The sequence below is a fragment of the Natator depressus genome, chromosome 23, assembly GCF_965152275.1.
Source record: "Natator depressus isolate rNatDep1 chromosome 23, rNatDep2.hap1, whole genome shotgun sequence".
NCBI lineage: Eukaryota > Metazoa > Chordata > Testudines > Cheloniidae > Natator > Natator depressus.
The window spans coordinates 19,764,356-19,822,895 of NC_134256.1; the positions used below are offsets into that span (position 1 = coordinate 19,764,356).

A 58,540-nucleotide genomic window follows, 5' to 3' on the forward strand; every position below is an offset into this window, starting at 1 on the left:
TCTATCTCCCCGCCCAGGTCCGTGTGCTGTGTGTGGCGCCCCCCGTCCCTTAGGATGAGTAACTGCAGCAGCCGCGCGCTCACGCTGCTCAGTAGCGTGTTCGGGGCGTGCGGGCTGCTGCTGGTCGGCATTGCGGTCAGCACCGACTACTGGCTCTACATGGAGGAGGGCATCGTTCTGCAGCAGAACCAGACCACCGAGATCAGGATGGCGCTGCACGCCGGGCTCTGGAGGGTCTGCTTCTTCGCTGGTACGAGCCCCGCGTGGCAAGCTTTCCCCGGCCGTGCGCCGGGCCAGGGTCTCTTTGTATCCCCGTCGCACTGCTCTGGCTGGTGACTCCTTGGTGCTGTGAGTTTCCCCAGAGCAGTGCCCTGGCTGGGGCTTTGCCAGGTAACGCCATCTCTTGCCCCCCTGCAGGCCGGGAGAAGGGCCGGTGTGTGGCATCAGAGTATTTCCTGGAACCCGAGATAAACCTGGTGACAGAAAACACAGAGAACATCTTGAGTAAGTGAGAGGGGCCCCTCCTGGCCCGGGGGCTTCGGGATAGAGCGCGCGAGCAAGAGGGTGTGCACGAGGAGAAAACGTGTCAGCTCCCACATGCTGTGGAGAGGAGAGGGCAGCCGTGTCACAGGTGTGTCACAGGTGTGTCTCAGCCCCCCTGTGTTCACCTCTGAGCAAGACGGCATGCGGCGTGAAGCCCAGCCACCTGGCACCCTGGTCCTCCGTGGGGTTGGGAGCTGTTAGCGGCGGGACCTATGTGGGGTAGAGCTGGAGTTTGTAGGGGCAGGAGGAGAAGGGGGAGGAGGTGTGACCACGGCGGGGGTGGAGTACATGGGGGATAGGAGGTGAGGAGAGTGTTGGTGGGTCTGAGAGAGGGTGATCTCTACCCCCTGGGGTGGGGGACAGGGGTGGAGGTGCTCTGACTGTCTGGTGTCCCCCTTCCACTCCCAGAGACAGTTCGCACGGCCACCCCCTTCCCCATGGTCAGCCTCTTCCTTGTCTTCACGGCCTTTGTCATCAGCAACATCGGCCACATCCGGCCCCAGAGAACCATCCTGGCCTTCGTCTCTGGCATCTTCTTCATCCTTTCTGGTGAGGGGCCTGGGAGCGGGGTGTGGGTCTCAGTAGGGGGTGCTCGCCCCTGGCAGTCAGGGCTGGCCCCAATGCCCCAGTGCGGCACTAGGGGGAGCTGTCCTGCAGGGCGTGGTGGGCTCAGTAGGGGGCACTCTCCCCTGGCAGTCAGGGCTGGCCCCAATGCCCCAGTGCGGCGCTAGGGGGCGCTGTCCTGCAGGGAGTGGGGGCGGGGCTCAGTAGGGGGCACTCTCCCCTAGCAGTCAGCGCCTCCCGAAATCCTGCCTGAGGTTGTGGTTGGATGTGAGATTCTCTTTCACTTCCCATCCCAAACTTTTGTGTGGTGCAGCCATTGAATAGTGCCAGGAGAGGGGGTCCCAGTTGTAAACACCCCCAGCTCCCTACTTCAGAAATGGCTGTATCTCAGGGCTGGGCGAGGGATCCCCATATAAACAGTCCCTGTGCCCCACCCCAGAGGTGGCCGCATCTCCACACCCGGTGTGGAATTCCAGTACAAACAGCCCCCGCACCCCACTGGAGGAAGACACTGGAACAAATATGAAAGAAGCAGTTTGCTGGGCACCTGGAGGGTAACGGAGTTACAGGGAACAAATCACGCCAACCCCACCTCATTTCCTGCTTTGACAGGGTTACTGGCCAAGTGGACCGGGGGAAGCCGTAGACGTGAGAGATCTTGATTTTAGCAAGGCTTTTGACACAGGCCCGCGACAGTCTCATTAGCAGCCTAGGGAAATGTGGCTCTTTCCAGATGAATTTACGATAGGGCCGGTGCACCATTGGTTGGAAGGCCGGACTCTAAGCATCGTTACCAGGGATAACTGGGAGGCAGATCTACTGAAGCCTGCAGTGGTCAGCCCTGGGGCCGGTACTAGTCACTCTTTTAATGACTGACTCGGATTACGGAGCAGAGAGTGGAACTGGCAGATGCCCCCAAGTTGGGCGGGGTCGCGAGCCCTTTGGAGGAGCGTTCAAAACGACCTGGATGTGGTCTGGAATGGACCAGATGAAATTCAATACAGACAAGGGCCAAAGTCCATCACTTGGGAAGGACAAATCCAAAGCACGGCTACCAAAGGGGGCCTAGCTGGGTAGGGGGTCGGATGGCTGGAAGGGGGCAGGGGGGTTAAAATGGGTCATGAACTGAATATGAGGCAACGACGCAGGTGCCAAAAAAGCAACTGTCCTTCTGGGGCGGGGTAAGAGGAGTGTCGGACGTAAGATGCGGGAGGTGATTGTCCCGCTCTGCTCGGCGCTGGTGGAGACCTCGGCTGCGTCCAGTTCTGGGTACCGCCCGACAGATGCACAGATTGGACAGAGTCCAGAGGGGAGCCAGAAACCCGGTCAAAGGGAAGTTTTAAAAAACTAGGGCATGTTTAGTCCAGAGAAAAGAAGCCCAAGGCGGGGACCCGAGACCAGTCTTCACATAAGGGCTGTTATAAAGGACTGTGATCAGTTGTTTTCTACGTCCCCGCTGGAGGTGGGACAAAAGTGGTTGGCTTAATCCTCAGCAAGGGAGATGTAGGTTAGATATTAGGAAAAATGTTCTAACTCTAAGGGAAGGAAAGCTCTGGAATTCGGTCCGGAGGGAGGCTGTGGAATCTCCGTCAGGGAGGTTTTAAGAACAGGTTGGACAGACCCCGGTCAGCGCTGGTCTAGGTTTACTTGGTCTGGCATCAGTGCAGGGGGCTGGATTAGATGACCCCTCGAGGTCCCTTCCATCCTGACATTTTTATGGTCCTTGTGTAAACAGACTCCAGCCCCACCCCAGAGGCAGCTGCATCTCAGCGCCGGCCGAGGAGTCCCTGTATAAGCAGACCCCATACCCCACCCCAGAGGCAGCCTCAGAGCTGGGCGAGGGGTCCCTGTATAAAAAGCCCTTGCGCCCCACCCCAGAGATGCTGCTTCTCAGTGCTAGGCGAGGGGTCCCTGTATAAGCAGACCCCACGCCCCACCCCAGAGGCGGTCGCATCTTAGCGCCGGGCGAGGGGTCCCTGTCTAAACAGCCCCCAGCAGCTTTATCGTTGGCCCTATCTCTTGCAGGCCTGTCTCTCGTGGTGGGGTTAGTTCTCTACATCTCCAGCATCAATGACGAGGTGATGAATCGGCCCAGCGGGTCAGAGCAGTATTTCCACTATCGCTACGGCTGGTCCTTCGCCTTCGCAGCCTCCTCCTTCCTCCTCAAAGAGGTTTGGACCTTGCCCCACCCCACTCCAACCCCTCCTCCCCGGGGCCCTGGAGATTCCTGGCTGGCTCTGTGCTGCTGGCTCTACCTGGTGTAGAACTTGAAACCCCTTTTTCCTGATTCTGCCGGCTGAACTAACGGAGAATCCCCCTCTGCTGGCACAGTACGGTGGCTGTGACACACAGAGGGGGGCAGTTCTAATCTATCCAGCAGCGGGCAGTGGTGAGAATTGTTGGGGGAGCCTAGAAAGTCTCTGACCTCAATTTACAAACTGGGGAGTCCTTAAAATAGATGAGCCCAATTGGAAAGGGAGGGGAGGGGAGGGAGGTCTAGTGGTTAGAACAGGAGGGCTGGGAGCCAGGACTCCTGGGTTCTATGCCTGGCTCTGGGAGGAGAGAGGGCTGTAGTGCTTAGAGGAGGGGGGCTGGGAGCCAGGACTCCTGGGTTCTGTGCCTGGCTCTGGGAGGAGAGAGGGCTGTAGTGCTTAGAGGAGGGGGGCTGGGAGCCAGGACTCCTGGGTTCTATTTGCGGCTCGGGCAGGGGGAGTGGGATCTAGTGGATGGCGGGGGGAGGGGGGAGAGCCAGGGAGGGGAGTAGGGTTCCGCAGTCCCATTCCCTCCCCTTCCACTCACTCTTCCCCCCCCACCTCCTGCAGGGTGCGGGCGTGATGTCCGTTTACCTGTTCACCAAGCGCTACGCGGAGGAGGAGATGTACCGCCCCCACCCAGCCTTCTACCGCCCGCGCCTGAGCGACTGCTCCGACTACTCGGGCCAGTTCCTGCACCCGGAGGTGTGGCACCGCGGGCGCAGCCCCTCCGACATCTCCAGCGACGTCTCCATCCAGATGACCCAGAATTACCCCCCCGCGATCAAGTACCCCGAGCACATGCACATATCCACCTCGCCCTGCTAGGCCAGCCCCCCCACCCCCGACCATCTCCCACCAGGGCCTGCCAGCCGCCCCCCACCCAGAGACTGTGCAGAGGGGGCCCACCCGTGGATCACAGACTGGGTGCTACTGGACTGAAACCTCTCCTTGTCCCCCCTTTCTCGCTCCCTCTGCACTGTCCCCGGAGGCCTCCCCCATTTGGCCATTTTGGCGGCATTCGTGACAGGAAGTCACCCCATCGGCCATTTTGGTTGCCACAGGAAGGTGCCGGAATTCCCAACAGGAAGCCACCTGCCAGCCATTTTGTTTGTTATCATCGGGCCAGCCCCAGATACTTTTTTTGTCCCCACAAGGGCCAGTTCCTAACAGGAAGTCACCCCTCCACCATTTTCTCTGTCCCTGCTCCAATCCCTTCCTCCCAGATCCTGACAGGAAGTGGCTCCTCTGCCATCTTTTTTGCCCCACAATGGCCAACCCCGGTTAGGAAGCTGCCCATCTGCCATTCTGGTTGCCATTGCACCAGCTCCCCTTGGTATGGATCCTGAGAAGAAATGGCTCCTAACGCCATTTTCCTCAGTTCCAGAATGGCCGACCCTGACAGGAAGTCACTCGTCGGCCATTTTCCTTGTTGCCATGCCAGCCCCTTCCCCCCCGCGCAGATCCTGAGAGGAAATGGCTCCTCCGCCATCTTTGCTGCCCCACAATGGCCAACCCTGACAGGAAGTCACTCGTTGGCCATTTTCCGTGTTGCTGCACTGGTGTCCCCCCCCCCCCCCCCCCGGCCCCGATCCTGAGACGAAATGGCTCTTCCGCCATCTTTGTTGCCCCACAATGGCCAACCCTGACAGGACGTCACTCTTCGGCCATTTTCCTTGTTGCCATGCCAGCCCCTTCCCTCCCCCCGCAGATCCTGAGAGGAAATGGCTCCTTCGCCATCTTTGCTGCCCCACAATGGCCAACCCTGACAGGAAGTCACTCGTCGGCCATTTTCCATGTTGCTGCACTAGTGTTCCCCCCCCTCCCCCCCATCCTGAGAGGAAATGGCTCCTCCGCCCTCTTTGCTGTTTTCCAAATGAACCAGATGTGGGAACCGCATCAGCAAATGGGGACACAGAGAAGGGCCCCAGGCCACTTGCTTCCCTCGGAAGCAGCCCGACCCAGAGAGATGAATCAAGGGGAGCTGGAAATATAGACACCAAGGTCCGGCTAAAGCAACCGCGGCGGCTGGCTGCCAGCAGCTCGCCCTCAGAGACCCGCTCCCCCCTCGACCGCCAGATCGGGGCCCCGTCTCTTTGTCTTCCCTCCGCCGAAGAACGGTGGACGAAGCCCTTTTCTTAGCAAGCGTGGGCACGACTGCGCCGTGCATTAGCCCGGCCCAGCAACAGCCACTGTTAGCCCAGCTTCAGGCCAGCTGCCCCCAGGCTCTGCTTTGCTCTTTCCTTTCTTTCGATTTGCTTTCTCCTTCCATTCTTCTGTCTCGCCCCCCTTTTTTCTTTTCCATTTCCCGGCTCTTTCCTTCTTCCTCTCTCTGCCCTCTTTCTTTGGTTCCTTTTTTCTTTCAATTTCCATTTGCAAGTTTTCTTTGATTCCTTCCTCTCTCTGCCCTCTTTCGTCCAGTCCTTCTTTTGTCCATTTCTCTGCACTTCTTCTCTATTGACTTTCTTTATATGTCCATTTACAGGGTTCTTCCCCCCCCACTTTTGTTTTCCTCTTCCTTTCTCTACCCTCTTTTGTTCTTTCTCTGTTAGTTCCCTTCTCCTTTAGCCACCTCCGCCCGCTGGGGTGCATCTCAGGCTGCAGTTCTTTTGCCGCGGTGACTGTGTTTGTGTCTGTAGAGGTGGAAGGTGTCTCCATCCATGCAGAGATGAGGAAGGAGCCAATATAGTCGGAGGAGGAGAAGGATGCCAGTGGAGAGACGGAGGAAGGGAAAATAGGGGAGGGGGAAACATGAGAATGAAGGGAAGGTGGTTGAGGGAGGTGAGGGAGGGAAGAAAAGGGGTAGGTAATAGATACCTGGCGCTTCAGGGGTGGATCAGTGCATGGAACTGGCATCACAGCTGGGTTTGGGCACCTTCTGCTGGCTGGGCCCTGCCAGGACCCAGGACTCTTGCTGTGAACTTGGTTGGTACTGGTCGGTCCCAGTCCCGTGTGGGTATTTTTGTGGGCTCCTTTGACAAGGTCATCTGTACCTGGCTCTGCGAGCTTCCCCACGGCAGTGCCCCCAGCTGGGGAGGCTCCAGTGCTGCGAGCTTCCCCATGGCAGTGCCTCCCAGCCAGGGAGCTAAAGGAGAAAAACCTTCCTCATCTCTTGTCATGATGTTGGGACTCTTACATACAGAGGAGCTACTCTTATGGCATCCAACAGAGGGCGGTATCTGCTTGGGGGAACCCACTTCTGGGAGGGGGGTGGGGTCTAGTGCTTAGAGCAGAGGGGCTGGGAGCCAGGACTCCTGGGTTCTATCCTTGGCTCTGCGCTGGGAGTGGGGTCTAGTCGTTAGAGTGGGGAGGGGGCTGGGAGCCAGGACTCCTGGGTTCTATCCTTGGCTCTGAGAGGGGAGTGGGGTCTAGTCGTCAGAGTGGGGAGGGGGCTGGGAGCCAGGACTCCTGGGTTCTATCCTTGGCTCTGCGCGGGGAGTGGGGTCTAGTCGTTAGCGTGGGGAGGGGACTGGGAGCCAGGACTCCTGGGTTCTATCCTTGGCTCTGAGAGGGGAGTGGGGTCTAGTTGTCAGAGTGGGGAGGGGGCTGGGAGTCAGGACTCCTGGGTTCTATCCTTGGCTCTGAGAGGGGAGTGGGGTCTAGTGGTCAAAGCAGGGGGCTTGGGTTTGACCTCCAGTTCAGGTAGGGGAGTGAGGTCTAGGGGATAGATCAGAAGGGGGGGGGAGTTTGCATACCCTCAGGGAGCGGGAGACACCAACTTTTGCCCCCGACCACTTAAAGGGCCAGAAATCTCCTTCCTCCATCCGTAGAAATCCCACTTTCTGTTCTTGAATGATCCTGGGGATCAGGGGACCCCTCAGCACTTAGACCTGGCAAAGGGGTGTCGAGGAGGAAGGTCATGGCACCCCCACCCTTGGGAGCCGGTGGCAAAGAAAGGGTTAAAAATCTAGCATCAGAAATGGCCCCTCCACCCAGGGCATGGGGGGGGGGGAATGAAAGCTAACTAGCTACATCCCCCCCCTCCAATCAGTTTGAATGGGGGGAGGCGGTGATGAAAGGGTTAACCATATAGCTCCATCCCCCCCTCACCAGGAATGCGGGCTGGGGGGGGGGGAGAATTGTAGGGTTAAAAATAGCACCACCACCCTCCCCCTGCACCCTGAAGCAATGGAGGATCCTGGCAGTGCAGGAGTTAACACACAGGGGAGCAGATAGTGGGGGGAGGAATTCCCCACAGGTGTGGTGACCCCTATTGCGGGGGGGAATCCGGCTGGTATCTGTGACGGGGGGAAGGTTCTTAGCCTGGGGGGTGGGATGGGGGGACATGCATACTACACCAGTAACTAAGGAGAGATCCCTTTTTATTGTCATATATTCTTCCCCCCTTCCCCGTGCTGGGGGTGTGTGGCCCGGGGCCAACCCCCCCCCCATTTACTCTGTACCATATGTACATAGGACTGAGAGACTGCAATAAACTTTATTTCAAACACCTCCTGTGTCTGGCTGTTCCCCCGTACATCCATTCACCCCCCCATCTCCCACCCTCCATCCATGCACCCCTCTATCTCCATCCATCCACCACCTCCATCTCCCTCTCTCCATACATCCACACCCCACCCCACTTCTCCCTCCATACATCTCCAACCCGCCATCCATAACCCCTCGCATCTCATCCATCCACCCACTCCCATAACCCTCCCTCCCTCCATCTCCCTCCGTCCGTCCACCCCCCCATGTCCCTCCCTCCATAGAATCATAGAATATCAGGGTTGGAAGGGACCTCAGGAGATCATCTAGTCCAACCCCCTGCTCAAAGTAGGACCAATCCCCACTTTTTGCCCCAGATCCCTAAATGGCCCCCTCAAGGATTGAAACTCACAACCCTGGGTTTAGGAGGCCAATGCTCAAACCACTGAGCTATCCCTCCATCCATACACCCCCCCCCCATATCTTCCTCCCTTCATCCATCCACTCCCATCTTCCTCCCTCCCTCCCTCCCTCCCTCCCTTCACCCTCCCACCCATCCCTCCACTCCCACACCCCTGCTTCCACCCATCCACACCCAGGAAGGAACCCAGGAGTCCTGGCTCCCAGCCCGCACCTAGCTAGCCTAGGAGACTAGGCCTCCTGGGTTCTCTCCCTGGCTGTGGGAGGGGAGTGGGTTCTCGTGGTTAGATTTGGGGCACTGGGACCCAGGACTCCTGGGTTCCATCCCCAGCACTGGGAGGGGAGTGGGATCTAGTGGTTAGAGCGTGGGCTGGGGGGAGGGAGCCAGGACTCCCACACCCCTCCATCCATCCACCCCCCCACCCATCCATCCACTCCCTCCCCGCCCCGGCTCTGCCCCTCTCTCTGTGCCTGGCTGGAGGGTGGGGGAGGGGAGCGCAGGCTCTGGCAGCTGACCGGGCGCCAGCGGGCGGAGGCTGGCCGCCGACCAGCGCAGCAGGGGTTAACGGTCGCCATGGTGACCTGCCAGAGAGCCTGGCTATTGCTGGGGGGGGGGGGGGAATGGGACAGACACACACACAGACACACACACGCACACACACATAGGCGCTGGTCAGCCCCTGGCTGCGGTGGAGACGGGCCGCCGGGCGAGATGGGCCCCCTTGGTCTGAGCCCCATGGAGTCTCATGAGGGCAAATCCACATGGAGGGGTTTGGGGTGGGGGCTGGAGGGAAGGAGGTGGGGGGGGCAGAGGGGTTTGGGGGGCAGCGGGGGAAGATCTGGATGTATGCCAGAGGGGGAGTCGCCCAGCTGTGGGGAAGCAGGTATCCTGGGGGTGGGGGGATGGAGAGAGCAGGATGGGGGTATGGGAGATGGGGCGCATCACCTGGCTGTGGGGGTTACATTGGAGGGGGCTGGTACTTGCTGGAGAACGTGACACCAGCAGCTCCTGTGGCTCGTCTTCCCACTCCGGGTATTGGCCTGCACCCCCCGCCCCCCCCCCCCCGATGAGGAACACCCCCACGCCCCAGCACCTGGGGGGAGGGGCAGCATGAAACACTGAAATTGGGCCCAGCCGGGTACCTGAACGGCGCTGGGACCCTGTGCACTAGGCCCCAATGCCCAGAGCTGAGCCCAGCCAACCCCGGGACCCCCTGGCCCATGGCTTGAGAACCCCTGCTCAAGAGGGCATGCAGGATTTATGGCATTGCTCTAGAATGGCGCCGAGTTCAAGGGGCACATGCCTTGCTCCAGAGCCCCGCAGTGCAGTGGCATGTGGGCTGGCTCTAGAACGGCCCATTATTTGGCTCGATTCCTCCAGAACGCCGTGGTATTGGGGTATATTGCTCTAGAGCGCCGTGACACTGGGATCCCCTGCTCTAGAGTGCTGTGTTATTGGGATCCCTTGTTCTAGAGCAGCGGTTCTCCAACTGTGAGTTGGGCCCCCAACGTGGGTCGTGACCCCGTTTTAATAGGGTTGCCAGGTAGGGCGTTAGACTTGCTGGGGCCTGGGGCTGAAGCCAGAGCCCCACAAAGCCCCAGGGCTTCAGCCCTGGGTGGTGGGGCTCTGGTTACAGGCCCCCTGCCTGGGGCTGAAGGCTTTGGGCTTTGGCTCCCCCCCTCCTCCCCCAGGGTAGCGGGGCTCAGGTGGGCTCAGGCTTTGGTGCTCCCTCCTGGGGTAGTATAGGAATTGTTGTTGTCAGAAGGGGGTCGCGGTGCAGTGCAGTTTGAGAACCCCTGCTCTGGAGCGCCGCGGGATTGGGATACCTTGCTCTAAAACCCTGTCGTGTTGGGATCTTGCATTCGAGAGCATTGAGGATTGTGACCCCATGCGCTAGAGTGACGTGGGTTCGGGATCGCTCAGAATCACAGAACCACGGGGTCAGAAGGAGCCGCAAGGGTCGTCTCGTCTAACCCCCGGCTGAGATGCAGGATTTGTTGGGTCTAAACCATCCCGGTCAGGTGGCTCCAGCCCCCGTTTGAAAACTTCTGTTCTGATGGGCCGGAAGTTTGCCCTGAGATTTAATCTAAATCTGCTCTGCTGTAGTTGGAACCCACGGCCTCTGTCCTGCCCTCTGGTGCAAGAGAGAGCACTTTTCTCCCTCTTTTTTATGGCAGCCTTTCAAGTATTTGAAGACCGCTGTCATGTCCCCCTTTCACCTCCTCTTTCCCAAATGAAACATACCCAGTTCTTTCAGCCTTTGCTCACGTGGCTGCATTCCACCCCCCCCCCTTTGAACATCGTTGTCGCTCGCCTCTGGATCCTTTTTTCCAGTTTCTCCACATCCTTTCTGCACAGCGGTGACCGGAATTGGACACAGCACTCCCGGCCTGCCCAGCGCCGAGCAGAGCGGTGCTCTCACCGCCCGTGGGTCGCAAGCTGCACCTCTGTTAATGCAGCCTAACGTTGCCTTTGCTTTTGTGGGTTTTTTTGCAAAGGCATCGGATTGCTGACTCATGCTGAGGGTGTGATCCACCACAACTCCCCGATCCTTTTCAGCAGTGCTGCTGCCAAGCCAGTTAGCCCCCATCCTGGACTTGTGCATTTGGTTTTTCTTCCCGAAGGGCAGCACCTTACATTTGTCTTTGTCGAGTTTTGTTTTGTCTAGAGACCAGTTCTCCAGTATACCAAGATCCCTCTGAATTTTAGCTCGACCTTCCAAAGTGTTGGCAACCCCCCCCCAGCTTTGTGTCATCTGCAGATTTGATCGGTCTGCTCTCTATTCCCACAGCCAGGGCATTAATGAAGATGTCAAACAACACTGGACCCAGAACAGATCCCTGTTGAACCCCACGTGAGACCTCCCTCCCATCGCACATCACTCCATTAACCGTTACTCTTTGCTTGCGGTTGTCTAAGCAAGTCTGTATCCACTTAATGGTAGTTCTGTCGAGCCCGCATTTCTCCACCTTACGTAGCAGAATGTCTTGTGGGGCTGTGTCCAAAGCCTTGCTGAAGTCCAGGGATATTATGTCCACTGCATTCCCCCCATCCACCAAATCAGGTACCCCACCAAAGAAGGAAATCAAGCTGGTTTGGCATGATTTGTTCTTGGGAAATCCATGCTGGCTGCTGGTGATCACTCCTTCATCCTCCAGCTACTTGCAAATTACATGTTTTTGCACGAGTGCACAGGTCTTGTGCTAGTGCACTGCGGGGTTAGGATATATTGCTCTAGAGCAAGGTGACATTGTGATATCTTGCTCTAGAGTGCCGGGTTTTGGGGACTCTATTGTTCTAGAGTGTGGCGGGAGTGGATATCCTGCTCTAGAGCGCTGCAGGATCAGAATATATTCTAGAGCGCTGCAGTATTGGGGTATCTTGCTCTAGCGTGCTGCGGTATTGGGATCTATTGTTCTAGAATCTAGAGCACCACAGTAACTTACGCTAGCGTGCCGCAGCATTGGGATCTATTGTTCTCGAGCGCTGCCGGTTTGGGTCGCTCGCTCTAGAGCGTGGCGGGATTGGGATAGATTGCTCTAGAGGGACGTGGCATTGTGATATCTTGCTCCAGAGCGCTGCGGTTTTGGGATCTATTGTTCTGGAGTGCCGTGGTATTAGGATATATTGTTCTAGAGCACGGAGGTATGGGGACGTATTGTTCTAGAGCGCTGCAGGATCGGGCATCTCGCTCTAGAGCGCTGCGGGATTGGGATATCTTGCTCCGGGATCTATTGTTCTGGAGCGCTGCGGCATTGGGACCGATGGGACCAGAGCGCTGCGGACGCGAGGCCCGTTGCTGGAGAACACGGCTGTATTTGCCTGCCTCACTCCAGAACGCTGGGGTTTGCTAGCACCTTGCTCTAGAACGCAGGGGGTTTTTGCGGGGGCGGGGGGGGAGGCCCCACAGCCTGTCACGCAGCGGAGGGGGTGGGGGCGGCGCCCTCAAAGTGCAGCGCAGCGCAGCACACAGCCGGCTCCGAGCATTCCCGTTGGCATGGCGACCGGAGCTGGAGGCGGGTGGGGGAGCCCGGGTGGGGGGAGGGGGAGGCAGCGGCTGCTGCGGCACAGCGTAAGGCGTCCCCGTCCCTGCACAGCCGCACGCCGCCACCCGCTCCCAGCGCATGTGAGGCACACGCATGGCGCACATACGGGGCACAGGCCCGACACATGCGATGCATGCAGAGGACGCACACAGCAGACACATCTTGCATAGGCATGCACTTCATGCAGGTGCCTGGCACACAGGATGCACACACGAGACACAAACATGGTGCATGCACACGACATACACTCAACACACAAACACGGTGCATGCACACATGTACGACACACAGACACACGACACACAAAGACGGTGCATGCACGTGCACGACACACAGACACACGAGACACAAACACGGTGCATGCACTGACGATGCACACCCATGAGGCACAAACACAGTGAATGCAGACGCGAGGCACACCGAGGAGACACAAGCACAGTGCATGCATGTGATGCACACGCATGACACACGCATGAGCACATACGCTGCACAATTCAAAACTTTCTAGTGTCTCAGGCCAGCAGGGCTCCCTGTGATCAGCCAGTCCTGTATGATGCAGCCCACTGCACGCCCCCCGGAGTCATTCCCGTTTGAACTAGACCATGGCTTTTCCATGTGATTTAAAACTCACCACGGCTGGAGAATCCACCAGGACCCGGGGTGACTTGTTCCAAGGCTGAATTCCCCTCCCTGTTCAAAACTGACACCTCATTTCCAGTCTGGCTTCGTCCAGCTTCAACTTCCAGCCACTGGATGGAGTTAGGCCTTGGCCTGCTGGACCCACAGGCCCTCTGTGTTCACACGGCTGTTCCCCCACGGAGGGGCGGATCCCCTGGGCTCATGCTACACGCGTGATAGACGTGATCCACGGGCTCCCGGTGCTCGCACGATGCACCTGCGTGCGAGAGACACACCCGGGGCAGGCAGGGGAGGCATGCATTGACCGCACGCCCCAGCCACACCCAGTGCACACCGAGAACACGCACACGCACAGCACACGCCAAGAGATTGTAGAGCCCAGCTCATACAGGACGCACCCAGAGGCCAGCGGGAAATATCTGTTCCCCCACCCGGCCTCGTCCGGGCCCTCCAACCTCTCCCCTCCTGTTCGCCCCCCCCATCCCACCTCTTTGGGCCCCCTCCCCTTCTTCCTCTGCCCTCTCCCTTCCTGCACCCCCACCTGCCTCCCCCAAATTTGTCTCCTCCCCCCTTCACCCCATCTCTCCTCCCCTCCCCATCACCCCTCGCCTCTCCTCCTGCACCCCCATCCCACCTTTCCCCTCCTTCATCCCATGTCCCCTCCCCCCATGTCCCTTTCCCCCATGACCCACCATGTCCCCTCTCCACCTGCACCCCCATCCCACCTCCCTTCCCCCTCCCCTCTCCTTCACCCCATCTCCCCTCCCCTCCCCCTCCTCCTGCACCCCGTCCCCCTCCCCCTTTCCTTCCCTTCCCTTTCTGAACCTCTTCCCACCTCCCTTCCCCCTCCCTTCCATGTCTGCTCCCCCCTGCACCCCCCACTCCCCTCCTGCACCCCACTCCTCTCCTCCCTCTTCCTTCTCCCTCCCCTCCGTGTCCCCTCCCCCATGAACCCCATGTTCCCTCCCCTCTCCTCCTGCACCCCCATCCCATCTCCCTTCCCCCACTCCTCAGTTCCCCCTCCCCCTGCACCCCATCCCCTCCTCCCGCTCCCTTTCCCCTCCCTACCGTGTCCCCTCCCCCCTGCACCCCCACTCTTCTTTCACCCCCTTCCCCTCCTCTCCCCTCCCCCTCCCTCTCCCTCCCCCCCAGCTCCTTCGCAGCCTCCGCCCGCGGTCCCTCCCGGTGCCACACGAGCCGGCTGCCGGGTGCGCGCCGGCTGCTGCGTCCCCCGCCCGCCCCGAGCCGCTCTGCAGCGGGGCATGGACCGGGGCGCCCGCGCCCTGCGCCCCGCCGAGCTCGCCACGCGCCCCGGAGCCCCCAGCGCCCCCTGACCGCTCCCGGGGCCGGCGCCGGACCAGAGCCCCCCCCCCACCGCTGCATCCGCACAGTAAGCCCCCCTCCCCCCCGCGCGGCCTCAGCTTCTGCACCCCCCGGCTGCGGGGGGGGGCCTGCCTGGGACCCCAAAGAGCCGGGGGTCGTGCCAGCCTCTGCCCACGCGCGGAGACCCCTCCTTGGGGGGCAGGAGCTGGGGGTGGGGAGACTGAAATAGACTCGTGCTTGGATTCAGGGGTGTGGGGGGGACACAGGGGAAATGAGCCCCAAAGATGCTGGGTGGATGGATTTGGGGGTGTATGGGGGCCGGGGGAAATGAGGCCCTAAGACGCTCCGTGGATGGATTTGGGGGTGTATGGGGGGCAGGAGAAATGAGCCCCAAAGTCTCCTGGTGGATGGACTTGGGTGTGTGTGGGAGCAGGGGAAAAGAGCCCCAAAGATTCTTGGTGGATGGATTGGGGGTGTGGGGGGGAGCAGGGGAAATGAGGCCCTAAGACAGTCGATGGATGGATTCGGAGGTGTTTGGGGGGCAGTTGAAATGAGGGAAGAAGATGCCTGTGGATGGATTTGGGGGTGTGTGGGGGGCAGGGGAAATGATCCCCAAAGACGCTTGGTGGATGGATTGGGGGTGTGTGGGGGGGAGGGGAAATGAGGCAGGCCCAAAGACCCTCGGTGGATGGATTTGGGGGTTTTAGGGGGGCACAGGAAATGAGGCCCAAAGACACTGGATGGATTTGGGGGTTTATGGGGGCAGAGGAAATGAGCCCCAAAGTCACTTGGTGGATGGATTTGGGTTTTTTTGGGAGGGCAGGAGAAATGAGGCCAGAAGACGCCAGTGGATGGATTTGGGACGTCTTTGTGGGTGAGAAGAAATGAAGCCTAAAGACACTCAGTGGATGGATTGGGGAGTGTATGGGGGGCAGGGAAAGTGAGGCCCGAAGGTGCTCAGTGGATGGATTTGGGGGTGTTTGGGGGGGCAGGGGAAATGAGACACAAAGACACTCAGTAGATGGATTTGCGGGTGTATGGGACAGGGGAAATGAGGCCCAAAGACGCTCAGTGGATGGATTTGGGGGTGTTTGGGAGGGCAGGGGAAATGAGCCCCAAAGACACTTGGTGGATGGATTTGGGGGAGTTTGGGGTGCAGGGGAAATGAGGCCAGAAGATGCCAGTGGATGGATTTGGGACGTCTTTGTGGGTGAGAAGAAATGAGGCCTAAAGGTACTCAGTGGATGGATTTAGGGGTGTATGGGGGGCAGGGGAAATGATCCCCAAAGACGCTCGGTGGATGGATTTGGGGGAGTAGAGGGGGCAGGGGAAATGAGCCCCAAAGACGCTCAGTGGATGGATTTGGGGGTCTATGGGGGACAGGGAATATGAGCCCCAAAGACACTCGGTGGATGGATTTGGGGGTATTTGGGGGGGCATGGGAAATGAGGCCAGAAGACACCAGTGGATGGATTTGGGGGTGAGAAGAAATGAGGCCTAAAGATGATCAATGGCTGGAGTTTGCGGCGGCGGGGGGGGGGGGGGTGCTGTACGGGGATGGGAGAGCAGAGGAAATGAGCCCCAGTGATACTCACTGGATGGATGCGGGTGCAGGGGAAGTGAGACCCAGTCCTGCACAGTGGCTGGACTTTGGGGGTGTGTACAGGGGAGGGGGACAGAGGAAATGCACGCGGATAATGCAACAGTTCTGCTGGGCGATTTCCTGGCCGCATGGCGCACGAGGGCTGGCGGGGTGGGGGGGGGACATTGGCAGCTAATGGATGCACCTGGGAGCAAGTGGTGCAGAAGTGAAAAGGGGTGTGGGGCAAAGGGGGTGGCTTTATTGCAAGCCATCAGGGCAATGGCTGTCAGGGATGCGGGGGGCAGGGGGGGGCTTCTGGCTGCCGGAGATGGTGCGGGGGGGACCATGTTCTGCATCTGGGAAGGAAATTGCATCTCTAGGCAGCTGCAAAGAAAGCATAGAAATGCAGAAAGGGAGGGGAGGGGGGATATTGGAAGGGAAGGGGCCTTGTGGAGGGGCTGACTAGCAGGCCAGGATCTTTGGGAGGAGGAGATATTTACACACACACACACCTCTTGGCAACCTCCTAATTCGGGCAGCAGGTTGGTTGAGTGTGTGTCTCTGTGTGATGTTGTCTGTTCTGTCTGTGTCTTGGTGTGGGGTGTGTGTGTGTATGAGTGTGTGTGTATGGTGTTGTGTCTTGGTGCTGGTGTGTGTGTGTATGATGTTGTGTCTTGGTGGTGTGTGTTTGTGTGTGTGTGCGTATGATGTGCCTTGGTGTTGCCTCTGTGTGTGACATGATGGTATGTGTGTCTCGGTGTGTTGTGTGTGTGTGTGTGTGTTCTGCCTGAGTGTGTCTCAGTGTGATGTTGTCTGTGTGTGTGAGTGTTTGTGTGATGTTCTGTCTGTGTCTGTGTCTGTGTGTGTCTTGGTGTGATGTGTGTGTGTGATGTTCTGAGTGTGGCTCAGTGTATCTCGGTGTGATGTTGTCTGTGTCTGTGTGTGTGTGTGTGTCGGTGTGTTGCATGTGTGATGTTCTGTCTTAGTGTGTCTTGGTGTGTCTCAGTGTGACGTTTGTGCGTGTGTGTGTGATATTCTCTGAGTGTGTCCCCCATTTTACACCCTTAGACAGGAGCCGGGACTGGGCGGACGAGGCTGGGGTTGCCATTTGGGAACCGGAAGGGAGAGAGACGTGGCTGGAGTGACACGCACACGGGTGTTCTAGCCATGATTCGTGGCAGGCGCTTGTGTAAATGACACACACACACGTGCACGGGTGTTCTAGCCACGGATAGAGGCAGGCGCTTGTGTAAATGACACGAACATTGGTGCGCTCGCTGTGAACTGTGGCTAACATGTGTGGAAATGGCACACGCCTGTGCCGCACCCCTGACCCCATCTTCCAGGAGCTGACAGAGGATAAGGGGTCAGGGCGGGGAGTGAGGGGGGATTCGTGGGGGCTGGAGGTGAGGGCAGGGGAAAACTGATGTGGAGGAATATAGACCTAATGCATGGCGAGCGGGCAGGGAAGACACCCAGACATGGAGGCAGATCCCTGGGGTGGGGGAGAACCCAAAGAGACCCCCCCCCTCTGCTGAGGAGTTAATACCGATTCAAGGAGAGCAGGGTGGGTCGGACTTGGATGCCTCTGTCTGTCTGTCCAGCCCCATGCACCCTGTCTGTCTATCCCCATACACATCTCCCTGTCTCTCCGTCCATCCCCGTACCTCCATCTGTCCATCCCCATATACCTTATCTATCTATCTATCCCTAGCCACCCCATCTGTCTATCTATCTGTCTATCTATCCTCCCCCCATGACAAGGCATCTGGGTCTCTCTCCTTCTCACTCCTTTCCCTTGTTTCGGGACATCACTCTTTCAGGGTGTCTAAGTGTCTCTCTACTGGGATGCTGGGCAGAGCTGGCTCGGAGGTGCGGCTCCACTGCGGGCCTCGGTTTTTGCCGGCAGCTGGTCCTTTGAGCCACAGGCCTGGCTGAAGGCGACCGGCTGCGCTTACCAGATGCCAGGCCCCACTTTTCCTCTTCCGATTTTCCCAGTTTCCCCTGGGCTCCATAGGCCTCTGCCCTTTGGTGCCTGGAAGAGTCGCTGAAATTTGGGGCCAGGCCGGATGCGGCGGTACCAAGTGATCATGCTCCAGACACAGGAATATCGGGCTTGGGGTGGGTCTTGCTTTGTCCTTCGAGGCATTCGATGCCCGGGGGGAGCATTCATGGACCCCAATACCCTGCCCATTTTCATCTTCCCGTGCTGGTGGGGTGCAAACAGTGTTTGCCTCAGTTTCCCTCTGTTTTCAATAAGGCTAAGAGAGGGAAATAGACAGGCCCAAAGTCACAGAGCCAATAACAGAACCCAGGAGTCCTGGCTCCCAGCCCCCACTTCTAACCACTCTACCCCACTCCCCTCCCAGAGCTGGGGAGAGAACCCAGGAGTCCTGGCTGCCAGTCTCCCACCCCCCCTCCACAGCAGTGTAGGCTGGGGCGGGGGAAATCCGGGAGGGACTCCTGCCAAGGGGGAGGCAGGCGGCTGCAGAGGGTGGGTGGGGGGGTGTACAGGCCATGGGGGTGGATCAGGGAAGGAGGTGGTGTTAGGAGCGCAGGCTGGTGTGGGGGAATGGAATACTGTGATGGGGTTGGTGCTGGGTGTCCGAGGGGTGTGTGTGGGGGTGCTGGGTGTCAGAGGAGTGTGCGGGGAGGGGTGCTGGGTGTCAGAGGGGTATGCGGGGGGGTGCTGGGTATCAGAGGGGTGTGGGGGGGTGCTGGGTGTCAGAGGGGTATGCGGAAGGTGCTGGGTATCAGAGGGATACATGGGGAGTGCTGGGTGTCAGAGGTGTATGTGGGGGGTGCTGGGTGTCAGGGGTGTGGGGGTGCTGGGTATCAAAGGGGTGTGGGGGGTGGTGAGTGTCAGAGGAGTATGAGGAGGGTGCTGGGTGTCAGAGGGGTATGCGGGGGGATGCTGGATGTCAGAGTGATACATGGGAGGTGCTGGGTATCAGAGGGGTGTGGGGCGGTGCTGAGTGTCAGAGGAGTATGCGGGGGGATGCTGGATGTCAGAGTGGTACGTGGGGGGTGCTGGGTGTCAGGGTTGTGCGGGTGCTGGGTATCAGAAGGGTATGCAGGGGGTGCTGGGTGTCAGAGGGATATGTGGGGGGGTGCTGGGTGTCACAGGGGTGCAGGGGGTGCTGGGTGTCAGAGGGGTGCAGGAGGGTGCTGGGTGTCAGAGGGGTGTGGGAGGGTGCTGGGTGTCAGGTCATCTCCTTGCCAATCCCCAGCTGACCTCCCCCCTTCTCCATTTCTCTCCCACCCCCAGGTCGGCTGACACCGCACCCCACGCTGAGGGGAGGCCGGGTGCCAGGTGGGCTGGCGTCACCCATGGAATCGCCCCTGGGGCTGCCAGTACGGGCGCCAGGACCCCTCGACCCGCTCGGCCTCCAGCCAAGAACCAGGGACTGAAGCCAAGGAAGGAGACACCTGCTTACGGAAGAAGATCTGTGCTCTGGGAGAGGAGTGGGGTCTACTGGTTAGAGCAGGAAGCCAGGGCTCCTGGGTTCTATCCCCGGCTGTGGGAGGTTATTGGGGTCTAGTGATTAGAGAGTTTTAGGACCCAGGACTCCTGGGTTCCAGAGTCGATCCCCAGCCGTGAGTGGGGAGGAGGGTGCAAGGAAGTCTCTGTCGTCAGGTTGGGTGGGTGGCCCCACCCCATCCCCCTGTCAAGCTGGAGTCCCTGAAGCGCTGGAATGAGGAGAGGGTGGTGTGGTGTGAGAAGGGGGTTCAGATCCTCCTCACCACCGTCGGGGCCTTCGCAGCCTTCGGCCTCATGACCATCGCCATTGGCACCGACTACTGGCTCTACGCCCGCGCCTTCATCTGTAACACCACCAACATCTCCAGCGAGGAAATGCCCCACAAGGATAAGAAGGACCCAGGGGGCCTCACCCACTCCGGCCTCTGGAGGATATGCTGCCTGGAAGGTAACTTCATTTGAGGATCCCAGGCTGGGCACTGCTGTGGGGAAGCTTGCAGCATCGGTGTCCCCACTGGGGCACTGCTGTGGGGAAGCTCGCAGCATTGGCGTCCCCATCTGGGCACTGCTGTGGGGAAGCTCGCAGCGTCGGTGGCCCCGTCTGGGCACCGTTGTGGGGAAGCTTGCAGCGTTGGCATCCCCATTGGTCTGAGCTGAGCACTGGGCGGGAGACAGGCCCCAGATTCTGATTTCTCCGTCTCCGTTGCAGGCCTGAAGAGGGGTGTGTGTGTGAAAATTAACCACTTCCCTGAGGACACAGATTACGACCACGACAGCGCCGAGTATCTCCTGCGTACGTATCCATGGGGGTCCCCCGCTGCACTGCTGGCACGACCCGCAATGGCCCTGTGCCGTGCTCAGGTGCCAGAGCGGGAAGCCTGCTTAGCGCACAGAGTGGCATCTTCCTGGGGGCTGAAATGCATGAGGGGATGCAGGGGCATCTCAGTTTTGGGGTTCCCGACAGCTGTAGTACAGGCGGGAAGTTGACTTGGAAAGGAATTGGAGTCTAGTCCGGCTTTGTCCCCATCTCTAGCTAAGGTTGCCTGAACTTTCCCATTCCAAGCCCCCTTTTTTTAAAGATGCTCATTTTGTTCCCCTTCCAGGGTTAAATACCCCAGACCCCGTCTGTGCTCCCGGCCCAACCTTGTTTGCCGTTCCAGGCTGTGACTTAAAGCAGTTTGGAAGTGCACAGTCTGTGGGCAGCATAGCCCAGGATAGAGCCCAAAACGACGCAAACTTTGATGTCTTTTTTTGAACATGGCACTGGCACCCACACCAGCTGGGGCGCCGGAGTGGAAGTGTGGCAGCGAAATTGCCCTTGGGCCAGTTTAGTTCTTTTCCCCGTCTCTGTGCAAATCCATTTTGATTTGGCTGGGAGCAGCCTACCTGGAGCTGGCTTAGCTTTCTGGCTGTCTCTCCTTTTCCCCGCCTGGTGGTGGAAGCAGATGGTTCGGATTGCGGCGGGGGTGGGGGGGATGGGGATTTCAGAAGGAAAACCTGGGAAATTCCGTTTCCACATGCACAAGAAAAAAAACAGTCTGTGAAGAAGCCATTAAACGTGCCAAGTCAAGGGCTCCAAAGTAGAGGTAGGAATACTTCCTTTCTGTCCATATAGATTGTAAGATGCTTGGGTGAGGTTCTGTCCCTTGGTTTGTGCAGGGCATGATGGGGTGCCAGTCCTGGTGACTCTGTGTCTGGGCAGTGCCCCGCGTGACGGGGCCCTGAGCTCAGCGATTCTGTTTCTGGGCAGCGCACAGTGCGATGGGCCACCTGTCTCAGTCACTCTGTGACTGCAGCCCCTAGCACGGCTGAGCCCCAATTTCAGTTAAGGCCTCTAGTTGCTACTTAAAGATACAAATAAATGATAATAGTGAGGCAGGTTCAAGGTTTGATGGTCATCATTAGGTTTCAGAGTTAACAGGCCATTCAGCATGAATATGGGCAGCTCACGCCTCTAAGAGCTATTATTAAAGGCTCTCTGTATATGGATAGTGTGTTACCCACACACTCTATGGCACCCCACCTTTACCCTTCCATGGACTCAAGAGGTAATCCAATTAATGTAGGCACTCCCACCCTTACCCAGTTCCTAGGGTTCAGGGCCTAATCTTCTCCAGGTTTGCGGGGCCTTTTACCAGTGAAAGAGTCTTACACAATAATATCCTTAACCTCTATTTACTAACAGTTACCAAAACAGAATGCACATGCTAAGCATGCAATGATCATCACTCCCAATAAGGCAGACAAACTTTTCCTGGTGGCCAGTCAGGATCAGGTCGGCCGGGGACTCCAGATTCTGATCAGGTGTTGAGGTCTGGCAGCCCTGATCTTGGGCTGTGTCCTGGAGTTACGTTCTGAACTTTCCTTTGGACTCCAGTTTATACAGTGAAACTGGGGTCCTGCTTAGCTGTACCTTAACCAATTAGTTTAAATGAAAGCCCTACAAACCAGTATTTTCACCAATCCTTGCCGGGGGTGCCACGGGTGCTGGGAGGGGGACAGCCCGGGGGGCACTGCGGGTGCTCGGGGTGGCCAGGGGCCAACACGGGTGCTCATGGCGGAACCAGCCCGGGGGAGCTGGGGGGTGTGGGCGGTCGCGCATGGCCCAGGACCCTGCTGGTGCAGATGTGGGGGGGTGTTGGCGGAGCTGGCAGGCTCCCTACCTGGCTCCGCACTCTGCCTCCACCCTGAGTGCCGGCTCCGCAGCTCCCATTGGCCGGGAATAGAGCAGAGCCATCTTCTAGGAGCTGAGGGATGGATGGATGGATGGGTGTGTGTATGAGGATGAATGGATAAAGGGGTGTGGGGCTGGATGGATAGGTGTGTATGAGGATGGATGGACAGAAGGGTACGTGTGGGGACAGATAGCTATATCTATCTGTCTGTCTTGAACAATCAATGTTTAAGTGATTTGATTCAACAGAGAAATACTGTATTTTTTTATTTCATTCGGGCAGATACCTGGCCATTCAGTATGCCCTAGCCCTTTCTCCCTCCCATACGCTGAGCAAAATGAGCCCTCTGCTGAAGGAATAGCAAGAGGTGGCGTCCTTAGAGACTCTGTTTTTTCCAAGGGGGCAGAGTTAAGGAGATTTAGGCATTTTTAACACCAGCCATTCCTGACTTTTGGCTTCCTTAATGTCCTTCCCTGGGCTGGGAAATCCCAGGCTCCCAATGGCTAAGAGCTTTAGAAGTGTAAATGGAACCAGATGCTGACTGACTGGTGCATTTCAGACTGCTGAGTGACACCAGATGCTGATTGGCTGGTGACATTAATATGCTGGGAAATCCCAGATTCTCACTGGCTGGGAGTGTCAGAGCATTGGGACATCCACAGCTCTGGTTGGCTGCTGGCCTCACAGGGTCACTCTGCTTGCCAACTGGCCTGAGAATGATGGGAAACCTTGAATGCTGATTGGCTGGCAGCCTCAGAAGTTGAATGCTGATTGGCTGTGACACCAGAGCATAGGGAAATCTGTAACCTGTGTGATCCTGTCACGGAGTCCCCGGGCGATGCTCTGGATCTGCTCCCTACGAAGCCAGGCAGGACTCTGGGGAAGTCTCCTCTCTGTGAGCAGCCTGTCTGCAGGACACACAGCTCCCCCGGCTTCCACCTTCCTGGGTCTGACCTCGGAGCAGTCAGCCTCCTCTGCCCCTCCGTGCGCTTCCCCCAGCGAGTCCGCCCAGGCAGGCTCCTGGGGAAGCCAGAGGGTCCTGCACCCCAACTTCGCAGTCAGACGTGACTCTCAGCCAGCCAGTAAAACAGAAGGTTTATTAGACGACAGGAACATGGTCTAACACAGAGCTTGTAGGTGCAGAGAACAGGACCCCTCAGCCGGGTCCATTTTGGGGGGCAGTGAGCCAGACAACCCCGTCTGCCCTTCACTGCATGTCCCCAGCCAGCCCCAAACTGCCTCCCCCTCCAGCCCCTCCTCCTCTGGGCTCTGTCCCTTTCCAGGGCCAGGAGGGCACCTGATTCCTTTCTTCTCCAACCCTTTAGCTCTCACCTTGCAGGGGGGAAGGGCCCAGGCCATCAGTTGCCAGGAAACAGGGTGTCGGCCAGTCTCTGTGTCCAGAACCCTGCACACACCTGCCCTCTAGGACTCTGCAATGATCATACACCCTTATCCCACTACCTAGATTCTTAAGAACTGCACAGGGGAAATTGAGGCACCCCCAGAATATTCAGAGGAAACATTAAGAACAGTCCCGCTTCGTCACATCTCTCCCCGCTTCGAGACTGAACTGAGCGGGGTCACTGTAGCCGGTGACCTGGGGAAGTTCGAACCCACCAGCGTTCCCATGGATGCCCCAGGATCTCTCCCATTCCTCGGTGGGAGTTACACCAGGCCCTTCCAGTTTTATGCCCTTCCAGTTTCACGCCCTCCCTTAGGTCGGGGTGGTCGATAGCACTCGCATGCCGCATATGGGAAGGTTTATGCGGCCTGTGCCCTTTGGCCACCCCAAAACCCCTGGGGGTCAAACTGGGATCGGGTCTTCTCCCAGCGCTCCAGTCTCTTGGTTAAGAGCCCCCATCTTGACCTGGGCCACATTCTGTTCACTTACAGAACTAGCATGGAGACATTCCTCTTTCAACAACCTTGTCTCTTCAACAAGCGGGCCAAACACAGCCACTTGGTTATAGGACTCTTTAACTTTCTTAACAGCTTTCACCCCATCTGAGACCTTCTCAAAGCTATCCACACTGGATCCTTCAACAGGAAAGTCAGTGGATCCATTCACAACAGAAAATTTCTGGCTGTTAGGAACTGAAACTGTCTTGATTAAATCACTTTCACACCCTTCAGTTGCAGTAAACTGCTTGCAAAGACTCCATGAGGATTCCTTTCCCTAGGGCTTTTCTATGCAACAATTCACCCCTCACAGAAATTCTGCTCTTACCCTCTTTACCTAGGGCTTGCTCTAGAGGAACACTTTCCTGAGCAACAACAGACTCTCTCTGGGTCTTCCTTACATCCAGAATTACCTCTGGCCCATCCGGCGGATTCCTACACAATCCCCTTTCAGGCAAACTGACAGACTTCCTAGATAAATGGTCAGAAGCATTCTCCTTCCCTTTGCCACACACAAGTTCAGGAATCTTTTCCTTCTTGCTACAGTAGGTAACACAATCAAATCACCATTCTGCTCTCCTTGTGCCCTGGCTAGGATCTCACCCTGATTAGACAGAGTTGCTACACCCTTTCCCAACAACACACTAGCAACAGGCAAAATACAAGCACCAGAATTGTCTGGGCTCTGGGATTTTACATAGACACTAACTGGATGCGACCTAGTTACAGGGCCATTCTCCCGAGCAGACACAAACTTAGGACCACTCCCTTCCTGGGCTTTAGCTGAATCCAGAACCAACTCTGAGACAACTGCACTATTCTCCACCATCACAGGCTGAAAGGCCCCTTCTGTCTGCTCCACAGACAAAGAGCTGGACATACTTTCTCCTTTACCAGACACCCAACTTGGGATCTCATTCCCCTTGTCCCAGCACACAGGGCTGGTCGCAGACAACTGCTTGGAGATCAGGGTAGCTCCCTCCATAGGCAAGTCAATACCCCTGACAGACACAGGCACATTTCCTTCACTGTCACAGTTCTCCACCCAGGTAACAGGTAAGGTCCAGGGACACTCATCTTCCACTCTCCTCGCCTTCCCACCCTGCTGACTAGACAAAGCCATCAGCTCACAAGGCTGCCTAGGCTCATCCAGACTTTCCTTACCAAGCACCTTGGCATTCCCAACAGATCCCCTGCCCTGCCTGTGTCTCCCCCCACTCAGCTGGGGTCTCAGCTCCCACTGTGCTCAGCGCTGCCCTTGCTGTCCCAGTGGGGATAGGCAGCGAGCTCGCTGCTTTCCCCCACTGCATCAGAGCCAGCCTGAGCCCCCTTTCCGGTGTGCAAGGGGGCAGGGAGCATCTCTCTGTCCCACCCAGCCCCAGGGGTCTGGTTACAGGCAGGCAGGTAGCCTGAGCCTAGCCGCTCCTCCCGCCTGCCAGCCAGGTCATCTGCATTTTCACTGACCATTTCCCTCTCCACTGATTGGTTTCCTGGATTCAAATTCAAACCCTTGGGAGTTACAGGAGCAGGGCCTGGATCCTGTCCCAAAGAGACACAGTCACCCCACAACAGGGTCTCGCAGCTGGTATCCTGGAGAACCCCAACAATCAGCCAGCGCCACCCCTTCTGGGTCTGCACAGGGATCTGGGCCATAGACAGGGCGAGGGGCTTCGTCCCTGGGACCCTCACCCAGCTCCTCAGCATCTGAGGCTGCACCACCCAGGGCCTGACAACAGTTCTCTCTGTCCCCGGATCTCGACACCCCAGGAATGTCTCCCCATTGACCATCACCTTCCGCTCCACTGGAGGTCCGAGGGGCCTGGCCCCAGGAGACTCCACACAGACATATAGGTTGGGGTCAGGAGTGGGAGCCTGTCCACCTCCCGACCCATCTGGCTGACGGAGTCTATGGCCTTGGGACCCAGCAAGGGAGCTAGACACCGGGGCTTTTCCGCAGGGTTCCCCTCATTCAAATCGCCAGCCTGCTCAAAGGCAGTGAGGTGGCATCCACATCCCCCCCTCCTTAACCAGGGGCAGCAATTTACTCTCGAGGTTCCCTGCGGAACTGGCCCCCCGGGGTCTATCCCCACTCACCCCGGGGAGGTCCCCTATGCCTCTCCGCTCCCCCACCGCCAGTTCATGCTGCTGCTGCTTCTGCAGCTCTTTCTCGGGCTCTCGCTGTCTCTCACAGTCCTCTTGCTCTCTCGGACTCAGCTCCAATCCCGTCCGTCTCCGATCCCTGGATGGGGAACCCGATCGTGAAGACCCTCATCTGGTCGGGGACAGAAGTCTTAGAGATGCCTGGCTACTACTCCAGCTGCTCCCAGATCCTGCTATAGCCCCGTTTGGGTCACGTATCTGTTCCTTAGAGCGGTCATCCTCCTCCAGCTGCACGATTAACTGTGCTTTGGTGAACTTTCCAATGTTCAACCCTCTCTTTCTGCACAGGGTTACAATGTCCTTCTTAAGGAGACAGTGACAGGCCGTCACTCCGCTCTTCCCAAGTTGTTGTGGACTCACAGGCCTGTGTGCTCTCAGCTCCCCACGGTCTCCAGGGAGAACCCCTCGTGTGTCAGCCCTTCTCGAGATCACCACCTCTTTGCCAGGGTCGAGCGGCAGACTCCTCCGCCCCTGGGACCGCTCGCTGCAATCCCCCAGGGGACCCTGTTACTGCAAAAGTCCTTCTCTCTCCCAGGGCCAAGCCGCAGGCTCCTCCGCCCCTGAGACTACTCACTGCAGTCCCCAGGGGGACCCCATTACTGCACAGTCCTTCTTGCTGGTCACACACTCCCAGGGGTTAACCACCCCCCGAAACCACTCCTCTCTGAGCCTTCAGCATGCCTGGTCCTCGTCAATCCCCCTTCATTTTACTGTTCACCAGTCACTTACTGCAGGAAGCGCCATCCGCGGGGTGCAGTACATCCCACCTTTGCCACCAATTGTCACGGAGTCCCCGGACGATGCTCTGGAACTGCTCCCTACGAAGCCAGTCAGGACTCTGAGGAAGTCTCCTTTCTGTGAGCAGCCTGTCTGCAGGACACACAGCTCACACAGCTTCCACCTTCCTGGGTCTGACCTCGGAGCATTCAGCATCCTCTGCCCCTCCGTGCACTTCCCACAGCGAGTCCGCCCAGGCTGGGTCCTGGGGAAGCCGGAGGGTCCTGCACCCCAACTCCGCAGTCAGACGTGACTCTCAGCCAGCCAGTAAAACAGAGGTTTATTAGATGACAGGAACATGGTCTAACACAGAGCTTGTAGGTGCAGAGAACAGGACCCCTCAGCTGGGTCCATTTTGGGGGGCAGTGAGCCAGACAACCCCATCTGCACTTCACTCCACGTCCCCAGCCAGCCCCAAACTGCCTCCCCCTCCAGCCCCTCCTCCTCTGGGCTTTGTCCATTTCCCGGGCCAGGAGGCCAGCTGATTCCTTTCTTCTCCAGCCCTTTAGCTCTCACCTTGCAGGGGGGAAGGGCCCAGGACATCAATTGCCAGGAAACAGGGTGTTGGCCATTCTCTGTGTCCAGACCCCTGCACACACCTGCCTTCTAGGGCTCTGCAACAATCATACACCCTTACCCCACCACCTTAAGATACTTAAGAACTGCATAGGGGAAACTGAGGCACCCCCAGAATATTCAGAGGAAACATTAAGAACAGTCCCGCTTCGTCACAGATCCTTTCAGATCTTTGAGTAATCCTGCTGATTGGCTGGTAGGTTGAGAACCTTGAGCAATCCTGTTCTCCGATTGGTTCTTGACCTCAGAGCACTAGAAAACTGGAGACTCTGATTGGCTCTTGACCTACCCTGTGTTGTAATTGTCTCTTGACCTCGGAGTGTCAAAAAAATCGCAGATTCTGATTAGCTGTTGGCTTCAGAGGGCTGGAAGTCCTTGGATTCTGATTGGCCACTGGCCCTCAGAGAGCCAAGAAACCCTGGATTCTGATTGGGCCACTGGCCTCAGCATGCTAGAATACCTGAAACTCTGATTGGTCCCAGAACGCTGCCACTTTCCGATTCGCCAATAGGCCAGGCTTGGGGATCCCTCCTGCCACCCAGCTTGACTCATCTCTTCTGCCCCCCTCCCGCCCCCAGGTGTGGTCCGTGCCTCCAGCATCTTCCCCATCCTCAGCGCCATCCTGCTGCTGCTGGGGGGGTTCTGCGTGGCCGCCAGCCGGGTCTACAAGTCCAAGCGCAACATCATCCTGGGCGCTGGGATCCTATTCGTCGCTGCTGGTGAGTGGGCGGGGCTTGTCAGGGGCGGGGCTTAGGAGGCGGGGCTTTTTCGATCAGGGCTTGCTTCCTACCCACCTGTCTGGCTCAGTTCATGGGGCATCTTGGGCTGGGAGGGGGGAACCACTGGGAACCTGGAATACACCCCCCCCAAATGGCCCCGGGTCAGGGGACTTGCCCAGGGCCAAAGGAGTGGGAGGAGCCCATGGGCACAGCTGGGGGGGGGTGGAGAATCAGTGCAGAGGGGGCCCAGCTTTAGGGGAGTTTTCTCCTCCCCCCACCTTGTCTAGGATAAGTCAGTCTCCTCTGGCCATTGGGGGGCGCTGAACCTGGTCTGAGACTCCCCGGGGACTGGGAAGAAAGGAAGAAAGAAATCCAGACCCCATTTGTGGGGGGGTGGCGGAGGCTGAGCGTCTGGGCTGTGGGTCCGGGGAAGCCTTCCCTTGCTCCACACACAGGGACGATCCAGCTTTGGTGGTGTGGGGTGGGGGGGCGAGGGGGCTAGCTGGTCCCTGCGGGGGCTTCTGAGTGGGGGAAGGGCTCCGTGGTTGCCTCCCTAATAGCTCTCTGTGCCCTCCCCCCTCCCCCTCCTTCTGCCCCCCCCTTCCTGCCCTGGCTACTCACCTCCCCCCTCTGCCCTCTCCCCACCTTTCTCCCCCTCCTCTCTCCCTTCTCCCGTTCCCCCCAATCTGCCCCAATCCCCTCAAAATCTGCCCCATCCCCATCCCTCCACCATCCATGGCCCCAATTCCCACCCGGCCCCTTCCCTGAATCCACCCCGTCCCCACCCCTCCTCCATCCACCGCCCCATCTCCTCCGCCCCTCCCCCGAATCCACCCCGTCCCCACCTCTCCTCCATCCATGGGCCCCATCCTTCCCCCCAATGCCCCTCCCCAGGCCTCAGCAACATCATCGGGGTGATTGTGTACATCTCGGCCAACGCCGGGGACCCGGGCACCAAGCGGGACGACGAGAAGAAAAGCCACTACTCCTACGGCTGGTCCTTCTACTTCGGGGGCCTGTCCTTCATCCTGGCCGAGATGATCGGGGTGCTGGCCGTCAACATCTACATCGAGAAGAACCGGGAGGCCCACTGCAAGAGCCGCACCGAGCTGCTGAAGAACCCCTCGTCCTCCTCCAGCGCCATCCTGCGCCTGCCCAGCTACCGCTTCCGCTACCGGCGCCGCTCCCGCTCCAGCTCCCGCTCCACCGAGCCCTCGCAGTCGCGGGACGCCTCGCCCGTGGGCCTCAAGGGCTTCCCCTCCACCGACATCTCCATGTACACCCTCTCGCGGGACCCCTCCAAGGCCAACGTCAGCAGCCTCTACGGGGCCGAGCGGGAGGGGGCCGGCGGGGCCTTCCTGCAGCTCCACAACACCTTCCCCAAGGACCCCGGCGTGACGGTGACGGTGACAGGGCCCGGCACGGCCGGCCCCACCGGCACCCTGGGCAAGGACGCCTCCTCCAACACCAACACGCTCAACCGGAAGACCACGCCCGTGTAGGGGCAAGCGGCGGGGGGCTGGCGGCGGGGGCCGGGGCCGGGGGGAGCCGCGGCGCAGGACGGGACAGGAGGGCGTGAGGCTAATGAAGGGGCATTCTTAGCAGCATGTCTTTCTAACCCTGTGTTCCTTCCCTCCTGTCTTCATTCGTTTGGTGATTCGTTCTCTTTTTAATTTTAACTTTTAATTTCTTTCTTTGTAAGATTATTATTCTTTCTTTTTAATACTAATTCTTTCTTTCTTTCTTGTCTTTTCTTTCAATTTTTACTCTTTTAATTCTTCCTTTATTTGTAAGATTATTTAGTATTCTTTCTTTCATTTTAATACTAATTATTTCTTTCTTCCATTCTAATGCTAATTTTCTTTCTTTCTTTCTTTCTTTCTTTCTTTCTTTCTTTCTTTCTTTCTTTCTTTCTTTCTTTCTTTCTTTCTTTCTTTCTTTCCCCACCATTACCCTCTTTTCCTTTACATTTCCTCACCAGCAGGAACCAATTTCCCAGCTGTGCTCCTGCCTTCGGGGGACGCAACACGCAGGGCACTATCCGCGGGGAGGACAGGATGTGGGTCACAGGAGAATGTAGGAAAAGTCCGGATCAGAATAGGAGCTGGTTGAAATGATTCAAGCACCGTCCTGAGAACAGGGGCCCTGCAGAGGGGATGCTGCCATGTCTCAGTGCTGGGGGTCACCTACCTTTGCCCTACACCCGTCCCCAGGTTGTATCCCTCCCTCTCAGGGGATCATGGGGGGTGTCTGTGTTAGAATGGGGGAGGCTTGTAATTTACCAGTGCCAAATTCACAGCTGGCAAGTTTGTACATGGAGGGGAGGAAATTGGAAAGGCCGGGGGGGGGGGGGGGGCTAGTGACCTAGAGATACCACCTCTCCTTTCTTCCCCAACCCACCAAGGGCTCATAGTCGTGCCATATCCAAGTGCCAAAGCTTTACCCCCCTAAGCACCCCCTGCTGGCGGGGGGTGATAGCTCAGTGTGCTGGGTATTTTCAGCAGGAGAGGTGTCTCTCTGTTTTATTGCCCCCCCATCAGCCTTTCCCTGCACTTAACGGGAGCTCCCAGAGTGGGGGAAATTCTCCACCTGGGTTTGGGCCGTGGCTATTCCCTTTCCCTCTAGGGGGCAGATCGGGGGCATGGCTGGGGTCCCCCTGCCCTGTAGCCATTCCCTGTCCCCCAGGGTCCATACGGACAATTCTCCTAATCAGTCTAGATCAGTGCTTCTCAAGCTATCTGATGGGGGGGACCGGCAATTGTTTTTTCCAATGTGCGTGCAGACCGGCAGCCGATGGCTTGCAGACCGGCACTGGTCTGCGGACCACCACTTTGAGTAGCCCTGCTCTAGATGACACGGTCCCTATTGGGATACAAAATAGCCATTTCCTCCTGCAATATGGACCTACAATAAACAGCCCTGCTCGGCTCGATGGTCCATACACTAAACAGCCCTCGTCTGGTAATAGAGACCCTACCATAAACAGGTTGGCAGGCAATACCCAGCCCCCCCGGGGGTGATGGCCTACATAATAAACCAGCCTTCCCAGTCAATAAATAAATACGGGCCACAAAAGTGACTTCCCCTCTGAGCAATATGGTCTGTATATGAAAGAGCCCTCCCAAGAGATAGCGACTGCAGAATATCTACTGACCCCCAGCGCGGGACCCTTCCAAGGTGACCAAATTTTCCCAGCGCCCCAGCCGAGCAGGACCAAGTATCCTGTCCAAACGAGTGTCACATGTGGGAGTAACAGCGGTTCGAAAACTGGCACTGAGATGTGACTGCCACTGGGGTGGGGCATGGGGGCTGTTTACACAGCGACCCCTCGCCCAGTGCTGAAATGCAGGTGCCTCTGGGGCGGAGTGAGGGGGCTGTTTATACAGGGACTCCTCGCCCAATGCATAGATGCAGCCACCTCTGATGTGGGGGGCCGCTGTTTATAAAAGGCTCCTTTACCCAGCACTGAGATGCAGCCACCTCTGATGTGAGGGCCGCTGTTTATAAAAGGCTCCTTTACCTGGCACTGAGATGCAGCCACCTCTGATGTGGGGCTGCTGTTTACCCAGGGGTCCTTTACCCAGCACTAAGATGCAGCCACCTCTGGGGTGATGGTGGTGGGGAGCTGTTTTTTAAGCAATCCCGCACCCAATCTGAGAGACGCCGCCTTCTCACACTTAGGAAAAACTTTTTCACTAAGAGGGTGGTGAAACACTGGAATGCGTTACCTAGGGAGGTGGTAGAATCTCCTTCCTTAGAGGTTTTTAAGGTCAGGCTTGACAAAGCCCTGGCTGGGATGATTTAACTGGGAATTGGTCCTGCTTCGAGCAGGGGGTTGGACTAGATGACCTTCTGGGGTCCCTTCCAACCCTGATATTCTATGATTCTATGATCCCTCGAGACTAATTTCCTACTCCTGTTTGTTTCCTCTGCAGCGAATTCATCCTGTTTCCATTGTCTTCCAATCCCTGACCCCCCCCGCCAAAAAACTAGAAACCTCTTCGGAAAACCTCCTTGTCCCCCAGCCCCACACCTAGAGAGAGACCTATCTATAGCTAATCGGTGTTGAGCTTTTCTTAGGTTTCGGTTCTTATCGGTTCTGTTGATACCAGATTTTGCGCCGTCGGGGAGAGGCCATGTTGGGTTGTGTTGCGATTTTATGGTTTATTGACATGTTTTTGCGCCGTGTGCATGTGTTGTGTGTATGTGGGGGGGGGGATTTTTTTTAGCAGCCTCGGGGTGGGGAGGAGATGCACAGAGAAGGAGAGTGGGAGAAATTCCATTGCCCGGAGACCAAATTGATTTGGTCTCTGCTTTATCCCCATTGCGATAGTGGCAAAGGGCCTTCGTGTGCGATTCGGCAATTCCAAGCCCGTCCTTATAGAGTCTGGCTTCCTGGAGAAGAACAGCGCTAGGTGCTGTACAAACAGAGCAAAACGACAACCTCTTACAATCAGTGCATTAGGCTGCAGACGGCCGGAACGGAAGCTCAGACAAAGGATGTGGGAGCTTTCATACCCCTGTAGCCGGCAGTTTAACCTCTCCTTCTCTTTGGGTGGCATCCTCCCCTATTCCCAACACGACGATCTTACCCAAAAGTCCTTCCCGGGGGAGGAACTATCAGACGATCCTCTCCCAAGCTGTTGTTCTGAGTGGTTTTAGCTCGGGGTTAGTTATCTATCTATTTATTTATTTATTTATTTCTCTCTCTCTTCTCCCCCCTGGCCCTCCTCCCCGGTTTCAGTTGTTCATTTCACGGAGATTCGGGGCGGGGGGGGGGGAGGATTTATGCAGGGGAGGGGAAGAGAGGGATCGATTTTGCTTTCCCGGTTTTTGTGCCGTCCAGACGGAAAAAACGAAAACAAAAAGAACTTGAAAACTTTTATGAGAAGAAAAAAAAAGGACCAAAAAAAAAAAAAAGTTAAAAAAGTTACAGAAAAGCGACAAAAAAAGAAAACCGTGAAGCAGTTATGTCAGCCAGTGGGAGTCACCTGTCTAACGTGCGTTTCGTACAAAAGGAAAAAACAAATATATATATATATAAAACAAAGAAAATACTCCACCCCCCCAAACAAACAACAAAACCAACCCCCAACCCAGCTGTTGTGGTCCTGGTGATATAAAGGAAGAATACAACAAGCCAGTTCAATGTGAAAAGCTACAACGAAAAAACTCAGCCCAAATGCATGGATTTTTACTGGAGTCGCTCTTTAAAAATAAAGTACTATGGAAAATACAGGGATGGCGCTTATTTCATTGGTCTAGACCCCAGAGGTTAGTCCTATTTGTTGCTTGTATCATTTGGTGTTGACCAATATCGGGGCACTGGGCACTGACCGGACAAAGAGTCTCCGAGATCAGGGCCCCGTCGGGCCGGGCGCTGCCCATACACACCCAGCGAGATCGGGGCCCTGTCGCGCCGGGTGCTGCCCAGACACACAGTCACCGAGATCGGGGCCCTGTCGCGCCGGGTGCTGCACAGACACAGAGTCACCGAGATTGGGGCCCCATCGCGCCGGGCGCTGCCCAGACACAGTCACTGAGATTGGGGCCCCCTCGCGCCGGGCGCTGCCCAGACACAGTCACTGAGATCGGGGCCCTGTCATGCCAGGCGCTGCCCAGCTACATAGAGAAAGTCCATTCAAAGAAGAGGCTTTCAGAAATGGTAGCTGATATATTTAGAATTGATTCTTTAACAAATCATTCAGCCAGGGCAGAGAAGTGGCCCCTCTGGAGTGAGGCGCATGGGGCAGGGGGCTGGCTGTGTAGGGGGAGCTCCTGGGGCACTGTGGGGAGCGGGGCTGCGTGCTGGCTGTGGTGGGGAGCTCCTGGGCACATTGTGAAGAGCAGATCGGGGCACTGGCTGTGGGGGGAGCTCCCAGGGTCTCTGTGGGGCACGGGGCAGGAGGGCTGGCGGTGAGGGAAGCGCCCAGGGGGCGCTGTGGGGCATGGGGCAGGAGGGCTGGCTGTGAGGGGGACTCCCAGGGGGTGCTGCGGGGCATGGAGAAGGGGGGCCGGCTGGGGGGAGGGCTCCCAGGGGGCACTGTGGGGCGTGGGGAATGGGGGCTGGCCCGGGGGGAGGGCTCCCAGGGGGGCATGGGGAAGGGGGGCTGGCTGTGAGGGGGGCTCCCAGGGGCACTGTGGGGCGTGGGGAAGGGGGGCCGGCTGTGAGGGGGGCTCCCAGGGGGCGCTGTGGGGCATGGGGAAGGGGGGCTGGCCGGGGGGAGGGCTCCCAGGGGGGCATGGGGAAGGGGGGCTGGCTGTGAGGGGGGCTCCCAGGGGCACTGTGGGGCGTGGGGAACGGGGGCTGGCCCGGGGCAGGGCTCCCAGGGGGGCATGGGGCAGGAGGGCTGGCTGTGAGGGGGGCTCCCAGGGGCACTGTGGGGCGTGGGGAAGGGGGGCTGGCTGTGAGGGGGGCTCCCAGGGGGCGCTGTGGGGCGTGGGGAAGGGGGGCTGGCCGGGGGGAAGGCTCCCAGGGGGGCATGGGGAAGGGGGGCTGGCTGTGAGGGGGGCTCCCAGGGGCACTGTGGGGCGTGGGGAACGGGGGCTGGCCCGGGGCAGGGCTCCCAGGGGGGCATGGGGCAGGAGGGCTGGCTGTGAGGGGGGCTCCCAGGGGCACTGTGGGGCATGGGGAAGGGGGGCTGGCTGTGAGGGGGGCTCCCAGGGGGCGCTGTGGGGCGTGGGGAAGGGGGGCTGGCCGGGGGGAGGGCTCCCAGGGGGGCATGGGGAAGGGGGGCTGGCTGTGAGGGGGGCTCACAGGGGGCGCTGTGGGGCATGCGGAAGGGGGGCTGGCCGGGGGGCGGGCTCCCAGGGGGGCGTGGGGAAGGGGGGCTGGCTGTGAGGGGGGCTCCCAGGGGGCGCTGTGGGGCGTGGGGAAGGGGGGCTGGCTGTGAGGGGGGCTCCCAGGGGGCGCTGTGGGGCGTGGGGAAGGGGGGCTGGCCGGGGGGAGGGCTCCCAGGGGGGCATGGGGAAGGGGGGCTGGCTGTGAGGGGGGCTCCCAGGGGCACTGTGGGGCGTGGGGAAGGGGGGCCGGCTGTGAGGGGGGCTCCCAGGGGCACTGTGGGGCGTGGGGAAGGGGGGCCGGCTGTGAGGGGGGCTCCCAGGGGGCGCTGTGGGGCGTGGGGAAGGGGGGCTGGCCGGGGGGAGGGCTCCCAGGGGGGCATGGGGAATGGGGGCTGGCCGGGGGGAGGGCTCCCAGGGGGGCGTGGGGAATGGGGGCTGGCTGTGAGGGGGGCTCCCAGGGGGGCGTGGGGAAGGGGGGCTGGCTGTGAGGGGGGCTCCCAGGGGGCGCTGTGGGGTGTGGGGAAGGGGGGCTGGCCGGGGGGAGGGCTCCCAGGGGGGCATGGGGAAGGGGGGCTGGCTGTGAGGGGGGCTCACAGGGGGCGCTGTGGGGCATGCGGAAGGGGGGCTGGCCGGGGGGCGGGCTCCCAGGGGGGCGTGGGGAAGGGGGGCTGGCTGTGAGGGGGGCTCCCAGGGGGCGCTGTGGGGCGTGGGGAAGGGGGGCTGGCTGTGAGGGGGGCTCCCAGGGGGCGCTGTGGGGCGTGGGGAAGGGGTCTGGCCGGGGGGAGGGCTCCCAGGGGGGCATGGGGAAGGGGGGCTGGCTGTGAGGGGGGCTCCCAGGGGCACTGTGGGGCGTGGGGAAGGGGGGCCGGCTGTGAGGGGGGCTCCCAGGGGCACTGTGGGGCGTGGGGAAGGGGGGCCGGCTGTGAGGGGGGCTCCCAGGGGGCGCTGTGGGGCGTGGGGAAGGGGGGCTGGCCGGGGGGAGGGCTCCCAGGGGGGCATGGGGAATGGGGGCTGGCTGTGAGGGGGGCTCCCAGGGGGGCGTGGGGAAGGGGGGCTGGCTGTGAGGGGGGCTCCCAGGGGGCGCTGTGGGGTGTGGGGAAGGGGGGCTGGCCGGGGGGAGGGCTCCCAGGGGGGCGTGGGGAAGGGGGGCTGGCTGCCAGTGGGCGGGCCCGTGGGCAGGTCCCAGCGCTGCGAGTGCCGCTTTAAAACACAGGCACCTAAAGCAGCGCCTTAAAAATAGCCTCCGTCACCCTGGAGACGGGTGATGGCCTCTAACAGGTGCGGGGCGTATTTACAGCCGGGGCCGCGGGTGTGAGCTACCGGGCGGCCTCTCGCTCAGCCAGCCAGGGGCCCGGCTTGGCAGCAGGCGTCCGACCTCAGGGGGCTGCAGGCGCAGAGCGTCCGCGCGAGGCGCCGGGCAGGGGCAGGGGCAGGGGCAGGGGCAGGGGCAGGGGTTACGGTTAGGGTTCTCAGAGGGGTAAAGCCCAGGAAGGATGATGTGGCCCAATTTTTTCCTCCAGCAGGAGGAGCAGCGCATGGCGGGCTTGCGGGGCCGGGTGGGCGGCAAGCGGCGCCCGGCCCTCACCGACGCCCAGGAGGGCAAGATCAAGCTGGCCTTCTTCGTGGCCATCGTGGGGGTGACGCTGACCGTGCTGGCCGTGGGCACCGAGTTCTGGGTGGAGCTCAACACCTACAAGCAGAACCACAGCACCATGTGCGAGGCCGCCCACTACGGCCTCTGGAAGTTCTGCCTCAAGAAGCTCTGGGTGGAGGACGTGGAGGCGGACAGGGCGACCTGCGGCCCGGCGGAGCTGCCCGGAGGTGAGGAGAGCCTGGCCCGTCCCCCTCCTCTTCCTTCGCACTCTGCTTCCTTTCTTCCCTCCCTCCTTCCTCCCTCCCTCCCTCCCTCCCTTTCCATCCCCCATTCACGCCCTCCCTCCACCCACCCCTAAACACCTAGCTATCCCCATCCACCTCACCCACCCCCATAAACACCTAGCTATCCCCATCCACCTCACCCACCCCCATAAACACCTAGCTATCCCCATCCACCTCACCCACCCCCATAAACACCTAGCTATCCCCATCCACCTCACCCACCCCCATAAACACCTAGCTATCCCCATCCACCTCACCCACCCCCATAAACACCTAGCTATCCCTATCCACCCCCTGTCTATCCCTACCCACCCCCTATCTATCTATCTAATCTATCTATCCCCATCCACCCCCTCTATCTATCTCTCTATCTATCCCCATCCACCCCCTCTATCTATCTCTCTATCTATCCCCATCCACCTCACCCACCCCCATAAACACCTAGCTTTCCCTATCCACCCCTGTCTATCCCTACCCACCCCCTATCTATCTAATCTATCTATCTATCCCCATCCACTCCCTGTCTATCTATCTCTCTATCTATCCCCATCCACCCCCTCTATCTATCTATCCCCATTCATCCTCTCTATCTATCTAATCTATCTATCCCCATCCACCCCCTGTCTATCTATCTAATCTATCTATCTATCCCCATCCACCCCCTCTATCTATCTATCCCCATTCATCCTCTCTATCTATCTAATCTATCTATCCCCATCCACCCCCTCTATCTATCTCTCTATCTATCCCCATCCACCCCCTCTATCTATCTCTCTATCTATCCCCATTCACCCTCTCTATCTATTCTATCTATCTACCTATCTATCCCCATCCACCTCACCCACCCCCATAAACACCTAGCTTTCCCTATCCACCCCCTGTCTATCTATGTAATCTATCTATCCCCATTCACCCCCTCTATCTATCTCTCTATCTATCCCCATTCACCCCCTCTATCTATCTCTCTATCTATCTATCCCCATTCACCCTCTCTATCTATTCTATCTACCTATCTATCCCCATCTACCTCACCCACCCCCATAAACACCTAGCTTTCCCTATCCACCCCTCTGTCTATCTATCTAACCTATCTATCCCCATTCACCCCCTCTATCTAATCTATCTATCCCCATCCACCCCCCTATCTATCTAATCTATCTATCCCCATTTACCCCCTCTATCTAATCTATCTATCTATCTATCCCCATTCACCCTCTCTATCTATCTTCTTCCCCCCACCCCCACTCACTCCCTTTTCAGCCTTCACCCCAGTCCACCTCCCCTTGAGTCTGATAATTTTTCGCAGCTGGAGTTTCATAAATAACCAGATGCCCTCACCCTCTCACGCTACCCACACGGGTTCTGATCCCACTTGGGTCTGTGCAGGGGGGCTGGGAGCCAGGACTCCTGGGTTCTCTCCCCAGCTCTGGGAGGGGAGTGGGGACTAGTGGTTAGAGCAGGGGGGCTGGGAGCCAGGACGCCTTGGTTCTGTCCCCGGCTCTGGGTTGAACGAATTCGGGCGTCTCCAGGGGTGTTTTGGGTTCTGTCTCTGCGCTTATTTCTGACGCTGCAGCAGCAGCGACCGACAGCATCAGCTGAATGCCAGTCTGGGGGAGGGAGGGGGTGGAGCGCCGTCCGGAGAAGGGACTGGGGCCAGTTAAAGCGCCTCTTGGCTGGAAAGAGTGAAACTGGAGACCTAGAGCACCAGGGAGAGGTTCTGTGCCGTGGTCTGCTACCATCCCAACCAGGAAACATTCACCCAGCTGGGCGTCCGTGCTCATTGAATCCAGTGAAATGATGGCCAACTGCCTAAGGGGGACAGGCCCCGTGCCCCATTCCCCACCCCCGGAGCCAGCCAGTCCCTGCCCTGGGGCCGGATGGGAGCTGGCGCCCCCTAGAGGGGAAAGGCCCCAGGCCCCATTCCCCGCCCCCCTGAGCCAGCCAGTCCCTGCCCTGGAGCCGGATGGGAGCTGGCGCCCCCTAGAGGGGAAAGGCCCCAGGCCCCATTCCCCGCCCCCCTGAGCCAGCCAGTCCCTGCCCTGGAGCCGGATGGGAGCTGGCGCCCCCTAGAGGGGAGATGCCCCGTTCCCCATTCCACAACCCCTGGAGGTATCTCAGGGTTGTCGCCATTTGGATGTGTTTCCGGATCAGGTCAGGTGCGTGTTTAAAGTGCGATAGCTGCTCTGGTCCATTTCCTTCAGCTCTCCAGTAGCAGGGCTTGGGGTGGAGAGTGGGGCAGGGCCATGGGGCTAGGGGCACAAAGCAGTTATGGCACCGGGAGCTGGCAGGGGACAAAGCAGGGGTGGGTGCGGGTGGGGCAGAGCTGCTGCTGGGGGGGGGGACGGGACTGTGTTCTGAAAATCTTATACCTCTGTCCCTCCACACCCCTCCCTCCACCCACCCCATACCCCATCCTTCCCTCCCTCCCTCCCTCCACCCCAAGCCCTCCCATCCATCCATCCCACCCCCAACCCTCCCTTCCTCCATCCATCCACCCCACCCCCGCATCCACCCCCCCAGCCCTCCGCACCCCTCCCTCCCTCCATCCACCCCACCCCAACCCTCCCTCCCTTCCTCCATCCATCCATCCCACCCCGCATCCACTCACCCCCATCCCTTCCTCCCTCCATCCACCCCACCCATCCATCCCCCCTACCCTCTATCCACCCCACATCCCTCCATCCATCTACCCCACACCCCTCCATCCATCCATCCCTGAACAACCCTGTACATCCCATACAGACTCCATATAGCCCCATGCATACCCCTCTGTCCATCCATCCACCCCCACCCACCCATCAAACCCATCCATCCCTCCATCTATCCCCACACACACCCACCCACCCACCCATCCATCCACCCTGTTACCTGGGGTTCTTTCAACCCAAAGTTCTTGGTACCTTTACTCTGTGTGAGGTGGTGTCAGAAATAAAGCAGGGGAGACACGGCCGTCCGATGATCGATGGCTGGCACAAACAGGACAACACAAGAGTGCTTTCACTTAAAGCTACACATTACTTAGTCTTAAGCTCTTACACACGTCCGCAACAGGTTAGTAAAACACCCGCCAAAATCCCACATTCATATTTACCCAGGGTCTTGAGACGGTCTCGAGTGGATAACTGTAGATGTCCAGTGGCCAGCTGGTGGTCTCCAGGGGAACTTGAGAGGTGTTCAGGTGTTCAAATGTCCACAGAGCTCAGATTTCCTCCCCTTTTTATATCCAACTTGTTAGTATTAGGTAGCTTGCTCATTAACAAACCTGCCGAGCAGAAGCTAAGTTAAGGGTGGAGATTTCCAGCCTGTCTGGTGGGTAACTTTCCATCGGTTAACCAGCTGTAGAGTCATAGTTAACTATTGCCAGACTTCCAGCTTGCAAAACCACATGCTTCAGAACAAGAACTCAAGCCAGGAGGGCAGAGGGTCATGTTTACTCCATGAGGTCACTCACTTCACCCTCCCGTCCTGGTCCGTTACCTGTGCTAAGGTTTCAGAAACACCTCCTTTTAGCGGCTTTCAGTAATAAGCAGAACAACTGGAATTCCAGCCACTGGAAGTGGTTTAAACCTGTTATTGGGCTATCAAAAATCTGCTCCAACAACCCCACACACCCCTCCACCCACCCATCCATCCCATACACCCCCCTTGATCCATCCATCCCATACACACCCCTGCATCCATTCATCTGTCCATCCATCCATCCCATACACATCCCTGCATCCATCCATCCACCTACCCATCCATCCCATACTCCCCCCTTCATCCATCCATCCATCCATCCCATACACACCCCTGCATCCATCCACCCACCCATCCATCCCATACACAGCCCTGCATCCATGCATCCACCCATCCATCCCATACACCCCCCTGCATCCATCCAATATACATCCCTCCACCCACCCATCCATCCCATACACATCCCTCCACCCACCCATCCAATACACACCCCTGCATCCACCCACCCATCCCATACACCCCCCTTGATCCATCCACCCATCCATCCCATACACACCCCTGCATTCATCCATCCATCCGTCCATCCACCCCATACACACCCCTGCATTCATCCATCCACCCATCCGTCCATCCCATACACACCCCCTTCATCCATCCATCCATCCATCCCCACACACCCTCCAGATATTACAAAAAAAATCCCACTTTGTCATGTCATCCATTCACCCCCTACCATCCATCCACACATCCTTACCTTTGTACCCCTCCATCCCACCCCCTTGCATCTATCTAATCTATCTATCTATCTCAAGCTAATTCCCATGTGTGATGAAACCTGGGGAGTGTTAATAAATCTCCCTCCTTTCCCCAATTTCCCAGCCCTTTGGGGAATGCATCATGACACTCACTCAGCTGCAGAGGGTGAAATTCCTCAGTTAGATTTCTAGTTGGGGTGAATTTGGGGGGCAGGAAGATTCTGGGGCTGGGGTGAATGTGGGGGGCAGGTTTGGTGGGGTGGGTGAGTTTAGCGTGGAAGGTTCATGCAGGAAGGTTTGTGGGAATTGGGTGTGTGTAGGGGGAGCCCAGGGCTGGGATAGCAGGGGGCTGAGGGTCAGGATTGAGGGGCACTGGAGATCTGGGGGTGCAGGGAGCGCAGGGCTGAGATAGCAGGGGGCTGAGGGTCAGGACTGAGGGGCACTGGAGATCTGGGGGTGCAGGGAGCCCAGGGCTGGGATAGCAGGGGGCTGAGGGTCAGGACTGAGGGGCACTGGAGATCTGGGGGTGCAGGGAGCCCAGGGCTGGGATAGCAGAGGGTTACTAATTCTCCCCACCTGACCCCTTCTCCCCAAACTCATCCCGACCGCCCAGAGCGTTCACACGTCTTGATTCCCCGTCCCCTTCTCTGCCCTGCCCCCGACCCCGTTTACACATCTCCTCTCTCTCCCCCGTCACTCAAGTCGTTCCTTTCTCCCTTCCCAGAAGCCAACTGCTCCTACTTCAAGTTCTTCAGCACGGGGGAGAACGCCCACATCTTCCAGAGAACGACAAAAAAAGGTCAGGACCCCCCTGGATCACACCCACGGGCCCATCTACCCTGGTGTCCCGCCTCCTCCCTACCCCAGATCACACCCACGGGCCCATCAAGCCAATGTCTCTTGGGCTGTACTGGAGGCTGGCAGCGGGGCTTTTCCTCCCAGATTGGGGTAACTCTCTGTCTCCCCGTTCCCCAGAACTGAACATCACGGCGGCCGTGATCTCTCTTCTGAGCATCACCCTGATGGTGATGGGCTCGCTGTGCATCACCATGGCGCTGAGCAAAGGGGTGGAGTTCCTGCTCAAACCCGCCTCCTGCTTCTTCATGATCTCCGGTAGGTACCGCCTCCCCCGCCCCCTGGGGGGCCCCCAGCGCCCCCCGCGGAGCCCCCGCCCCGCTCCCCGCCACCCAGCGCCCCCTGCGGAGCCCCCACCCCCCCTTCCCGCAGCCCAGAGCCCCCCGCTAAGCCCCCAAACCCCTTCCCGCAGCCCAGCGCCCCCTGCTGAGCCCCCGCCCCGCTCCCCGCCGTGCAGCGTCCCCCTCGGAGCCCCCCGCCCCGCTCCCCGCCGCGCAGCGCCCTCCGCGGAGCCTCCCGCTCCGCTCCCCGCCGCCCAGCGCCCTCCGCGGAGCCCACGCCCGGCTCCCCGCCGCCCAGCGCCTCCCCCCGAGCCCCAGCCCCGCAGCTCAGCGCCCCCCCCGAGCCCCCACACCCCTTCCCGCAGCCCAGCGCCCCCCTCGGAGCCCCCCGCCCCGCTCCTCGCCCCGCTCCCCGCCGCGCAGCGCCCCGAACGGAAACCCCCGCCCCGCTCCCCGCCGCGCAGCGCCCTCCGCGGAGCCCCCCGCTCCGCTCCCCGCCGCCCAGCGCCCTCCGCGGAGCCCCCGCTCCGCTCTCCGCCACCCAGCGCCCCCCCCCGAGCCCCAGCCCAGCGCCCCCCCCCGAGCCCCCACACCCCTTCCCGCAGCCCGAGCCCCCGCCCTGCTGCCCGCCGCCCAGCGCCCTCCGCGGAGCCCCCCGCTCCGCTCTCGGCCGCCCAGCGCCCCCCACTGAGCACCCCACCCCCCTTCCCTCAGGCCAGCGCCCCCCGCGGAGCCCCCCGCCGCGCAGCGCCCCGAACGGAGACCCCCGCCCCGCTCCCCGCTGCCCAGCGCCCCCCGCTGAGCCCCCGCCCTGCTGCCCGCAGCCCAGCGCCCCCCACTGAGCACCCCACCCCCCTTCCCTCAGGCCAGCGCCCCCCGCGGAGCCCCCCGCCCCGCTCCCACTCTCCCTCTCTCCCGGCAGGGATCCTGGTGCTGGTCAGCCTGGAGGTTTTCCGCCACTCGGTGCGGCGGCTCATCAGCAGCGACCGGAGCGTGCCCCTGGAGTACGAGTACTCGTGGTCCGTGGCCTGCGCCGTGGCCGCCGGCGCCGTGCTGATCTTCGGCGGCGGCTGCTTCCTGCTCCTCTCCCTGCCCGGCCTGCCCAGGGAGCCCGGCCACTGCTGCGTCCCGAGCACCGCCGCCAGCAGCGCCTGACGGACGGCAGCTCGGGGGGGGGGGGGGGGGGGGACGTGGGCCGGAGTCTCGGGGTGTGTGGGGGGGTCACAGAGAAACGATTGCTTCCTGCCCCACCTGGGGGGCGCCCTGCCTTGGATCAGCCCCCCCCCCACCTACCGATGAACCTCTGGGGATTTCCCCCTTGCACTGGAAGGGGCCAGAACGCAGGACGGTAGGAAAGAGGGCGGCAGGCGAAGGAGGGGGTGGGGGCGGAGAGGTGGAGGGATCAAATTAATAACCTCAGCGGGTCTGTATTTAATCCTGGATTTTATAAATGGCTATTTTTAGCTGGAGGGGGTGTCTTTCTGGTCTCAGTGCCCCCGTCCCCGGGTCAATCCGGAGTCAATCCCAGTTGCAATGGGAGAGGGGCTGAGTTCTGATCTCAGCCCCCTGGGGTCAATCCGGAGTCAATCCCAGTTGCAATGGGAGAGGGGCTGAGTTCTGATCTCAGCCCCCTGGGGTCAATCCGGAGTCACCCCTAAATGCAATGAGGGCATGGCCAGGTTCTGATCTCAGCTCCTGGCCTCGTCCATCCAGAGTCACTCCCAATTGCAATGGGGGCGGGGCTGGGTTTTGATCTCAGCTCCTGGCCTCAATCTGGAGTCACCCCTGACTGCAATGAGGGCAGGGCCAGGTTCTGATCTCAGCTCCTGGCGTCAGTCTGGAGTCACTCCCAATTGTAATGGAGACAGGGCCGGGTTCTGATCTCAGCTCCTGGGGTCAATCTAGAGTTACCCCCTGACTGCAATGAGGGCAGGGCCAGGTTCTGATCTCAGCTCCTGGCGTCAGTCTGGAGTCACTCCCAATTGTAATGGAGACATGGCCGGGTTCTGATCTCAGCTCCTGGGGTCAATCTAGAGTTACCCCCTGACTGCAATGGGGACTGGGCCGGGTTCTGATTTTAGCTTCCTGGGGTGTCAATCCAGAGTCCAGATTTACCTGGTGTAAACCAAGCTCAGAATTCAGACCGTGTTAAGAATTAAGAATTTCATGGCTCTTGGTGCGAATGTTGCCCAAGAACCATTGACTCTGTTTTCCGGACTGAAAATCCGGAAAACCTCCCTCAGCTTCACCAGGTGGGAAGGGCCGGGGGGCAGTGAAATTGACAATGGAGCCCCGGTTTCAGATCTCCACCGGGCCCCGTGGGCTCTGCATGGGGCCCCCTTGATGTCCCCATGGCAAGCTGGGCGGGCATGTTTAGGAGCGGTCCTCGACGTGGCCACCGGCAGCAGCCGTCTCCCCAGCCCCCCAGAGTCAGTCGGGCAGCGTGAGCCGCTCACCCAGCCTTGGCGTTCGACCCGGGCTGCTGCCTGATGCTGCAGGTGGCCCACGGGCGTGGTCGGGGCAAAAGTGAGCGTGAACGGATAGCGATTCACTGGGGAAGGGAAGGCGTGAGAGGCGCAGGGCAGGGACTGGCTGGCTCAGGGGGGTGGGGAATGGGGCACCGGGCGTCTCCCCTCTAGGGGGCGCCGACTCCCATCCGGCCCCAGGGCAGGGACTGGCTGGCTGGGGCCGGGGGGGGGGGGGGGGGGGGACGGAGCAAAGAATGGGACGCGAGGCCTCTCCCCTCTGGGGGGCGCCGGCTCCCATCTGGACAGGACGTTGTTTCAAGCTGAAGTTGAAAGTTTCAGGAAGAGGAAACTGAGCTAAATTTGGGAGGGAGGGAGGCAGGGGGGCAGAAAGGTTCAGGGGCTGGGGTGAGTTTGGGAGGCTCAGGAGTGAGATGGGGGAGGTTTGAGGGAGGGGGAAGTTGAGGGGAAGGTTTGGGGGCCCCAGGGGTGAGTGGGTGGAGGTTTGGGGGCAGGGGGAAGGTTGGGGGCCCCAGGGGTGAGTGGGTGGAGGTTCGGGGGGAGAGGGAAGGTTTGGGGGCCCCAGGAGTGAGTGGGGGGAGGTTTGGGGGGAGGGGGTAGCTTGGGTGCCCCAGGCGTGAGGTTTGGGGGCAGGGGGAAGGTTGGGGGCCCCAGGGGTGAGTGGGTGGAGGTGGAAGGTTTGGGGGCCCCAGGGGTGAGTGGGGGGAGGTTTGGGGGGAGAGGGAAGGTTTGGGGGCCCCAGGGGTGAGTGGGTGGAGGTTCGAGGGGAGAGGGAAGGTTTGAGGGCCCCAGGGGTGAGTGGGTGGAGGTTCGGGGGGAGAGGGAAGGTTTGGGGGCCCCAGGGGTGAGTGGGGGGAGGTTTGGGGGGAGGGGGAAGTTGGGGCAGGTTTGGGGGTTCAGGGGGGAGTTGGGTGAGGAGGCCGCAGGTAGGCCAGGCCGGCACCGGCGGGCGCGGTGGGTCTGTGTGGCGCGGTGAGGACAGCGCGTCCCTGGGGCCCGGGGCCGCGGGCCGGGTTATTCTGGGCCAGCCCCGTTCTCCAGTTACACCCTGTGCTGTAAACAGGGGTCTCGGTGGCAGCCCCAGATGCTCCTGTGCGGACAGCAACGTGCAGCCCAGCCCCCCGCCCCGCCCCCAGCTGGGCATGGAACCCAGGAGTCCTGACTCCCGGGGGTGGGGGGCAGAGGGTTAGGGGGGCGGGGGCTGGAAGTCAAGACTCCTGGGTTCTCTCCCTGGCTCTGGGAAGGGAGTGGGGCCTAGTGGTTTGAGAAGCGGGGGCTGGGAGCCAGGACTCCTGGGTTCTCTGAGAGGGTGTGTGTGCTGCAGGGCTGGGGGAGGGCCCCCCCCGTCCATTGTGCTCCCAACTGGGCTCTGCAACGTGGCGGGCACGGCCTGGCATGAGAATGAGAACAAGAGTTGCTGGCTCTGTGCAGGCTGATGTCACCCCCACCGCAATTCCTGCAGCGCCCCGCCCCCCCCACCAGCCCTGTGTGCCCCCCCCGGCAACCCCTCACCCCCACTGGGCACCCCCTGCAACCTCCCTGCACTGGGCAGCCCCCTCACCCCGTGTGCCCACTGCAGCCCTGCACCCGCCCAGGGCATGGGGTGGGGGGTGTGTGTGTGTGTGTAGGTCCCATTGAATACACCCACACCTGCCTGCACAGGGATCTTCACACCCCACTTCCCAGGTGCACACACCGAGACTGTGTCAGGTTGTACGACCGCACAAAGACACACACACACCAGCCATAAGCCCCCTACAAACCTACACAAACATCTACACAACACAGACCACAGACATATACACCCTCCCACCCACAGATCTACACAACACAGAAACATCTACACAACACAGTCATATACACCCTCCCCCCCACAACAACCCCCAGCCATGCCCCCTACAATTCTACACACACATCTATACAAACACACCCCACAGCCATATACACCCCCCACAGATCTACACACCACACAAACATCTACACAGCACAGCCATATACACCTTCCCCCCAACATCTACACAAACACACACCACAGGCATATACACCCTCCCCTCACACATCTACACAAACACAGCTATATACACCCCCTCTCCCCCCGATCTACGTAAACACATGACACAACACAGCCACATATACTCTCCCCCCAACAGGTCTACACAGACACACCACTGTCGTAAACAACCGTCCCCCCACAAACCTACACAAACAGACAACACAGCCATATATACCCTCCCCCAACAGATCTACGCACACACAGCTACACAAACACACACACAACACAGCCATAAACACACCCACACCACAAACACAATCCATCACACGCAGATCTACCCCAACATCACACGTACCCACAACACAGCCATAAACATACCACAAATAAAACCAGTACACACAGGTTCATACAAATACACCCACCCACCCCCTTAAATAGGGACACACCCATACACAACACAGTCCTAAACACACCCCATACTGCATACACAAACTAGCCTGCAAAGGTCTGTGCAAACACACAACAGAGCCATAAACGTACCACACAGAGATATCTACAACAGCCACACAACACAGCAATAAACACCCCACCCACAGAGATCTACACAAACACACAATAGCCACACCACACAGCCGTAAACACACCACACAGAGAGGTCTACACAAACACACAACAGCCACACCACACAGCCATAAACACACCGCACACATAGGTTTCGACAAACACACACACACGCCTAAAGTCCACGATGGAGCCATAAACGCCCCACACCCACAGTCCACCACACACTGATCTACACAAACGTCACACATACCCCCCCCACAGCCATAAACACCCTCACTCCCACACCAACATGCACACACACAAACCTACGCACAGAGATCTACACACAAATGCGGATGCAAACACACACACACACACACACACACACACCCCGCCATCCCATGGCTGGCTATTTCCCCCACTAAAACCCTTCCCTTGGCGCAGGGGTTGGCAGCTTCTTTCCATTTCGTTGAGCTCAGGAGGTTTCTGCCAAAGGCGCAAGGTGCTGCGGAGTGTGTGTGTGTTGGGGGGGCGGGGGGGGGAGAGAATGCAGAAGTGGAAGGACGGAGGAATAGAGGCTGTCAAGGACATAGAAGAGTCATCTGCTGATTTGCATGTAAAAGGGGGAGGGGAGGAATCTATCCAACCCCCCCACACCCCCTCTACCTATCTATCCCCATCCACCCCCTCTATCTATCTGTCTAATCACCCTGGGGCCGGATGGGAGCCGGTGCCCCCTAGAGGGGACAGGCCCTGTGCCCCATTCCCCACCCCCCTGAGCCAGCCAGTCCCTGCCCTGGGGACAGATGGGAGCCGCTGCCCCCTAGAGGGGAAAGGCCCCGGGCACCGGCTCCCATCCGGCCCTAGAGCAGGGACTGGCTGGCTCAGGGGGGCGGGGAATGGGGCACGGGGTAGGGGGCTTATTTCCCCTTTTAGGGTGCCCCAGTCCCCGCTCCCTAGAGCCAGCCAGTCCCTGCCCTGGAGCCGGATGGGAGCGCCCCCTAGAGGGGAAAGGCCCCGTGCCCCATTCCCCACCCCCCTGAGCCAGCCAGTCCCTGCCCTGGGGCCGGATGGGAGCTGGCGCCCCCTAGAGGGGAAAGGCCCCGTGCCCCATTCCCCACCCCCCTGAGCCAGCCAGTCCCCGCCCTGGGGCCGGATGGGAGCTGGCGCCCCCTAGAGGGGAAAGGCCCTGTGCCCCATTCCCCTTCAAACAGGAGTGAGGTCTGCAGGGCAGCAGCTTGAGCATCCTGCCCACAACACACAGTGACCTGCAGAGTCACGTGCAGTCGGCACAGAGCTGCGTGGGGGGAGCTTCTAGCCAAGGGGGCAGCCCTGCAGGGGGTCTGCGGGGTGGGGAGGGGAACTGCAGCTGTACTCTGTATGTGTGTCCTGCTGCCCCCCGGTGGCTGTGATCAGAACTGCCTCCACTCTGTGTGTGTGTGTGTGTGTGTGTGTGTGTGTGATGGACTCCTCAGGCCTCGGGCTCTCTGGGCTCTGTACGGCCCCTGGGAGACCCCCCTTCAGTGTGACAGCCCCCCCCCCCCACGAGGGTCGCACTCGCTCTCCGGGGTTAGGCCCTCTGGCCCCGCTGCCTCCTGGGGCCGCACCTCTGAGCCTCCAGCCCGCCTGGGTCCCTGCGTGAGCCCCCTCAGGGGATCCCCTCACTCTGGCCCCTGGGGGCCGCCACCCCCAGAGGGAGCCATGCCCCCCGACCTCCAGCCTGCAGGGACTCTCAGCTGGCATAAAACAGGAGGGTTTATTGTATGGCTGAACCCAGCCTAGGCAGTTCTCAGGGGCCTCGGGCCTGGCCAGTCTCAGCACCATCCAGCTGGGTCTGTCCCAGTCCAGGGGGGCTCTGGCTGCTCTTTGTCCCCAGCCCAGAGCGAGCTGCTTCCACCCGACCCCCCCCCATATCACCTCCCCACAGCCCCTCCTCCACCCTGTGTCTTCATTCTGGGCAAACAGATCACCGGGGTCCTCTCTCCTCAGCCCATTGTCCTCCCACTGGTCAGAACCAGCTGATGGCCAAGCTGGGGTGGGCCTCTTAGTCACCAGGTCACCAGTTGTTAGGGTTCTCCTTCGCCAGGCCATTGTCCGGGGTTCCAGCTGCCAGGCGAGGTCACACCTGGTCCTCTGCAACAACAAACCCTCTCCCACCACCTTGTTACACACGCAGCGCACAGGGAAACTGAGGCACGCATAGTATTCATGCAAAAACACTACCGCTTTGTCACAGTGTGTCCCTGGTGCCACCTGGTGGCTGGGCTCAGAACTGCCGTGTGTGTGTGTGTGTGTGTGTGTGTGTGTGTCCCTGATGGCTGGAATCAGACCTGCCTGCTCTGTGTGTGTGTGTGTGTTGTGGGGAGTCTATGTATGCTCTGTGTGTGTATCCTGGTTTGCCCTGGTGGCTGGGGTCAGAACTGCCCCACTGTGTGTGTGTGTGTGTGTGTGTGTATTGGGGGGAGTCTGTGTGTGTGTGTGTGTGTGTGTGTGTGTGTCCCTGCTGCCCCCTGGTGGCTGGGTTCAGATCTGCTGTGTCTGTGTGAATTTGCATGTCTGCAAGCTGGGGCTCGCTTTGGCCAGCGACTCTGGTTTGCCACATGGGGTTTTGGCATCCCAAATTACTCAGCTGAGGCAGTAACTGGACAGCCGTGCCCCTTCCCTCCCCCCGGCCTCTGACAAATATTGCGAGGGGTGCTGGTGGAGAATCACCTGAACGGGTCCGGAGCTTCCAGGCCAAAAGGGCCAATGCGATCCTGGGATTCCTAAATCTCAAGCAGGAGCAGAGAGGTGATTTTCCCTTGGGATCTGGCCTTAGGGTGACTGCTGCTGGGATCCCGTGTCCCGTTCTGGTGCCCACCATTCAAGAAGGACGTCAATCTATGGCCGAACAGTCAGAGAAGAGCCACGCGGATAATTAAAGGGGTAGAAAACCTGCCTGAGAGCGAGAGACGCCAGGAGCTCCAGCTGTTTAGCTGAACAGAGAAAAAGTCCAGGGGTGACTTGATCACAGTCTATCGGTACCTATGTGGGGAACAAATATTTAATAACCGGCTTTTCAGTCCAGCAGAGGAAGGGCTAACACAATCCAACAGCTGGACAAATCTCCAGACTGGAAATAACATGTACATTTTTAACGGAGAAGACAATTGATTAAGGGTGGGGGTGGATTCTCCATTACCAACAGTGTTTCAAGTAGGATTTGTTCTAAAAGATCTGTGCTAGGAATTATTTCGGGGCAGTTCTCTGGCCCGTGTTATACAGGAGATCACATTAGATGATCAAAGTGGTCCCGTCTGAGCTGAGCATCCAGGAATCTGTGAACCCTCTGCCCAGCTCTGAGCCGAAGGGGGTGCTCTCCTCCCCAGCATGGCTTCCCCCAGGAGCATTGACCCGTGGCTTTCGCAGCATTGCCAAGTCTGGGGGAGTTTATTCCAAGTCTTGCAATTTTTGCTACTTCCCTTAAAGCTTCCAGCTCTTGCTCCACAGGGTCTTTGGGACAATTTTGTTTGCAAAAACAGGCAGTTCCTAGCATTCGTGGTTGAGTAGGGAAGTTGGCAAATGCGGAGGATAAAAAGAAAAAAACAGCCCCACAAGCCCAAAATCGACAACATCAAAAAACCGAAGAGAAGGCAAATTAAAAGACCCTGCTTTAAAATAAAGTCTCGTGATATTTTTAGAAAATTTCACAGTTTTTCAAACACTCCCCCCGTTTGGAAGCCAATCTCCTGAACTTTCAACCAGCTTCACCGCTTGCAAGCCCGTCTCGCCATTTTAAAACCACTTTCAAGGATTTTAAACTCGGCTCCCAAGTTTTGAACCCAGTCCCACGATTCTTGAAGTCCTTGCGATATTGAAAAGAATCTCACAAATTTCTAAAAAAGAACAGGAGGACTTGTGGCACCTTAGAGACTAACCAATTTATTTGAGCATCAGCTTTCGTGAGCTACAGCTCACTTCATCGGCTTCACTTCATCGGCTTCACTGCAGCTCACGAAAGCTTATGCTCAAATCAGTGTGTTCGTCTCTAGGGTGCCACAAGTCCTCCGGTTCTTTTTGCGGATACAGACTAACACGGCTGCTGCTCTGAAACAAATTTCGAAACCACTTTTGTGCTTTTTAAGCCAGGCTCCCGCTTTGTAAACCAACCTCGTGAAGTTTTTAACCACTCGCACTGTTTTAAAACCACGCTCTTCTGGTTGGTTTGTTTGGTAACCGCACCCACAAGTTCCAGGCCGAACTTGCGATGTTTCAACCTGCCTCGATGTTGTTTGAGAGAGTCTCACGTTTTCTTTTCAAGCAGCTTCCTGGTTTATATTGCAGCCAAACGCATGGTTTGGAAAACGAGCTCAGAATGATTAAAGCCGCGCTCCTTAGTTTATAAATCACGCTCAGTATTGTCAAACCCAGTCTCATGGTCACAGAGCAGAACTGATCGTGTGTGTGTGTGTATGTGTGTGTGTGTGTGTGTGAGAGTGGGGGCGGGGGGGGTGGGGATTTGTCGTTTTTGCAGCGCTCAGGGGCTGGCAAAGGGAGCTCTTGCTGCCCAGTAGGTCGCCTGCCTAGGAGATGAAATTTCAGAGGCATTTAGAAGTTTGTAAAGATTTCTCCCAGGAAAAATTTTAAGCTCTGCTCTCAGCAATGGTCCCCAAACCGGTGAATTCCTGGCCAGCCTGCACCGCCATCTAGTGGCAGGAGACGGCTGCAACTATGCCAGGACTCAATGGCCAATTGGTGACATCTTTCTGCAAAGTTTCAGAGTAGCAGCCCTGTTGTCTGTATTCGCAAAAAGGAAAGGAGGACTTGTGGCACCTTAGTGACTAACATATTTATTTGAGCATAAGCTTTCATGAGCTACAGCTCACTTCATCGGATGCAACTGTAGCTCACGAAAGCTGATGCTCAAATAAATTTGTTAGTCTCTAAGGTGCCACAAGTCCTCCTGTTCTTTTAGCTTCTGCAAAGTGGCGTGTGGTTTTTGGTGTGGGTGTGGGTGAGGCGGGGGGAGGCAATTCAGGACACTGAAGGGCTGATATACACGGAGGCTGGGCTACCACTCAAGACACCAACCCGCTCTCTAGCAAAGAGCTCGAGGGCTGAACGGGCCTGGGATCTTAATCCCTCCTCCCAAATTGGAGAAAAGATGGTCGAGCCTTCTCCTCCCCCTGCCTTGGGGCCGGATGGGAGCTGGCGCCCCCCGGACAGGAACGGCCCTGTGCCCCATTCCCTGGAGCCAGCCAGTCCCCCGTCCTGGGACTAGGAGAGACACCACTCCCTTCCCAGAGCCAGGGAGAGAACCCAGGAGTCCTGGCTCCCAGACCCCTTTGCTCTAACCATTGAGACCCCCAAGCAAGCAGGGAGAGGGACACAGCCTAGGGGGCCCATCGGTCTGCCCCGATGTGCGGGGCGGGGGGGGGTGGGTTTGGTCACAGTGTCCCCACATCCCCCGGGTGGCCCCTGCCCAGCGCGTGGGCCGTGGGCCATGACACAAGAGGACATGGTTTGCTGGGGCTATTCTGACTGATGTAGATTTTGCGGCCGATGAGAGAGCAAAGGTGTGAGGGCCTCAGGAAAAGATGAGCCATCGCTGGCTTCCTGTGGCTGCAGCCCCTGGCTCAGTGCCTCATTCAGGGCTTGGGGGAGCTGGGCACCGGGGCTTTGGTGGCGGCGCTGAGGGGCCCCTCTACTGCCCCCATCATGGCATCTGCTCTCACCGTCCTCCTCCTCGGTGAGTATCGGAGACAACCAGGGTGTGTGCCCATGGAGGGATGGGATATGAGACCAGGGCGTGTGCCCATGGGGGGTGTCATGGACTCACAGGACTTGCGCTGTTTCTCAGGTCCCCCTTCAGTGCGACGGCCCTTCTTGGGGGTCCACTCTCTCTCGGGGGTTAGGCCCCTCCGCCTCCTGGAACTGCACCTCTCCGAGCCTTAGCACGCCTGTCTCTGCCCTGGGCCCCCGCAGGGAGTCCACTCGCTCTGGACCCCCGGGGCCCCCACGCCCAGAGGGAATGCCCGGAGCAACTCTCAGCCAGCGTAACACAGGAGGGTTTATTGAGCATCTGAACCCAGCACAGGAAACTCTCCGGGCCTCAGGCCTGGCCTCCCTCAGCACAGCACATCCCAGTCTCCCCTGCATCCAGGTGGGCTCTGTGACGAAGCGGCACTGTTCTTAATGTTTCCTCTGAATATTGTGGGGGTGCCTCAGTTTCCCCTAGGCAGTTCTTAAGTATCTAGGTGGTGGGATAAAGGTGTATGATTGTTGCAGAGCCCTAGAGGGCAGGTGTGTGCAGGGGTCTGGACACAGAGAATGGCCGACACCCTGTTTCCTGGCACCTGATGGCCTGGGCCCTTCCCCCCTGCAAGGTGAGAGCTAAAGGGTTGGAGAACAAAGGAATCAGGTGACCTCCTGGCCCAGGAAAGGGACAAAGCCCAGAGGAGGGGGGGCTGGAGAGAGTTTCAGTTTGGGGCTGGCTGGAGACATGGAGTGAAGGGCAGACGTGGTTGTCTGGCTCACTGCTCCCCAAAATGGACCCAGCTGAGGGGTCCGGTTCTCTGCACCTACAAGCTCTGTGTTAGACCATGTTCCTGTCGTCTAATAAACCTTCTGTTTCACTGGCTGGCTGAGAGTCACGTCTGACTGCGGAGTTGGGGGGCAGGACCCTCTGGCTTCCCCAGGACCCCGCCTGAGCAGACTCACTGTGGGAAGCGCACGGAGGGGCAGAGGAGGCTGACTGCTCCGAGGTCAGACCCAGGAAGGTGGAGCCGGGTGAGCTGTGTGTCCTGCAGACAGGCTGCTCCCAGAGAGGAGACTTCCCCAGAGTCCTGCCTGGCTTTGTAGGGAGCAGTTCCAGAGCATCGCCTGGGGAGTCCATGACAGTTGGGTTGTTTGCCACCCCGCTGTGTCTTTCGTCCTCTCCTAGCTCACTCTCCTGGGTTTCCATCGGATGCTGCAGTCAGGTGTGTGGCACCCACCCCACCTGCCCTGCCTAAGGAGAACGGACCCAACCCGGGAGCGGCCCTGGCCAGATTGTAACCACCCAGGGTCCGAGCAGCAGGCGTCGGGGGGTCGCCTTGCAGCCAACGCAACCACTAATCCAGCCCCCGACACCATCCCCAGAGGCCGTATTTCACCCCCGTTTCCATCCTGTCCCTCCCCCACCTTCCGTCTGTCTGTTTGCTAGGAACAGGGTCAGCGACCTCGGTACACAGACTGGACTCCATTCCATTCCCACGGGCCCTGGAGCCACCTTTACGGCCTCCGTCCGCAGCGTCTGCCTGAGCTTCTCCACCCTGGGACTCAGCGGGGAGCAGCCATGAGTCTGGGGTCAAGGCAGCCTCTCACTAACAGGCCTCCCTGCTCCCCCCATCTTCCCTCCGCTGGGGCAATGCCCCCCTCACCGCACGCCCCACCCCAGGGCACAGGGACTGCAATCTACCCCACGGGCAGGAGCTCCCAGGACAGGCTGCTCCCAACGTTCCCCGTCAACACTGAAGCACTGGGACACCGGGGGAGTCTCATCCTTTCAGAGCAGTGGGGTTTGCAGTGAGTTTGGACCAGCAGCTCCCCCCCGCACCCCCGCCCCAGGCCACACTCCCAGCTCCCCCCAGCCCGTCCCCCAGGCCACACTCCCTGCCAGGCCAGAGAAAGAACAGAACCCGGGAAGGAGTCTGAGCTTGTCCTGGGAACCCCCTGTGACGATGTGACGCAGCAGGGAGGGGGGAGTGTTGACCTGGGAATGTGCCCTGGGGACGGGAGACCTGAGAGCCTGTCACCTGAGCCAGGAGGGGGAGGGGGAGGTGACACCTCTGCCCAGGAATGTGGACGGAGGCTGCAGCAGGGAACCTGCTGGGGGGGTTTAGTTTCAGTTTGGGGCTGGGTGGAGGAACACAGGGAACCCCAGGGCTGGGGTCTAAGCTCCCTGCTCCCCCAGAAGGACTTGACTGAGGGGTCCTGGGTGTACCCACAAGCTCTGTTTTGGACTGTGTTCCTGTTGTCCAATAAACCTTCTGTTTTACTGGCTGGCTGAGAGTCTCAGTGAATCCCAGGAAGAGGGGTGCAGGGCCTGGACTCCCCCACACTCCGTGACAACTGGTGGCAGCGGTGGGATCTACTGCACCCCGTGAACGGCGCTTCCTGCAGTAAGTGACTGGGGAACAGTAAAACGAAGGGGGATTGACGGGGACCAGGCGTGCTGAAGATTCAGAGAGAGACGGTTTCAGGGGGCGGTTAACCCCTGGGAGTGTGTGACCAGAGAGAAGGACTTTTGCAGTAACAGGGTCCCCCGGGGGATTGCAGCGAGCGGTCCCAGGGGCGGAGGAGTCTGCAGCTCGACCCTGGCAAAGAGGTGGTGACCTCAAGAAGGACTGGCACACTAGGGGCTTTTCCTGGAAACCGTGGACAGCTGCCCGGCCTGCGAGTGGCCAGCCGGGAGATGTACGCTAAACGCCTTAAGAGCGACCTGGTGGAGCTGTGCAGGCAGAGGGGGCTGCGCGTCGGGAGGTCCACCAAGGAACAGCTGATTGCCCAGCTGGAGGAGAGGGATCGCTTGGATGACCCGATCCCTGTCCCTGAGGGAAGCCGCCCGGCGGACGCAGCGTGGGCCCTGGGGCCTGACCAGGCTGGGAGGGGTCAGACTGCTGCCCAGGACACCCCGAGACCCTTCCTACCTATGCCTGGGGGAGGGGTTGTGGGAAGCCCAGCGAATACCGAGGGCCCCCTGACCCCAGCAGCCAGCAGGGGATCCTCCCAGCGGAGCTCCCCATCCCTGGAGCGGATGCGGCTGGAATGGGAGAGGGAGAGGAAAATGAGGGAGCTGGAGGATCATGAAAAACAACGTCAACATGAGGAGAAACAACGTCAACATGAGCAGGAGGAGAAGGAGAAACAACGTCAACATGAGCAGGAGGAGAAGGAGAGGGAGCGTCAGGAGAAGGAGAGGGAACGTCAGGAGAAGGAGAGGGAACGTCAACATGAGCAGCAGGAGAAGGAGAAACAAAGACAGCATGAACTGGAGCTGGCCAGGCTGAGGAGCAGTGGGGCCCCGGCTGCGGTGAGTGAGGGGGGACCCAAGACTGCAAGGAGCTTTGATAAGTGCTTCCTGGCCCAGCGGAAGGAGGGGGAGGACATAGATAGCTTCCTGACGGCCTTTGAGAATGCCTGCGAGCTGCACAGGGTTGACCCTGCAGACAGGCTCCAGTTCCTCACCCCCTTACTGGACCCCAAAGCCGTGGAGGTCTACAGCCGGATGACAGGGGCAGAGGCAGGGGACTATGAACTGTTCAAACAGGCCCTGCTCCGTGAGTTTGGGCTGACCCCCGAGATGTACCGGAGAAGGTTCCGGAGTCAGCGTAAAACGCCTGAGGTCACCTACCTACAACTGGTCAACAGGATGCAGAGATATGCCCGCAAGTGGACAGCGGGGGCCCGAACTAAAGAGGACCTGCTTGACCTGTTTGTACTGGAGCACCTGTATGAACAGTGCCCTTCCGACCTGAGGCTGTGGCTGGTGGACAAAAAGCTCGCGAACCCCCAGCATGCAGGGCAGCTGGCCGACGAGTTTGTGAACAGTCGGTCAGGGGGTAGCCGGGAGGAGTCCCAAAAGAACAGGCCCCCCCCGATGCAGAGAGAGAGTCACCATGGGGCCTCCCAGCGGGGAAATAGGGAGAACCCCCTCCAAAGGGGAACGCCTGGTGTCGGGCCCCTCCGACCCGTTCGAGGGGACCAACGTGACCTGAGCTGCTATCACTGTGGCCAGAGAGGCCACGTACGGGCCCAGTGCCCCGGGCTCAGGGACAAACTGAGCAGACCCAACCTACCCAGGGTTAACTGGGTAGGGACTCAGCTGGACGAGGGGCAGGCGACCCAGGAAAGGGGGGCTACCAGTTTGCCACCTGCTCAGGAGGGAAGAGTACCCCCAGCCAGCCCCGCCAGAGGGCTGGAGGCTCTGGACTCAGGGTGCTCGGTTTACAGGGTGGGTGCGGGGCTGTCCCTCCGGAGAGAGTGCCTTGTTCCCCTGGAGGTGGATGGGAGGAAGGTCAATGGATACTGGGATACGGGCGCGGAGGTGACGCTGGCCCGGCCCGAGGTGGTGGCCCCAGATCGGGTGGTGCCCAACACCTACCTGACCCTGACGGGGGTGGGCGGGACCCCATTTAAGGTGCCCGTGGCAAGGGTAAACCTGAAATGGGGGACCAAGGAGGGCCCCAAGGATGTGGGGGTACACCACCATTTGCCCACTGAAGTTTTGATGGGGGGAGACCTAGAGGACTGGCCAAGCGACCCCCAGACCGCCCTGGTTGTGACCCGTAGCCAGAGCCGGCGAGGGGCACTGCGACCTGACCCTGGGGAGGGTACCACACTGGAGACGCGAGACCCTACTCGGGTGGGGAGGGAGCGCCGAGGGGCACGGCTCAGAGAGGCTGCGGCCTCAGACCTGGCCACGGAGGGGGAACCGGGCCCCATCCCTTCCCCAGCCGCTGAGTTCCAGGCCGAGTTGAGGAAAGATCCCTCCTTGCAGAAGCTCAGGGACCTGGCCGACCTCAGTGAGGGACGGACCATGAGGAGAGGCTGCCAAGAGAGGTTCCTGTGGGAGAAGGGGTTCCTGTACCGAGAATGGGCTCCCCCAGGGGAAGGGGAGTCCTGTGGGATCAGGAGGCAGCTGGTGGTCCCCCAGAAGTACCGCCGCAAGCTCCTGTCCCTGGCCCATGACATCCCCCTCGCAGGGCACCAGGGAATCCGGCGCACCCGGCAGAGGTTGCTACAGAACTTTTACTGGCCCGGGGTCTTTACCACGGTCCGGCAGTATTGCCGATCCTGTGACCCCTGTCAGAGGGTGGGGAAGGCCCGGGAGAAGGGGAAAGCGGCGTTGAGACCTTTGCCCATCATAGAGGAGCCTTTCCAGAAGGTGGCCATGGACATCGTGGGGCCTCTCAGCAAGACGACCCGGTCGGGGAAGAAATACATTCTGGTGGTGGTAGATTTCGCCACCCGCTACCCCGAGGCAGTGCCCTTAGCTTCCATTGAAGCAGACACCGTGGCAGATGCGCTCCTGACCATTTTCAGCCGAGTGGGGTTCCCCAGGGAAGTCTTGACAGACCAAGGCTCCAACTTCATGTCGGCCCTGCTCCGGTGCTTGTGGGAGAAATGTGGGGTCCGGCATGACTGGGCCTCAGCGTATCACCCCCAGTCCAATGGGCTGGTGGAGAGGTTTAACGGGACGCTAAAGATGATGCTGAAAACCTTTATGAACCAGCACCCGCAGGATTGGGACAAGTACTTACCTCACCTGCTGTTCGCGTACAGGGAGGTGCCCCAGGAGTCTACCGGATTTTCGCCTTTCGAACTGTTATATGGAAGGAGGGTGAGGGGCTCCCTGGACCTGATGAGAGACGAGTGGGAGGGGAAGGCCACTCCCGATGGA

The 58,540-nt window shown here is 59.2% G+C and overlaps 3 protein-coding genes and 1 long non-coding RNA gene across 5 annotated transcripts in view; 3 read left to right on the top strand and 1 right to left on the bottom strand.

Annotated features, from left to right (window-relative positions):
- Positions 1 to 4,226, top strand: part of CACNG7 (calcium voltage-gated channel auxiliary subunit gamma 7) — an 8,582-nt gene extending 4,356 nt beyond the window's left edge. For both annotated transcript variants that reach the window (XM_074937318.1, XM_074937317.1), the window contains exons 2-6: positions 18 to 250; positions 418 to 504; positions 952 to 1,092; positions 3,133 to 3,278; positions 3,930 to 4,226. In XM_074937318.1, coding sequence (XP_074793419.1) covers positions 55 to 250; positions 418 to 504; positions 952 to 1,092; positions 3,133 to 3,278; positions 3,930 to 4,187 — 828 coding nt within the window. In that variant the 5' untranslated portion in view covers positions 18 to 54 and the 3' untranslated portion in view covers positions 4,188 to 4,226. The remainder of the gene's footprint in view (positions 1 to 17; positions 251 to 417; positions 505 to 951; positions 1,093 to 3,132; positions 3,279 to 3,929) is intronic.
- A 9,997-nt stretch (positions 4,227 to 14,223) lies between these two features.
- CACNG8 (calcium voltage-gated channel auxiliary subunit gamma 8) lies at positions 14,224 to 29,594 on the top strand. The gene is made up of 5 exons (XM_074936978.1): positions 14,224 to 14,283; positions 19,067 to 19,727; positions 19,989 to 20,072; positions 27,945 to 28,085; positions 28,980 to 29,594. The coding sequence occupies exons 2-5, from the start codon at positions 19,574 to 19,576 to the stop codon at positions 29,585 to 29,587; spliced, it is 987 nt and encodes a 328-aa protein (XP_074793079.1). The 5' UTR covers positions 14,224 to 14,283; positions 19,067 to 19,573; the 3' UTR covers positions 29,588 to 29,594.
- Positions 29,595 to 36,006: 6,412 nt separating this feature from the next.
- LOC141976324 (uncharacterized) lies at positions 36,007 to 40,395 on the bottom strand. Its single transcript, XR_012636100.1, has 3 exons — positions 39,838 to 40,395; positions 39,647 to 39,712; positions 36,007 to 36,558 (listed from the first exon to the last, which is right to left on the bottom strand). It is a non-coding gene; the product is annotated as an uncharacterized LOC141976324 (long non-coding RNA).
- On the top strand, positions 36,345 to 43,256 carry CACNG6 (calcium voltage-gated channel auxiliary subunit gamma 6). The gene is made up of 4 exons (XM_074937258.1): positions 36,345 to 36,689; positions 41,685 to 41,759; positions 41,936 to 42,073; positions 43,019 to 43,256. The coding sequence occupies exons 1-4, from the start codon at positions 36,362 to 36,364 to the stop codon at positions 43,249 to 43,251; spliced, it is 774 nt and encodes a 257-aa protein (XP_074793359.1). The 5' UTR covers positions 36,345 to 36,361; the 3' UTR covers positions 43,252 to 43,256.
- The last annotated feature ends 15,284 nt before the right edge of the window (positions 43,257 to 58,540 follow it).

Excerpts from the sequence above, each read along its gene's own strand:
- CACNG8 (XM_074936978.1), top strand. The coding sequence starts at position 19,574 with ATGACCATCGCCATTGGCACCGACTACTGGCTCTACGCCCGCGCCTTC. Across the intron at positions 19,728-19,988 it reads GAGGATATGCTGCCTGGAAG|GCCTGAAGAGGGGTGTGTGT; the intron begins GTAACTTCATTT and ends TCTCCGTTGCAG. Across the intron at positions 20,073-27,944 it reads CAGCGCCGAGTATCTCCTGC|GTGTGGTCCGTGCCTCCAGC; the intron begins GTACGTATCCAT and ends TCCCGCCCCCAG.
- CACNG6 (XM_074937258.1), top strand. The coding sequence starts at position 36,362 with ATGATGTGGCCCAATTTTTTCCTCCAGCAGGAGGAGCAGCGCATGGCG. Across the intron at positions 36,690-41,684 it reads CCCGGCGGAGCTGCCCGGAG|AAGCCAACTGCTCCTACTTC; the intron begins GTGAGGAGAGCC and ends CTCCCTTCCCAG. Across the intron at positions 41,760-41,935 it reads CCAGAGAACGACAAAAAAAG|AACTGAACATCACGGCGGCC; the intron begins GTCAGGACCCCC and ends CCCGTTCCCCAG.